Source organism: Molossus molossus, unplaced genomic scaffold (assembly GCF_014108415.1).
Source record: "Molossus molossus isolate mMolMol1 unplaced genomic scaffold, mMolMol1.p scaffold_m16_p_7, whole genome shotgun sequence".
Lineage (NCBI taxonomy): Eukaryota > Metazoa > Chordata > Mammalia > Chiroptera > Molossidae > Molossus > Molossus molossus.
The window spans coordinates 38646489-38718577 of record NW_023425401.1 but is presented as its reverse complement, the minus strand read 5'-3'; the positions used below and the strand labels follow the sequence as shown (position 1 = coordinate 38718577).

General features: G+C 39.1%; 1 protein-coding gene across 1 annotated transcript; it reads right to left on the bottom strand.

Annotated features, from left to right (window-relative positions):
• Positions 1-43446: 43446 nt before the first annotated feature.
• On the bottom strand, positions 43447-66226 carry STEAP4 (STEAP4 metalloreductase). Its single transcript, XM_036247569.1, has 5 exons — positions 66124-66226; positions 51467-51924; positions 50291-50818; positions 48864-49028; positions 43447-47247 (listed from the first exon to the last, which is right to left on the bottom strand). Exons 2-5 carry the CDS (start codon positions 51920-51922, stop codon positions 47011-47013), a joined length of 1386 nt encoding a protein of 461 aa, XP_036103462.1. The 5' UTR covers positions 51923-51924; positions 66124-66226; the 3' UTR covers positions 43447-47010.
• Between the last annotated feature and the right edge of the window lie 5863 nt (positions 66227-72089).

The window sequence follows — 72089 nt, the reverse complement described above, 5'->3', positions numbered from 1 at the left end:
GGGTCGTGCAGGTGGCAACCACTCAATGTGTCCCTTTCACGTTGATGTTTCTCTCTCTCTCTCTCTCTTTCTCTCTCTCTCTCTCTCTCTCTCTGACTCTGTCTGAACAAAAAATGGAAAAAATGTCCTCGGGTGAGGATAAAAAAAAAAATGTCTCCAGACATTGCCAAATGTCCCTTGGGGAGAAAAGTCACCCAGAGTAAAACCACTGTCCTAGATATAAGTGCCCTTACAACTCACGAATTCGAAACCCTTGATCTCATTTTTTGGTGCTGTTATAAAGCAAAAAAACAAATTGACTCTGCTGTTTTTACACGGAACTTTAAGCTCTTAGGAACTGCTCCTAGACTCTCTCATTTTTTTTTTTTTTTTGGATATTTTCTCCCCACTCTCACTTATAAAATATTTCAAATGACCTGAGCAATGATTCTAGGTCCTTCTCTCCTGTAGGTTCTGGGGAGCTGCCGTGTGGGTGGTGTCCCTCTGACTCTCTGGACCTAAAGTTCTTTTTTCATTTGCTTCTTTATTATTTCTAATTCTTCCATGCTCACATAATCATATCACATAATCAACTTTGCACCAATTTATAGGATTTAATGTGTGTGATTTTAACAGGATGGTATTCTGTACACTTTTTTGTTGTTTTGCCTTTCTCGGTTACCAGTGCTACCTGGAAATATTTCCAAGAAAAATGAGTACAACTCTAATTTATATTTTTAAATAACTGCATACTATTCCATAGCAGTGTGTATGTACTATATTTTATAAATCGTTTTAACTATTGACTTTTTTGCCTGAACATGCAGTGTTGCAATAAACATCTGTATATGTAGTAACATATATCCTTACCTTCTGGTGCTCTTTCTTTATGGGAGAGATTCCCAGAAGTGGGGTTGGTGGATCAGAAGATATTCCAAGTTTTAATAGATTTTCCAGACAGCTTTCTAGACAAGCTGCAATGGCTCACATTTCTGCTGATACTGTTAAGAAAAGAAAACACCAAAAAAAAAAAAAAACAAACCTCTTTCCATATATCTCCGATAGAAATGTGTTATTGTTCTGTCAAACTTTTCCCAATCTGATGGGGTAAATCAATGTCTCATTGATAGTTTACTTTGAATTTTCCCATCTAGTAGTTTGAACACTGTGTTATGTTTGCAGGTTATTTACATTTGTTTTTTTGTGTGAGAATTTTAACTTCTGCCATTTGACATTTTTACTAATAGAAATATTATTCCTATAATTTATGAGTTAATATGTATGTACATCAACATCTATATCTCTGTTTATCTATATCTATATCATGTCCACATCCATATCTATATCCATCATATCTCTGTCTCCATACATACACATTATCTATCACTGTGTTACTTTGTTTTTTGGTTAATCCTCACCCGAGGATATTTTTCCATTGATATTTTAGATAGAGTGTGTGTGTGGGGGGGGGGGGGGAGAGATTGATTTGTTGTTCCACTTATTTATGCATTCATTGGTTGCTTCTTGTATGTGCCCTAACCGGAGATCAAAACCACAACCTTGGCATATGGAGATGGATGTTCTAGCCACCCACCTGAGCTACCTGGTCATATTTATTTATTTTTTGTAACCAGCCTATGAACGGGTTTTGTTTCAATCGAATCTGTGTCTTTTTATGAGAGTAATCATAGGAATATTATATCCTGATCAATATTTTTATATTCCTTCCATAGTATTTTATTATTGATTTTTACTTGGCTGTTTACTGTTTTCCCCCTTATTAATTTATAAGTTTCACCATACTTTTCCATTCTCAGCACTCATAATTAGACATTTCTCTTCTGTGTCAATGCTCCCTCTTTTTACTTCTTTTCCATATCTCCAGTTTATCACTATTAATTAAAATTTCAATACAGTTACATTGGAATGTTCACTGCCCATTACTGTTATCTCTTCTTTGTAGGTCCTTGTCATGAGTATTCTGTTCACGTTCATTTGTTGGGAATCTTTCCTTCAGTTTTTCCTTAAATCAGACATATTTTCTGAATCCTTGATTATCCACAAGTCTGTGGCCAGCATGGGATCGTTGGAATACAGGTCTTTTCTCTGCTATGTCTGTGGATGTGATTCTGTCTTCTAATGTTGCAGATGACACGCTTATTGCCAATCTTGTAAATAGGTAACTTGTTTCTTCTGTCTGAATGTGTGTAAGGTTTTCAATTTATCCTTGAAGTGTAGGAGTTTCTGGAATGTACCTCAGTTGTATATCTGTGTGCGCGCGCGCGCGCGCGCGTGTGTGTGTGTGTGTGTGTGTGTGTGTACTTCCTGAAACTTTTTGAGGTCTTTCTTCAGTTCTGGGAAAAATTCCTCTATTGTTTTTTAAATTATAACCTCTTTCTTCTGTTTCTTCTTATATTTCTGGAACATTTGTTTGCATATTAGATCTCTTGGATTTATTCTTTAATTATCTAGTATTTCTCCTCATGAATTGAATCTGTTAGATTTTTTTTCTATGTGGTTTGAAAGGTTTCTTCTACTTGTTTTCCAGGTCATGTTTGGCATCTCAACTCCTAGACTCCCTTACCCTACGTAGCTTTCAATAAGATGCTCAGGAGCACCGGGGTTTGCTCCTCTGAGTCAACGCCAGCTTGTGTATTCACTTCTCTTCTAAGATAAAATGCCTAAATAATGATATATTTAATAAAATAATCCAACAGATCACCAATAGTCATTAACCCTTATGCAGGATCAGCAGAGTCTCAGACTTTAGAAAATAAAACTGATAGAAATACAAGGCAACTATACTGGGCAACTTTAAACATCTCTCTCAGACTCTAAAAGCCCAATTAGGCATAAAATAAGAAGGGAGAAAACTAGAATGACATAATTAATAAGCAGAATCTAACACACATATACTACCATGCACCCAAAAAGTGGCATATACATTGTTTTCAATACATAAAAATATCTTTGAAAATTGCCCATGCAATAGACCACAAAGGAAGTTGTCCGCTAATGCCTCTAAAAGCCAAAGCATCCAGACCTATCTTGTTCACTGACCACCACAGAATTTAAAAAAATTAACAGCACAAAGATTTTTTTTAAATTTATTTTTGTTACAGATGTTTCTCCTTTCCCCCCATTGATGCCCTCCTCCCCGCCCTGTCCCCAGCTTTGTTTCCATATCCATTTGTTATGCGTACGTGCATATAAGTTCTGTGGTTTATCTCTCCCCAACCCCTCTTCTGGGGATTGTCAGTCTGTACCCCACTTCCACGTCTCTGGGACTACCCTGTTCTTCAGACTCTTAGGTTCATTATATTCCCCAAATAAGTGAGATTATATGATACTTGTCTTTCTCTGTTTGGCTTGTTTTGCTTAGGATAATACTTTCCAGGTCCCTCCATGTCATCTCAAAGGATAAAAGATCTTTCTTTCTTACAGCTGCATAGTACCCCCATTGTGTATATGTACCACTGCTTCTTTATCAATTCGTCTGCTGATGGACACTTGGGCTGTTTCCAGATCTTAGCTCTTATAAATAGTGCTGCTACAAACATGGATGTACATATATTCTTTCTGATTGGTGTTTCAGGCTTCTTAGGGTATATTCCTAGAAGCGGGATCAATGGGTCAAATGGCAATTCAATTTTTAATTTTTTGAGGTAACACCATAGTGTTTTCCGTAGTGGCTGCACCAGTCTGCATTCCCAACAGCAGTGTACAAGAGTCCCCTTTTCTCCACACCCTCGCCAACACTTGTTGTTTGATGATTTGTTGATGGTGGCCATTCTGACAGGTGTGAGGTGATACCTCATTGCTGTTTTAATTTGCCTCTCTCTGATGATTAGTGATGTTGAGAATTTTCTTCATATGTCTCTTGACCGTTTGTATATCCTGTTTGGAGAGGTGTCTATTTAGTTCCTCTGCCCATTTTTAAATTGGGTTCTTTGTCTTTCTCTTGTTGAGTTGTATGAGCCCTCTATATATTTTGGAAATTAACCCCTTATCTAATGTATCATTGGCAATTATGCTCTCCCATACAGGGGGTTGCCTTTCAATTTTGATGGTTGTTTCTTTTGCTGTGCAGAAGATTTTGAGTTTGATGTAGTCCCATGTGTTCATTTTTTCCTTTGTTTCTGTTGCCTTAGGTGATGTATCTGTGAAAATTCTGCTATGTATGATGTCTGAAATGTTGTTGCCTACATTTTCTTCTAGGATTTTTGTGGATTCATGAGTCACATTTAAGTCTTTTATCCATTTTGAGTTTATTTTTGTATATGGTGTAAGTTGATGGTCTAGTTTCATTTTTTTGCATGTAGCTGTCCAACTTTCCCAACACCATTTATTTTATTTAAAAAAATTTTTTTTATCCTCACCTGAGGACATTTTTTCCATATTTTGTTCAGATATAGTGGGAGGGGGAGGGAGGGAGGGAGAGAGGGGGGGGGGAGAGAGAGAGAGAGAGAGAGAGAGAGAGAGAGAGAGAGAGAGAGAAAGAAAGAAAGAAAGAAAGAAACATCGATGTGAAGAAGACACATCAAGTGGCTGCCACGCACATGACCCAACCAGGGCCAGGGACAAACCGCAACCGAGGTATATGCCCTTAGCGGGAACTGAACTGGGATCTCTCTGGACCACAGGCTGACACTAACTGCTGAGCCAAACCGGCCAGGGCCCAACACCGTTTATTAAAGAGACTATCTTTACTACATTGTATGCTCTTGCCACCTTTGTTGAATATTAATTGAGCATAATGTCTTGGGTCAATTTCTGGGTTCTCTGTTCTGTTCCACTGGTCTATATGCCTGTTCTTGTGCCAGTACCAGGCTGTTTTGATTACAGTAGCTTTGTAGTATAACCTGATATCCGGTATTGTGATCCTGCCTACTTTGTTCTTCTTTTTCAAGATTGCTGTGGCTATTCGGAGTATTTTTTTGTTCCATATGAATTTTGAAGTATTTGTTTTAGTTCTGTGAAGTATGTCATTGGTATTTTGATGGGGATTGCATTGAATCTATAGATTGCTTTGGGTAGTATAGACATTTTAATGATGCTAATTCTTCCAATCCATGAACAAAGTATGTGCTTCCACTTCTTTATATCTTCCTCTATTTCTTTTTTCAATGTCCTGTAGTTTTGTGCAAATAGGTTACTTACTTTTTTGGTTAAGTTTATTTTTAGGTATCTTAATTTTTTTGCTGCAATGGTAAATGGGATTGGTGTTTTTTTTTCTGTATGTGCACCTAGCAGGAAATGAACCTGGGACTCTCTGGTCCGCAGGCCGACTCTCCAATTACTGAGCCAAACCAGCCAGGACTGGGATTGCTTTTTTAGTTTCTCTCTCTATGACTTTATCATTGGTGTATAAGAATGTAGTCGATTTCTTGATGTTAATTATGTATCCTACGACTTTGCCAAATTCATTTATTAAGTCTAGTAGATTTTTGATGGAGTCTTTAGGGTTTTCTATGTATAATATCATGTTGTCTGCGAATAATGACAGTTTCACTTCCTCCTTTCTGATTTTGATCCCTTATATGTCTGTTTGCTGTGGCTAAGACTTCCAGTACTATGTTGAATAAGAGTAGCAAAAGTGGGCATCCTTGTCCTGTTCCTGTTCTTAAGGGAAATGCTTTTAGTTTTTGACCATTGAGTATGATGTTTGCTGTAGGTCTTTCATATATGGCCTTTATTATTTTGACATCTGATCCCTCTATTCCCAAATTGCTGAGCATTTTTATAAGAAATGGGTGCTGGATTTTGTCTAATGCTTTTCCAGCATCTATTGATATGATCATATGATTTTTATCTTTCATTTTGTTTATGTGGTGTATCACATTCATTGATCTGTGAATATTGTACCAGCCTTGCATCCCTGGTATGAATCCCACTTGATCATGGTGAATAATTTTTTTGATGAATTGCTGGATCCGATTTGCTAGTATTTTGTTCAGGATTTTGGCATCTATGTTCACCAGGGATATTGGTCTGTAGTTTTCTTTTCTGGTTTTGGAATTAGAATTATGCTGGCCTAATAAAACAAGTTTGGAAGTCTTCCTTCTTCTTGAATTTTTGGGAATAGTTTGAGGAAAATTGGTATTAGTTCTTCTTTGAATGCTCAGTAAAATGCCCCCATGACGCCGTCCTGGCCTGGGTGTTTGTTTGCTGGGAGATTCTTGATTACATGTTCATTTTCCTTAATTGTAATTAAGTTCAAGTTTTCAATCTCTTCCTGGTCCAGTTTTGGGAGACTATGTGTTTGTAGAAATTTGTCTATTTTGCTTAGATTGTCCAATTTGTTGCCGTATATTTGTTCATAATATTTGTTAACAGTCCTTTGTAGTTCTGTGGTGTCAGTTGTTACTTCTCTTTCATTTCTGATTTTGTGTATTTGGGCTCTCTCTCTCTCTGTTTCTTGGTGAGTCTAGCTAAGGATCCATCAATCTTGTTTATCTTTTCAAAAAACCAGCTCTTTGTTACATTGATCCTTTGAATTCATTTTTGGACTCTATGTCATTTATTTCTGCTCTGATATTTACTATTTCCTTCCTTCTACTTGCTCTGGGGTTTTGTTTTTGTTTGCTTTCTAGTTCTTTAAGTTGTGAGGTTAGATAGTCTATTAGAAATTTTTCTTGTTTCCTGAGGTAGGCCTGTAGTGCTATGAACTTCTCTCTCAGAACTGCTTTTGCTGCTTCCCATAGATTGTGTGTTGTTGGGTGTTCATTTTCATTGGTTTCTAGGAATTTTTTAATTTCTTCCTTGATCTCCTCGGTAACCCATTCATTGTTCAATAACATGCTATTTAGCCTCCATGTGTTGAAATGTCTTTGCATGTTCTTGTTGCAATTGATTTCTAGTTACATGCCATTGTGATCTGAGAGATGCGTGATATAATTTCAATCTTCTTGAACTTGTAGAGACTTAGTTTGTGTCCTATCATGTGGTCTATGTTTGAGAATGTCCCATGTGCACTTGAAAAGAATGTGTATTCTGTAGTTTTGGGGTGTAATTCTCTGTAGATATCTATTAAATTCATTTGATCTAGCACTTCATTTAGAGTCTCTGTTTCCTTCCTAATTTTTTGTCTAGATGATCTGTCCAGTGATGTCAGCAGGGTGTTGGAGTCCCCTGCTATGATTGTATTGCTGTCGATTTCTCCTTTGAATTCCTCCAGAAAATTTTTAATATATGTTGGTGCTCCTATATTGGGTACATATATGTTTATCAAGGTTATATCTTCCTGTTGGATAGATCCTTTCAATATTATGTAGTGGCCTTCTTTGTCTCTAGTTATGGCCTTCATTTTGAAATCTGATTCATCAGATATGAGTATTGCTACCCCAGCTTTTTTCCCTTTCTGTTTGCTTGGAAGATTTTTTCCCATCCCTTCACTTTCAACCTATGTGAGTCTTTTGTTGTGAGGTGGGTGTCTTGTAAACAACATATATGTGAGTCATGCTTTCTTATTCAGTCAGCTACTCTGTGTCTTTTTATTGGAGCATTCAAATTATTTATATTTAAGGTGATAACTGATATGTACTTATTTATTGCCATTTTTGTTTAGTGTGGTTCTATTTTTCTTTTTATTTCTTCTACTAATTACAACAGTCCTTTTAACATTTCTTGCAGTGTTGGTTTGGTGCTAATATATTCCCTTAGGCTTTTTTCATCTGGGAAGCTCTTTATTTGACCTTCTATTTTTAATGTCAGCCTTGCTGGGTAGAGTAGTCTTAGATTCAGATCCTTGTTTTTCATGACCTTGATTACTTCATGCCATTTCTTTCTGGCCTGTAGTGTTTCTGTTGAGAACTCACCTGATAACCTAATGGGGGTTCCTTTGTAGATAACCTGTTGCTTATCTCTTGATGCCTCTAGGGTTCTCTCTTTGTCTTTAATTTTTGGCATTTTAATTATTATGTTTTATGGTGTGGGCCTGTTCGGGTTCTTTTTACTTGGGGCTCTCTGTGCTTCTTGAACTTGAATGCCTTCTTCCTTCACCAAGTTAGGAAAGTTTTCGGTCACTATTTCTTCAAATATATTCTCTAACCTTTGCTCATGTTTTTCTTCTTTGGAGACTCCTATGATGCTAATGTTATTATTTTTCCAGTTGTCCAACAGTTCTCTTAAGCTGTCTTCCTTTTAATTGTTTTTTTCATTTTGTTTTCTGATTGTTTGATTTTTTCTACCCTGTCTTCTAATTTACTGATCCAGTCCTTAGCTTCGTCTACTCTGCTAGTTAATCCTTCCAATGTGTTCTTTATTTCTGCTATGTCATTCTTCATTTCTTCTTGGTGGTTTTTCATTTCCAGTTGGTTGATTTTCAGTGTTTCTACATCTTTACTCATGGTGTTCTTGTCCTTTCTCATGCTGTTGTGCTTCTCTAGATCATGGCTCTGAACTCTACCTCTCATAACTTGCTTAACTGCATTTCATTTATCTCATCTTCGATAGAGTTCTCTCATTCTTTCATTTGGAATTTGTTTCTTTGTTTCACCATTTTGGCTATCTCGGTGGGTTTTGGAACCTGCCAAATTTCCCTGTGGGTATTGGTGTTTTGCTGTTTGTGGCTCCTGCTACTGGGTTTCGATGAGTGTGGGAGGGCTCACATTAAACACTACTGTCAAGTCTTACTTTCCTGGGTAGATTTGCAAGCCCAGGAAAGGTTCAGCAATCACCTAGCTTTTGCCTGGAGACTATTAGTCTCAGTTACTCAGGGCCTTGGAATGTAGCCCTGTGGTATTCTGCGTGAGAGGATTTCCAGAGGATGGGACAAATGCTGGTTGTTAATGAGCCTCAATTTGCATACTTTGGCTCACCTGGAAGGTGCTGAATTTTTCAGGAAGGGGCTGCTGGTTTTCCCCATAGCTTTGGGAAGGAGCAAGCTGGCCTTTGTTTTTTGTGGCTGCAATTCAGCAAAAATTCTGAGCGCCCTCCAAGTCCCAGGTGTCCCCATAGAGTTCCAGTCCAGTCTGCCCTCCCTCTGCCAGAGCCCAAGGTGAGTGACTGTAGCCAATTCAGTGCTCCGTTCTAGCCCTCTATGCTGTGGAGCGGGATTGGGATTTTAACCTGGAGGGCACTGCTGACAGCTAAGACGGCTGCTGTCTGTGGGCTCCCAGCTCACCACCTTCTCATGTTTCCGCTATCCTACCAGTGTGTCTGGTTATATGATCCTTTCCTGCTGTTTTTCTGTTGCTTTTTTTCTGACAATTTGTCTGTATTTTAGTTGTAATTCCCATTTGGTTCCTGGGAGATTGTCTGTGTAGCTTCCTCTCATTCTGCCACCATTTTTTCCTCCACACAAAGATATTTTTAAAAGCTCTATACATAATTGTAAATCAAAACCATTAAATTTAAATCACTTTTGGTTAAACATAACATATGAAAATTAAACTCTACAAAGTTGGAACTAGGATAATGAAAGCAGCACATTGTTAGTACCCAATGTAGTGTTTAGTGAGAAATGTACACCCTTAAAGGTTTGTAGTTAGAAAAGGAAAACTGAACATAAGTGAGCAAAGAAACTGGGTAAAAGAACATCATAAACCCAAATAAAGTAGAATGAAGGAATATGAGAACTAAATATTGAAGAAAGATAAAAAACAAAAATTAATTTGAGTTTATTAACAAATCAAAGCTAATTCCTTAAGAAGTCTGATAATGTAGAAACATTTTTGATTTGCTATATCAAGGAAAAGAGAGTTACAGGAGGAAACAAAAGGGCACAGGAAACAAAAATACATTTTAACTCCACACAATCTATGGTAGATTGCATAATGTTCTCGGTTCTCAGTCTCTCCTTATAGAAATGCCCTTTGTCATGTAAATTTGCAGTTTCTCTTTAAAGTTAGAATGTATCCACCTCCATTCCTAATACAGGGCTGGGCAATGTATATTCCTTTGGCTGATGAGCAGAAGTGACAGTGTGACAGTTCTGAAAAAAGGCATCACACATGAAATGAGAAGAACATGTCTTAGGTAGCCAGTTGGCGCAAGAAAGATGTGAGACAATCCTGGAGTCCAGCCCAGCCAAACCCAGAGGTTACCCAACTGTCTTGCAGGTGTGTGGGCTGGATTAAATGTTGCTTGACACCACTAAATTTGGGGTAGTTTATTGCATAACATTATTGTAACTATGTCACTTAACATACTAGGTTACCAATAAATTTGAAAAACTAGAAAATACAATTAGTTTTACTAGAGATATATTTGGACAAAATAGACCCCAGAAGAAGTAGGAAATCTGAATGGAGAAATCACCACCAAAGAAAAAATGGATATTGTAAAGCACCTCCACTATCGAGTAGTATCTTCTACTACATCTTCAAGTAACAGATTTTTCCTGTCTTATTTCAACTATTACAGGACATAGAAAAAGATGAGACATCACCCAATTAATTTTTAAAAATAAAAAAAATAAAAAGGTAATGCACCATTGGTAACAAAGCATCACTAGAACAGAACAAGAAAAGGAAATCATTGACCAAGCTTAATTGAACACAAATGCAGAAATTAAATAAATTAAATAGTTAGGAGTCAAATGTTATAGTTAGGAGCCCAAACTATATGTTAAGAAAACATATAGTTAGGAGCCAAAAGTTAATAGTAGTATTTATTAACAGCAAATACAATAGTAGTGCTAAGACAGGGAAAATCAAAGTATTCCTTTGTTCATACAATTTTTTTCTATTTATTTATTTATTTATTTATTTATTTATTTATTTATTTATTTATTTATTTTAGTGTCATTATAAGAGGCTTATACTTACTGGGAAGCACAAAGGAGAGAAATGTTTTTAAAAAGGAACACATGTACATATGTAAAGAGACAATTACTCCCCTTGATAACTCAACCAATTAAAGTTAAAGACCACAGTCTTTAATGCATTAGAACAAACATTTTCACATTCTTTCTATCTCAGCCATTCCTCCTGAAGTAAGGAGGGTGCCTAATGTTGCCAAAATGTGTCCTCTACTGGGGACTATTAATGCTTCATAGGCCTCTATCCTTGAGTGTGTGTATGTGTGTGTGTGTGTGTGCGTGTGTGTGTTATTTTTATTTTTTAATTACAATTTACCTTCAATATTGTTTTGTATTGGTTTTAGGTATAGAGCATAGTGGTTGGACAATCATATACTTTACAAAATGTTCTCCCTGATATTTCCATTACCCACCTGGCACCGTAAGTATTTATTATATTATTGACTCTATTCCCTATGCTGTACTTCACATCACTGTGACTAATTTGTAATTGTCAATATGTACTTCTTTTTTTTAAAATTAATTAATTTACTTTTTTGTTACAGATTTTTCTCTTTTTTTACCCTATTGGCACCCCCCTCCCCACCCCACCCCCGCCCCATCCCTGGCTTAGTTGTCCATGTCCATTGGTCATGCATTCATGTCATATGAGTTCTGTGGTTTATCTCTTCCCACCCCCCAGCCCCTCTTCTGAGGGATGTCAGTCTGTGCCCTACTTCCATGTTTCTGGGTCCACCATATTCCTCAGACTGTTATGTTCATTATATTCCGTATATAAGTGAGATCATGTAATATTTGTCTTTTTCTGCTTGGCTTATTTCACTTAGGATAATACTTTCCAGGTCCCTCCATGTTGTCTCAAAGGATAAGAGATCTTTCTTTCTTACCGCTGCGTAGTACTCCATTGTGTATATGTACCACTGCTTTTTTTATTCATTCGTCTACTGATGGACACTTGGGCTGTTTCCAGATCTTAGCTATTGTAAATAGTGCTGTTATGAACATGGGGTCCATATATTCTTCCTGATTGGTGTTTCAGGCTTCTTAGGGTGTATTCCTAGAAGCGGGATCACTGGGTCAAATGGAAGTTCAATTTTTAATTTTTTGAGGTAACACCATATTGTTTTCCATAGTGGCTGCACCAGTCTGCATTCCCACCAGCAGTGTACTAGAGTCCCCTTTTCTCCACACCCTCGCCAACACTTCTTGTTTGGTGATTTGTTGATAGTGGCCATTCTGACAGGTGTGAGGTGCTACCTCATTGTTGTTTTAATTTCCATCTCTCTGATGATTAGTGATGTTGAGCATTTCTTCATATGTCTCTTGGCCATTTGTATGTCCTGTTTGGAGAGGTGTCCATTCAGCTCCTCTGCCCATTTTTTAATCGGGTTCTTTGTCTTCCTTTTGTGTAGTTGTATGAGCACTATATATATATATATATATAGGAAATTAACCCCTTATCTGATACATTATTGGCAATGATGTTCTCCCATACAGTGGGTTGCCTTTCCATTTTGATGATTGTTTCTTTTGCTGTGCAGAAGCTTTTTAGTTTGATGTAGTCTCATGTGTTCGTTTTCTCCTTTGTTTCTGTTGCCTTAGGTGATGTATCAGTGAAAATTAGGCTCCATATGATGTCTGAAATTTTGTTGCCTACATTTTCTTCTGGAACTTTTCTGGATTCACAGGTCACATTTAAGTCTTTTATCCATTTTGAGTTTATTTTTGTGTATGGTGAAAGTTGATGGTCTAGTTTCATATTTTTGCATTTAGCTGTCCAATTTTCCCAACACCATTTATTAAAGAGGCTGTCTTTACTCCACTGTATGCTCCTGACACCTTTGTCAAATATTAATTGAGCATATTGCCTTGGGTCCATTTCTGGGTTCTCTGTTCTGTTCCATTGATCTATATGCCTGTTCTTGTGCCAGTACCAGGCTGTTTTGATTACAGTCGCTTTGTGGTATAATCTGATATCTGGTATTGTGATCCCACCTACTTTGTCCTTCTTTTTCAAAATTGCTGTGGCTATTCGGGGACTTTTTTGGTTCCATATGAACTTTTGAAGTATTTGTTCTAGTTCTATAAAATATGTCGTTGGTATTTTGATGGGGATTGCATTGAATCTATAGATTGCTTTGGGTAGTATGGACATTTTAATGATGTTAATTCTTCCAATCCATGAACAGGGTATGTGCTTCCACTTTTTTATATCTTCCTCTATTTCTTTTTTCAATGTCCTGTAGTTTTCTGCAAATAGGTCCTTTACTTCTTTGGTTAAGTTTACTCCTAGGTATCTTAATTTTTTTGGCGCGACGGTAAAGGGATTGTTTTTTCAGTTTCTCTTTCTGAGTTCATCATTGGTGTACAAGAATGCCGTCGATTTCTTGACGTTAATTTTGTATCCAGCTACTTTGCCAAATTCATTTATTAAGACTAGTAGATTTTTGATGGAGTCTTTAGGGTTTTCTATGTATAATATCATGTCATCTGCAAACAATGACAGTTTCACTTCCTCCTTTCCAATTTGGATCCCTTTTATTTTTTCCTCATGTCTGATTGCTGTGGCTAAGACTTCCATTACTAAGTTAAATAAGAGTGGCGAATGTGGACATCCCTGTCTTGTTCCTGTTCTTAATGGAAATGTTTTTAGTTTCTGCCCATTGAGTATGATGTTGGCTGTAGGTCTTTCATATATGGCCTTTATTATGTCGAGATATGATCCCTCTATTCCCACATTGCTGAGCGTTTTTATCAGAAATGGATGCTGGATTTTGTCAAATGCTTTTTCAGCATCTATTGATACGATCATGTGGTTTTTATTCTTCATTTTGTTTATGTGGTGTATCACATTTATTGATTTGCGAATATTGTACCTGCCTTGCATCCCTGGAATGAATCCCACTTGGTCATGGTGAATAATTTTTTTGATGTAATCCTGGATTCAATTTGCTAGTATTTTGTTCAGGATTTTGGCGTCTATGTTCATCAGGGATATTGGCCTGTAGTTTTCTTTCTTCGTAGTGTCTTTTTCTGGTTTTGGAATTAGAATTATGCTGGCCTCATAGAACGTGTTTGGAAGTCTTCCTTCTTCTTGAATTTTTTGAAATAGTTTGAGGAGAATGGGTGTTAGTTCTTTTTTGAATGTTCGGTAAAACTCCCCCGTGAAACCATCTGGGCCTGGGCTTTTGTTTGCTGGGAGAGTCTTGATTACCTCTTCAATTTCCTTAGTTGTTATTGGTCTGTTCAAGTTTTCTATCTCTTCCTGGTCCAGTTTTGGGAGACTGTGTGTTTCTAGAAATTTGTCCATTTCGCTTAAATTGTCAAATTTGTTGACATATAGTTGTTCATAGTAGCTGTTAATGATCTTTTGTATTTCTGTGGTGTTCGTTGTTACTTCTCCTCTTTCATTTCTGATTTTGTGTATTTGGGTTCTCTCTCTTCGTTTCTTGGTGAGTCTAGCTAGGGGTCCATCGATCTTGTTTACCTTTTCGAAAAACCAGCTCTTTGTTACATTGATCCTTTGAATTCATTTTTTGGTCTCTATGTCATTTATTTCTGCTCTGATATTTACTATTTCCTTTCTTCTACTTGCTCTGGGGTTTTCTTTTTGTTTGCTTTCTAATTCTTTAAGTCGTGAGGTTAGACAGTCAATTAGAAAATTTTCTTGTTTCTTGAGGTAGGCTTGTAGTGCTATGAACTTTCCTCTCAGAACTGCTTTTGCTGCATCCCATAGATTTTGTGTTGTTGTGTGTTCATTTTCATTGGTTTCCAGGAAGTTTTTAATTTCTTCCTTGATTTCCTCCGTAACCCATTCATTAATAACATGCTATTTAGCCTCCATGTGTTGAAATGTCTTTGCATGTTCTTGTTGCAATTGATTTCTAGTTTCATGCCATTGTGATCTGAGAAGATGCTTGATATGGTTTCAATCTTCTTGAACTTGTAGAGATTTAGTTTGTATCCTATCATGTGGTCTATCTTTGAGAATGTCCCATGTGCACTTGAGAAGAATGTGTATTCTGTAGTTTTGGGGTGTAATTCTCTGTAGATATCTATTAAATCCATTTGGTCTAGTACTTCATTTAGAGTCTCTATTTCCTTGCTAATTTTTTGTCTAGAGGATCTATCCAGTGCTGTCAATGGGGTGTTGAAGTTCCCTGCTATGACTGTATTGCTGTCGATTTCTCCTTTGAAGTCCTCCAGAAAATTTTTAATATATGTTGGTGCTCCTATATTGGGTGCATATATGTTTATCAAGTTTATATCTTCCTGTTGGATAAATCCTTTCAATATTATGTAGTGGCCTTCTTTGTCTCTAGTTATGGCCTTCATTTTGAAATCTATTTTATCAGATATGAGTATTGCTACCCCAGCTTTTTTTTGCTTTCCATTTGCTTGGAAAATTTTTTTCCATCCCTTCACTTTCAACCTATGTGAGTCTTTTGTTGAGAGGTGGGTCTCTTGTAAACAACATATAGATGAGTCATGCTTTCTTATCTAATCAGCTACTCTGTGTCTTTTTATGGGAGCATTCAATCCATTTACATATAAGGTGATTATTGATATGTACTTATTTATTGCCATTTTTGTTTAGTGTGGTTCTATTTTTCTTCCCATTTCTACTGCTAATTACAGCAGTCCTTTTAACATTTCTTGCAGTGCTGGTTTGGTGGTAATGTATTTCCTTAGCCTTTTTTGTTGTTGTCTGGGAATCTCTTTATTTGACCTTCTAATTTGAATGATAGCCTTGCTAGGTAGAGTAGTCTTGGATTCAGATTCTTGTTTTTCATTACCTTGATTACTTCATGCCATTCTCTTCTGGCCTGTAGTGTTTCTTGTGAGAAGTCAGCTGAGAGCCTTATGGGGTTTCCTTTGTAGGCAACCTGTTGCTTATCTCTTGCTGCTTTTAGGATTCTCTCTTTGTCTTTAATTTTTGGCATTTTAATTACTATGTGTCTTGGTGTGGGCCTGTTTGGGTTCTTCTTACTTGGGACTCTGTGCTTCTTGAACTTGAAGGCCTTCTTCCTTCACCAAATTAGGAAAGTTTTTTTGTCACTATTTTTTTGAATATATTCTCTATCCCTTGCTCATTTTCTTCTTCTTCGGGGACTCCTATGATGCGAATATTATTACCTTTCCAGTTGTCCCACAGTTCTCTTAAGCTGTCTCCCTGTTTTTTAGTCGTTTTTTCCTTTTGTTTTTCTGATTGCTTGATTTTTTTCCACCCTGTCTTCTAATTCACTGATCCGTTCCTCAGCTTCCTGTACTCTGCTTTTTAAACCTTCCAATGTGTTTTTCATTTCTGATATGTCATTTTTTATCTCTTCTTGATGGTTTTTAATTTCCAATTGGCTTATTTTCAGTGTCTCTATGTCCTTACTCATGCTGTTCAGCTTCCTCAAGATCATGGCTCTGAATTCTAGCTCTGTTAACATGCCTAATTGCTCCACATTGATCTCATCTTCAGTGGAGGTCTCTTGCTCTTTCATTTGGCTTCTGTTTCTATGTTTCACCATTTTGGCTCTCACAGTTTGCTTTGGAGCCTGTCAAGTTTTTCTTGTGGGTGTTGGTGTTCTGCTTTTTGTGGCTCCCTCTCCTGGGTTTAGGTGAGTGAGGGAGGACCCACAGTAAACACCACTGTCAAGTCTTACTTTCCTGGTTAAAGTTGCTAGCCCAGGAAAGGTACTGTTATCCTCTAGCTTTTTGCCTGGAGGCTAGCAGTCTAGGTTACTTGATGAGTTTTGGGTTGTCAGTTGATTGAAAAACTTTCTCAGGTGCTCAGCATAACGCGATTTCACGAGGTTGGGGCAGATGCTGGTTGTTAGTGAGCCTCAATTAGCACTTCAATGGCCCACAGGGTGGGGTTGGATCTCCGAGGGAGGGGCTGCTGCCGCTCCCCAGAGCCCTGGGAAGGAGCAATGTGGCCACCATCCTGCGTGGCTGCACTCAGCAAAAGCACTGAGCGCCCTCCAAATCCCGAGTGTCCCCACACAGTTCCAGTCCAGTCCGCCCTCCCTCTGCCGGAGCCCAAGGTGAGTGGCTGTGGCTGTTTCAGCCTCTGTCCCGGCTGCGCTGTGGAGCCGCCTGGGAGTGTGACCCGAGGGCGCTGCTCCCAGCTGAGGCCGCTGCCGAGCTGCCGACCTTGGGCTCCCAGCCCCGTCTCGCGCCTTCACAAGCCTACCGGGATGGAGTCAGTGTCCCTGGTTATATGGTCCTCGCAAGCTGCTTTTCTGTTGGTTTTTCCCGTCGATTTGTCTGTGTTATAGTGGTAATTCCAGTTTGGTTCTGGGAGACGGTCTGTGTAGCTTTTGTTTACTCCCTGCCATTTTGGAAATCCCTTTTCTCCAATTATTAAATGTTCCTCCTCAATTATGTTCTGCCCAAACCCAGCTGAACATTTCCTTTGTAATGTCACCTAAGGATGAGTTAAATCTCTTTTTGAAATTTAGCTTATCAGGTGTAAGTAAATTCTCAAAAATATAATACAACTTTAAAGGTTGTTGTAAGGAATCGGGGGCGCCGCCGAATAAAACAGAGAAGAGACTGGAGAGCCAATCACCTGAATAAACAGGGATCAGGCTTTATTGGGTGCACTCCGGGCGGGTTCACAGACTCCGGGGGTCGAGTCCTAGAAGCCGCCCTCAAGGTAGGGGCTTGTGTCTTTTATATCTGCCCGTTGCAGCTGGAATTTGTCCCTTAGGGTTTGGCCCTGCGGGGGCTATGCATGGAGCCTCTGGAATGTGAATCGATAAGAGCAGGATGGGAGTTAATCTACAAGCTCGAGGCAGGCCGTTCAGGGTGGGAGACAAGGCTGAGCAAGCGAGACAATGGTCGAGCACTTTGCCTGGCGCCAGTCCCCAGGCCATCGGACAATTGTCACTGGAAATTTTTCGCCTTTACATCTCTCAGAGTATTTTGCAAAAAGCATACCCTTAGTACTTGTGATAATCATTTGCCATGTGCACAGAATGGGCTACTTTAAATTTCTTCCAAACAAAATTCTAAAATAAATAGACTATTATGGATAAAACTACTGAACATTATATATATATTATTTTAACTATTTGTGTCTTTATAATACTTTACAATATGTAAGTATTTTACATACCTTTTCCTCTTTAATATTTTAAAATGTGTGAGTCATGTTTGTGATTCCCATTTTATAGGTAATCACACTGAGGCTGCTTAAAATGGAATGCCTTGCCCTGGTCTCACTGATAAATGGGAAGGCGGGGCTAGAATCGAGGTCTTCTCAAACCAAGCCTCTTGTTTTCGAATGCTGTATGGTCTACTCAGTTTTTTTCCCATATCAATGTAATTTTAAAACAAGGAAGCCATTACGTCCTGTTGAACTGATAACTGGCGCACACAGCAGGAATAGCAACAGGTTATTAAAAGACCAGAAAGTTATTTAAAAAAATAAAAAATTCTTGAATGAATTATGTTTATATCATCTCACACAAAAACAGTTTAGTAGGATAGGTTGATAAAATTTCAGGTTTTCTTTTTGAAAAATTGAAAATTCTAATGAAAAAGGTAGAAAAGTATAGAACTCAATTAAAAAATATATGAAACAGGAAAAACATTATTTCTGATCAAAGAGTGAGGATCATTGATTTATTTGAAGTAATAAGTGACATCTTTAAACTTGGGAGATTTAAAATACCAGTAAACTGAACTAGAAAAGAAAAGTCTTTTTAAGAAGTGATCTAGTGCTGTGTAGCACGAGTAGAAAAGTAACTTCACTGATTTATATTTTCATTGTCCCATGTTTATTGTATTTTTTTTCTAGTTTAATTAAAATACCCGCCCCCCCAACCCCCCTTTTATTAAAGTTCCAATACAGTATACCTAATATCCTATCTTCTGGGTGTGGTCTAACATTTCACTGCAGCTTGAGTCAGTGCTATACTGCCTGAATCCACAAGGTGTCACTATAACATTATTAATTTTTGGAACCTTCCTCGCATTTTCCTTCTTACTAATCTTTACATTTTAAACTGCAACTTGGACTTCTCAGAAGGCATGCTCCTGAGGGCTGCTGGTTGCTCCAAGGGAGATTGCTGAGGCTGGTGTTGGGAGTTCTGAAAAAAGCTGAGGGCTAGATCAACAAAATTCCTGACGGGCAATGCTGGCCAGAACTGGAAAATTGGAAGGAATGTTTTCTCCTCTCCGCTTACTTTTCATCTCAGTTTTTCACCCTAGTAACAACACAACAGGAAGGCAGTGGGCAAGAAAGTCTGGGAGATATAGTCTGCAGAGTGTCAGCACAGAGAATAGAAAAGAGTGGGCTCTGAGCTGAGAGACAGTGAGTAAGTAAGTGGCATGAATAAATCAGACAACGCAACCATATAAGTAAGGGAATGGTGGCTGTAGATTAAACATTTTTGGTTCTGTGTTATTCATAACGAGAGTAAAGACATTGTCCTTAAACTTTAAAAAAGTTAAATAAGCATGCTGCAGTCTTTAGGGCATTTACTACAAGGACACAGACACACTGTAACTTTCAAAGCAGGAAAAGGAATAAAACGAAATGAGGGGAAATTGTCTGTCAATCCAGGAAAAGGCAAGAAAGGGGAGAAAAGATTATGATAAGGCAAAAATAAGTGAAAAGGACAAGTAGGACATATAAAATAAATCCAAATATATTGGTAATTGTAACAATTTAAATGGACTGAATGCTCTAGTTAAAATAGATTAGATTTTAAAGGTATCTATATTATGCTCTCATATATACCTCGAATATAGAGATCCAGAAAGGTTGAAAACTTTAAAAATGAAGTGGTGGAGGACGTAAAAGGCATATACTAACAAAAGAAGGCAATGTACCTATTTACTATAAGACAAAATAGGCTTTCAGCAAGAAACATTACTACAGATAGGGATGGTTTTGATAAAGGCATTAATTTACCAAGAATATATAATAATTGCAAGTGTGTATGCCCCATCAACATAATTTCAAGTTATATAAAATAAGAACAAATAGAAATACAAAAGAAAGGAGACACATCTATAATCATAGTTGAAAAATTTAACACGCTTCTCTCAGTATTTGATGGATCAAGTGGACAAAAATATGATTAAGGAAATAAAAGATTTAAAAGAATGAAATTAACAAGACCACCTTAGTGGACACATTGCTGCCAGGTACAGGAGAATGCACATTCCCTTAATTAACACACTGGGCTTTTATAAGTGGAAATTGTGTCAGTGTATAAACTATAAAGCAAGTTTCAACAAATTTCAAAGAGCTGGTATCATGGAGACCACATTTTCTGGTCAATGTAATTGAATTGTAAGTCAGTAAAAAAAAAAAAAGTAACTAATGTACGTTTAGAAGTTGAAAGCATTTAAAGCCAACTTTTTGGCCAAAGGAGAAATGAGAAATACTTAATACTGAAAAATAAAAATATTATATCTAAAAACTTGTAGGATGAAGCTAAGGCATTAAAAAATTAAATTGACAATCAAAAATGATTCCACATGTAAAATAAATATCCACTGAGTTTTATTAGCAAATTCTAGACATATCAGCAACAAAATTCCAATCCTACAATAACTTATAGAATATAAGAAGGAGACCTTGCCTACATTAATTGATGAGGATGGTATAACTTTGAAAATGAAACCAGATAAAGATAATATGTGAAAGGAACATTAGACTAATTTCATGCATGGTGACAATACAATAATACTAAATAAAGTATTAGCAAATCAAGTCCAGCAAAGTATAGCAGAGAAAATACAATTTGACCAAATTGGCGTATTCCAGGAATGCAATATTATTAATGTAATTAACTCAACAGTAGATTAAAGAGGGAAAATGATATAATCAATATAATTTAATTAACTTATAATACAAGCTCTAAAACTACACTTTTTTTTTTTTTATCCTCACCTGAGGACATTTTTTAGGACGTTTTTTGTTTGTTTTTTGATCAGATAGAGTGGGAGGGAGGGAGAGAGAGAGAGAGAGAGAAACGTCGATGTGAAAGGGACACATCCAGTGGTTGCCACTTGCATGACCCAACCAGGGCTAGGGACAAACTGCAACCGAGGTACATGCCCTTAGTGGGAACGGAACCTGGGTCTCTCTGGACCGCAGGCGGACGCTCTAACTGCTGAGTCAAACCAGCCAGGGCCACTTTTTTAACTTTTAAAGGGCATCTAAAAAAAAGTGACATACAAAAAAATTAAATTAAATATGTATTTATTTTATATACTTTAGAAGATGTTTCTATCTAAAACAAAGAACCATGAAACAATTCCTGCTACTACCATGTTATTTAGCATTGCATTAAAGGCTTTAGCTAGTGCAGTAAGACCAGAAAAATATGCACATAAGAATTAGATACATTCACAGATTTTATGATTGTTTATGTAAAAGTTCAAGAGTCTAAATATAAGAATAGAGCTTAGCATGGTTCCCGGATACAAAATCAACATTATACATTGGTTGCATGTACAGATCTACATACATGTATAGACTGATATTTATATATTGACTTCAAACAGAAAATTAAAAAGTAAATATTATTCCATGTACAATAAATGCAACAATAACAACAAAAACAACATGCCTAGAAATAAATTTAACAAATGAAGTGTAAGATTATTTTGGCAGAAAATTATAAAACACAAAATGATATTAAAGCAAGACCTAAATAAAGAGAAGAGTATACTTTGTTCAAGAATACAAAGCTTTAAAAAAAATAAAAATGTCAAAATTTCCAAAAATTAATATATAGATTCAATCTCACTCCAGGTGCATATTTTTAAGCTGTAAATAGGAGCTAAATACATTTTTAAATGTGTGATTTATTTTATCATAAAAACCAATATTGCAAATGAGAGAAAAATAGGATTGTGTGATATTATATCAGTGTTATTAGGATATAATCAATATATTAGGAGCCTGAAAACTTATTTAATTCCTAGAGGAACTATAACTCTAATCTGCCATTGTGGGTCTCAGAAGATGGGTACATGTTACATGGGGAGACAGAGACAAAGATTCTCCAGTTTTATGGATCACAGCAGACATTTGCAACAGGCAGATGAATCTGATACCCTTTCAGTTCACTTGTCTTTTTTTTTTTCTCTCTGAAGTGATTTAAATAAATAACATCATGATGTTTTGGCCATAATTATGTCATTATACATCTCTGAAAGGTAGGGATGTTTTACACTGTTAAACACTGTACTGTTGTCACATCTGCCAAAATGAATCATTTCCTAATAGTTGTGAATAGTTATAATACCCAGTCCATGTTTGAATTAGCCCAACTATCCCTGTGCATTGCATTTCCCTTCATTTTCTTTATACTCAGGTCATAAAACCTATGCTGCTCTCATGTGCTTGCTCCAGGGATATCCTAGAAGGCCTTTCCTAGCCCCAAAGTTCACTTGTTGCAGAGTTGCTTAACTTCCCTTCACCTTAATCAGCAATGTCAGCCAACCTAGGCTTTCCTGGGAGTAAGAGAGAAAATAGTCACTACTTTTTAAAATTTGTGAAGCAGGAAGGTCTTATGAATTTTTGTTTTCATTTTTTGCCTATATAAGATGCTCAGAAAATATTAGTTAAATTCAAATTATTGACACTAATGTGAGCTGTATAATTGTTGTAAATCAGGTGGTTGTAAGTTGATCATTTCTTCTATTTCTTTGTGTTCCCTATAGTACATTGACTATAGTACTTGTCAATTGATTAATATTGCCTAAATATAAATTGCTACTTCCAAAGTACCTAATATATGTATTCACTCAAGTGTGAAGATATTTCCTAGATCTCATCACAGATTTTCAGGTCTAGTATTTTGTACTCATTTCCCCACTTCTCCCATTTCCCCCATCATCTCTTACTACTGGTGTGAAACATCTTCACTGAATGAAATGACAGAGGTGAGCCACACATTGTAATGTCGTCTACCCTTGGTGCACATGTCATTTAGAAATCTGGGGAACAGTTGGAAATGTAACAGCTTATCTCAAGTATAAACAGTGATATGCTCTTTAGATTAATGAAAACCATAGGAACAGATCTAGAAAAAGAAGCCACTTTCTAAGCAGGTATTTGGAAATTCTATCCTGAGATCATTGGTTGATTAGACATCCTGGAGGCAGGACATGTCTTGCTGTAGTTGTTATTATTATTATTATTATTATTATTATTACCATTTTATCTCTCTGAAAGATGTAGGCTATCTAGTGAATTTTGCTTTTATTTATTTTCAATAAAAAAGTTATTCACCTAAGTAAACATAACAATTAGCATTAAAAATTGTTTTAAATCATGCATGAAAAAACTCACTTGTGTATCTCTAGCATTTGGGCCACCTGGTAGTATAGATTTTATTTCCTTTGTACTTTTGTCTTGCTAAATCAGAGAAATAATTTATTCTGTATTCTGTAAATTATAGAATTCAACAACTGATTCTATTGAAACTTTAGAATTGTGGTATATATTTACATGTGTCATCTATTTAACAAATATTTATTAAGCACACACTATGTATAAAATAATCTCTGAGGTTCCAAGTTATTCGGGTTATTAGGGTCACCAATGATTTCCATGTTGCCAAATTCTATGGTCATTTTTCAGCCTTTATCTTAGTGGGTCTGCCAGAAGCCCTTAACGTAGTGATCATTCCTTCCTGCCTGACACATTTTCTTTCTTTCTTTCTTTTTTTTTTTTTATCCTCACCCGAGGACATTTTTCCATTTTTTGTTCAGGTAGAGTGGGAGGGAGAGAGAGGAACAGAGAGAGAGAAACATCGACGTGAAAGGGACACATCGAGTGGCTGCCACCCGCACGACCAACCAGGGCCGGGGACAAACTGCAACCGAGGTACATGCCCCTATCGGGAACCGAACCCGGGTCTCTCCAGACCGCAGGCCGACGCTCTAACCGCTGAGCCAAACCGGCCAGGGCATGACACATTTTCTTCACGTGGACTCCGGGTCTCCAGTTTTTCCAGGTTCTGCTCCAGCCTCTGTCTCCTTGGCTGGATCTCCCATATCTTCCCCTCGTAGGTCAGGACGCACTGTGTCTCTGTCGTTAGACCTGACTTCTCTACACTCGCGTCTCACATGCTTCATTCAATCCCGGGGCTTTAAGGACAGGTTTGCATGCTGAAGGCTTCTAAGTTTACATCTCCAATACAGCCACCTGCATATCTGACATTTCCTCCTGCATGTCTAATAGGCGTTTCACATTTGACATGTTCAACGTGAAATTTCCTCCCTCCAAACCTGTTCCTCCCACACCCGCCCAGGCCGTGTTCACTGCCAGCACTCCGGTCTACACCACCACAATTGCATTCCCGGGTCACTGTCTTCTAGTTACCTCCTCCCCGGTCCGAGCACAGTCTATTCCACGCTCAGCACATTGAGCGAAACATGTCACATCTCCATTTATCGTCGCACAAAGACTTCCCTCTGAAGGGACTAAAATGCCCTGGCTCTCCGTGCTCACGGAATGACCCTGTCACCTGCCCGACTTATCCCTCCCTCTGTGGTCGTTCAGGTGCATTGGCTCCTGCCACACTTGCCTCCTTGTTCTTCCTTGAGCACCACGCACTGTCCTGCGGTAGAGGTGCTGGCTCCTCCGTCTTCCTGGGCCCTCCGTTGGATGTCCACGGTCGGTTCACTCCCTCAGCTGGCCTCTGCTCAGGCGTTACCTTCAGAGAGCTTTCCTGGAAATCCCATCTACAGCAGCAGCCTCCCCACCCTGGTCACCTGATCTGGTTTACTTTTCTTTATAGAATTTACCATATGACATTTAAAAAAATCGAGGTACAATTGACGTATAACATTATATTAGTTGCAGGTGTACAACAAATGACTATCTGACATTTAAAAAAAATTTATTAACTCACTCCTTTTGCTAGAATGGAAGCTCCATGAAAATGGGATTTACCAGTTTTTGGCATATAGTTGACTTTCAAAACTGTTGAATGAATGAATAAATTGTATCTTCCCTCTTAAAGTTCACATATGAGTTCTTAAGCATTCATTGATTTAACACATATTTATAACCATTTTTCTTATTTCACATATGAAATAGACACATTTGAATTTCCAATTATAAATATCATTAATTAGGAGTTGGAATTTTCTTAAATGAATAAGAAACAGTAATTACTAATAATGTACATTCATTCTCTCACTGTAATTCAGCAATGTGGGAGACTGTTTGCATGGCATCCATTTTGCTAAAATCTGCTCTGCCATCTCCTGCCCCAAGGCAGGATACCTCTGTATACAATGTTTCTGCATTCCTTTAAGTAACCATTTACTCAGCCAGTTATGCTCTGTTTGTCTTTTGTTCCACCTGGGATATTTACATGATATTTACCTGAAATTGCTTCAGGGTGGTTACCACAAACATCCCTTGGCAACAAATGTTCTTGTTTTTCTGCTTCTTGCCCTATATATAGTGTGGATCTCCCCAGAATAAACAGACACTTGATCAGAGCCCTGTCTTGGCTCCATTTCTTGTGTCTCTTGTCCCTCCTCATCCTCACTCCCCCTCTAGAGTCCTCTGCTCGACCTGCAGGACGGGTCACAGCAACATCGTAACATACATAGAAAAAATTGATGGGGTAGCTTCTTTGAACCCCACCTCCACTATTTTATAATTTACAAATTTTATGAACTACACCATGTCTGATGCTTGAAATTCCTTTGTAAAATGCACGCTAATCTCTGATGAAACAACTTCCAGTGACAACGAGCTCACTCTCTCCAGACCATTGTTCCCATGTTCAGCTAGCAGTAGCTCTCATTCTCAGGGTTCAGTGAAAAACATCTCCCTACAACTTGCACTCATTGGTCCTAGTTATGGCTAACAGCTTCCCCATACCCATTCTACCTACTATGACAACTCCTCAATTGTAATATTTTAAGATATGTATCATTTGTTAAGATTGTTTTACATTTTGATTTTCCCTTTCCCTCCCAGCTCAATATCAATGGTCTTAATCGTAACTTTTTTTTTCCCTCTGCAAGCCTGTGTTAACATCTGGCATCTGGCTTACAGCACTAGATTTCTCCAGAGATACTGCAATACCACACTACAAACACTTAACTTGCTCCTCTCCAGCATTAATCGGCCCTTTCTTCAATATGGGCCATGGACTATGATCCAGGAATAAGAAAGTTGGCAAACAACTGGTCTATCTGCGTTTTTCTATCCTATTGATTGATAGGTGTACTGTCTATCTGGAGTACAGATACAACAGCCTTACTGAAACCCTGAAACCGAGTGCTAACATTGGCCACTATATAAAACATTGTTTGATATAAAACAATCATTTGTCTGGACTATGACTACAGGTATTACATTTCATAGAGTTTTAGAACAAGGACACATCTTAAAGACAATCTGATCTAACCCAATTATTTCACATATGGGACCTCAGGGGAGTTATTCTGGCTAAGTTGCATTTCCATGTTGTTTGGTTTGCTTTGTTACTGTGTCCTCTGCTCATCTGAAAAGTTACCATCATATTACTTTCTAGGGATTGGAGGTAAGGATGCTTTAGGATTTGCCTACATGCTGCCTGTTGGTAACATTTAATCTAGCCCTTGTATTTCCTAATAACTAAAGTTAGCACTCAAGTCTTGATGAGATTCAGGTTCAATTCAGTTTGCAAACATTTGTGCTGCTGGATGCTTCATAGAGAGTATATAGTGTTAGTGTCCAGTCATTACACTTCTGTGACACTGAACTGATACAATTATCCATCAACTTCACCTAGCAATTTCTGCTGTTGAAAGCTGTCTGAATCATTTCAGTAGGCAAATGGCAATTTTATAATCTTTTCTTTCTTTTTAATTTTGTTAACTGGACTTTTTCTGTTTAGAAGAACTTTCCATCATCAGCTGAGGCTATTTAGTTACTCTGTTGTACAGAGAAAGCAGAATAAATGCTCAATTCTTTCCTTTCTACTGCCAATTTTCAAAGTAGGCAAATGTTCTAAATACAATGGTGACCAAATAGATTTTTATATGTTTGTGTGTTTTGGGTTTATTTCTTTTTCTTTTCTTAGTGATGGAGTGAACTCATGAATTTGAATTAAATAGTTACAATCACTATTTTTTCATTATTCTCATATTTTGCTAATGGGATTCTTCCCTTATATTTGCTCCTATTTGTTTATGTTTTACTTTGACATGTGCTATTAGTTTTTTATTTCCTCCTTGCTTTCTGGCGTAATTTGTCACAAACCCATTTAATGCATTTTCTTTTCCAAATCTGGCATCAGAATTCTGCCATAGAGTTCTGGTTCCTTTTAATGGTAAATGCTATTTAAAGACCCAAATGTGGGCACTAGGGATGCTCTTGTATTGTGGTGATCACTGTCCTCTAGATCTTTGCAGTTATAGAACTAAGGAATATATATATATATGTATAAAATCCTCACCAGAGGACATTTTTGCATATATCTTTAGATAGAGCAGGAGGGAGAGAGAGAGAGAGAGAAACATCGATGTGAGAGAGACATATTGAGTGGCTGCCACCTACACAACCCCAACCAGGGCCAGGGACAAACTGTAACCGATGAATGTGCTCTTAGTGGGAACCAAACCCGGGTCTCTCTGGTCCTCCGGCCGATGCTCTAACTGCTGAGCCAAACCAGCCAGGGAAGGAATATATATATATATTTTGAAAAGAAAAACAAAATCATAAAATAATATTAAATAACAATATTTAATTCAAATTTAACAAAATTTTCATTTAACTACTTTGACCTTTTTCTCTTACACCGGTAATATCAGTTAACAATATTGACACTATTTGATTTATCTTCATAAAAAATGTATAGTGGCCCTGGTTGGTGTGACTCGGTTGAGCATTATTTCGTGTATCAAAAGGTTGCTGGTTCAATTCCAGGTCAGGGCACATGCTCAGTTTGTGGTTTGATCTCCAGTAGGAGGTGTGCAGGAAGCAGCCAATAAATATTTCTCTCTCTTCCTCTCCTCTCCTCTCTCTCTAAAATTAATAAAACATATTTTTAAAAATGTATGGTGTGTTTCTATGTGTGCTGTGGACCCTGAGAAAGAAGGTACATACTAAGAAGGGCTCTTGGTGGCTAACTGAGCTCTAATTAAAACAGAACAAAACAGCAGAGCCTAGCAGCCATTTCTGCACAGTGGCCCCTTACATAAGCTGCACTTCAGAGAGACTCCTGCTTCTACACTGATGCCTGCCTGCACTGTGTTTCTGCCTTCTGAACTAGCCCTTATAAAGTAGTTCCTGGAATTCTAGTTTAACCAATAGAACTGAGGCTTTCCCCATCCACTTGGAGCTATACAGCTATATCCAACATTTTCATCAACCAATCCGAACAGCTTCATTCTGACCAATGAGGACAGTGCCTTTTGAACCAATCAAACTTCCAGGATTTGGAGTCCTCATTTGCATAAGGATGGACCAATCAGGGACCAGAGGCAGGTACTTCTGTCTATATAAGCCAGCTCCCCTCTGGCTTTGAGAGCACACTTTCTCTTTCCACAGAGACCAGCAGGTCCAGGGCAGACAGGCATAGAACAGAGCTGATCCAGCAGAGTGGAGCAGAGCAGTGCTGTCTAGCTACAATAGGCTGCCTGGCCCCAGCAGTGCTGTATCAGAATTAAGCTGTTTTGCACGGAATAGTTTCCTTCTTCACCATACCCCAAATTGGGGATTTCTGTTGCCCTCGAACCAGCACCAATGACCATCAGATGACAGTACAAACCAACTTCAAATTAATAATATAATATTACCAATAGGTAGTGAATTCAATTTAAAATTTGTGGCCTTTATATTTGAAGCTCTGTTTGTAATTAGAACTCATTCCATTTAAGATGTACACTCAAAATACTCAAAAGTCCCTTGAAATAAATCTATTCTCTGTGTTATGTCATTAATTTGATATTGATAGGTTCAATGGTTTCCATTTGTTTTAAGTTTTGGGGCAGAGGTGGTTTCCAGAATAGCTGCTTCAGCATCACTTGGGAACTTGTTATAAATACAAATTCTTGGGCCCTATCTCAGAACTTCTAATCAGAAATGTTGGGACTCAGGCTCTGAAGATGATTTTATGTACAGTAACTTTTGAGAACCAATGATGTAGTGATAGCCATTTTCATACATTTTTCTTTTTGCAAATGTAACAAATTTGTGTATATATTATCTCTTTTTTCATCCAGATGTTATCATACTATGTATACTATTCTATATCTTGCCATTGAAAAAATATACTTTGCATATGAGTCATTATTTTGTGTCAAAATATTTTGCAGGTACTCCTAGAAGTGAGATTGCTGGATAGATTACTAGCAATTTAAAAAAATAGATGTTATCAAATTCTTTTGTCTACAAGCTATACTTCTTTGTGTTCTCATCAGCTGCTTCCTATAACCTTGCCAGTAGAATAAGTTGTCAGACTTTTGGATGTTTGCCAATTTGGTATTTGAGAAACTGTAGCTCATTCATCTCCATTACCCTAAAAGTGAGTATGAGCATTTTTTCATACATTTAGGTGCCATTTTCATTTCTTTCTTTGATGAATGTCTGCTCATGTATTTTGCAACTTTTCTATCTGGTTGCTACTCAGTTTCTTCTCAATTTGTAGGAATTCAATGTATTAAAAATTAGCCATTTAAGTGCAAATCTGTTTTCTCAGTTTATCACTTATCTTTTAACTTTGCTTATGTTGTTTTTGTGTCATGCCAATATTTCAAGGAAAATGAACATAATTAGCTTTATCAATATTTTATGTTACAGCTCCTAGATTTTGAAATAGTAAGGTTTTCCTCAGCTCAGGTTAAAAGGCAATCTTCCCATGTTTTTTTTAAAAGTGCTTTTTAAGCCCTAGCCAGTTTGGCTCAGCGGTTATAGCGTCAGCCTGTGGTCCTGAGAGACCCGGGTTCGGTTCCCGCTAAGGGCGCGTACCTCGGTTGCAGTTTGTCCCCGGCCCTGGTCGGTTGTGCGGGTGGCAGCCACTCGATGTGTCCCTTTCACATTGATGTTTCTCTCTCTCTCTCTCTGTTCCTCTCTCTCCCTCCCACTCTACCTGAACAAAAAATGAAAAAATGTCCTCCGGTGAGGATTAAAAAAAATAAAAAAATAAAAGTGCTTTTTAATTTATTTATTCTATTTTTTATTTTTTTAAACTCATCTTCACTGTTGAATGTATTACAGATGTTCCCCCCCTTAATTCCCTCCTCCCCAATCCCGCCCCCCTCCTTCCTTTTCCACACTATTGTCGGTGTCCATTGGTTATGCATATATGCATAGGAGTTCTTTGGTTTATCTCATCCTGCCCTCCCTTCCCCCTTCCCTTTGAGGTTCATCAGTCTAACAACCAATTTGTACTTCTTAATTCCTTCATCTTTTTCACCCAACCCCCCAGCCCCCACCCATCTGGCAAGCAACAAAAAGTTCTCTCTATCTATGAGTCTGTTTCTGTTCTGCTTGCTCATTTTGTTTGTAGATTCAATTGTTGATAGATATGTATTAATTGATATTTTATTGTTCATATTTTTGTTCTTCTTTGCCTTCAAGAAGACCCTTTAATATTTCATATAATACTGGTTTGGTGGTGATGAACTCCTTTAGCTTTTTCTTGTTTGGGAAACTCTTGATATGTCCATCGATTCTAAATGATAGCTTTGCAGAATAGAGTAATCTTGGTTGTAGGTCATTACTTTCATCACTTTGAATATCTCTTGCCACTCCTTTCTGGCCTGCAAAGTTTCTTTTGAGAAATAGCTGACAGTCTTATGGGAGTTCCTCTGTAGGTAACGGACTGCTTTTCTCTTGCTGCTTTTAAGATTCTCTCTTTGTATTTAACCTTTGGCATTTTGACGATGATGTGTCTTGGCATGAACCTCTTTGGGTTCAACTTGTTCGGGACTCTCTGTGCTTCTTGGACTTTTGTGTCTGTTTCTGTCACCAAGTTAGGGAAGTTTTCTGTCACTATTTTTTCAAATAGGTTTTCAATTTTTTGCTCTTTCTCTTCTCCTTCTGGCACCCCTATGATGCAAACGTTGGCATGCTTGATGTTGTCCCAGAGGCTTCTTACACTATCTTCTTTTTTCTTTTTTGCTGTTCTGATTGGGTGTTTTCTGCTTCCTTATGTTCCAAATCAATAGTTTGCTTGTTGGCTTTACCTACTCTACTATTGATTCCCTGTAAATTATCCTTTATTTCAGTTAGTGCATCCTTCATTTCTGACTGGTCCTTTTTTATGTTGTTGATGTTCTCACTGAGTTCCTTGGAGGTCTCCTTAAGTTCATTGAAGGTCTCACTAAGTCTGTTGAATGTCTCACCAAGCTCCTCGAGCAACTTTATAACCTGTTTTGAACTCTGCATCTGATTGATTCTTTATCTCCATTTTGTTTAGTTTTTTTGCTGGAATTTTGTTCTTTTCTTTCGTTTGGAACATGTTTCTTTGTCTCCTCATTTTGGCTGCTTCTCTGTTTTGCTTGTTTTGCTTAGGATAATACTCTCCAGGTCCTTCCATGCCATCTCAAAGGATAAGAGATCTTTCTTACAGCTGCATAGTACTCCATTGTGTATATGTACCACAACTTTGTTATCCATGCGTCTACTGATGGACACTTGAGCTGTTTCCAGATCTTAACTATTGTAAAAAGTGCTGCTACAAACATGGAGGTACATATATTCTTTCTGATTGGCATGTCAGGCTTTTTAGGGTATATTCCTAGAAGTGGGATCACTGGGTCAAATGGAAGTTCAATTTTTAATTTTTTGAGGTAACACCGTATTGTTTTCCATAGTGGCTGCACCAGTCTGCATTCCCACCAGCAGTGTACTAGAGTCCCCTTTTCTCTACAACCTCATCAACACTTGTTGTTTGATGATTTGTAGATGGTGGCCATTCTGACAGGTGTGAGGTGATACCTCATTGTTGTTTTAATTTGCATCTCTCTGATGATTAGTGATGTTGAGCATTTCTTCATATGTCTCTTAGCCATTTGCATGTCCTGTTTGGAGAGGTGTCTATTTAGTTCCTCTGCCCATTTTTCAATTGAGTTCTTTGTCTTTCTTTTGTTGAGTTGTATGAACACTCTCTCTATATAGGAAATTAACCCCTTATCTGATGTATCATTGGCAATTATGCTCTCCCACACAGTGGGTTGCCTTTTCATTTTGTGGTTGTTTCTTTGGCAATGCAGAAACTTTTGAGTTTGATGTAGTCTCATGTGTTCATTTTCTCCTTTATTTCTGTTGCCTTAGGTGATGTATCCGTGAAAATTCTGCTGTGTATGATGTCTGAAATTTTGTTGCCTACATTTTCTTCTAGGATTTTTATGGAGTTATGAGTCACATTTAAGTCTTTTAACCATTTTGAGTTTATTATTGTGTATGGTGTAAGTTTATGGTCTAGTTTCATATTTTTGCATGTAGCTGTCCAATTTTCCCAATACTATTGATTAAAGAGGCTGTCTTTACTCCACTGTATGCTCTTGCCACCTTTGTCAAATATTAATTGACGATATTGTCTTGGGTCCATTTCTTGGTTCTCTATTCTGTTCCACTGGTCTATATGCCTGTTCTTGTGCCAGTACTAGGCTGTTTTGGTTACAGTGGCTTTGTAGTATAACCTAAAATCTGGTAATGTGATCCCTCCAACTTAGTTCTTTTTCAAGATTGCTATGGCTATTCAGGGTTTTTTTTGGTTCCATATGAACTTTTGACGTATTTGTTCTAGTTCTGTGAAGTGTGTCATTGGTATTTTAATGGAGATTGCATTGAATCTATAGATTGCTTTGGGTAGTATGGACATTTTAATGATGTGAATTCTTCCAATCCATGAACAAAGTGGTGCTTCCACTTTCTTATATCTTCCTCTATTTCTTTTTTCAATGTCTTGGTCTTAATTTTAATCTTGAGTGTTAAAAAAACAAAACTTTATATACTCTTTTAAGTACAATTAAACTACTGTTATTTGGTTTATTGATTTCAAGTGATATTCTTAGCTCACCTTTTCGTTCATTGGGTAGCTTAAAAAATATAGCTGCGAAGCTAATACCTAATATCTGGAATTTGCATGCTACAAATAGGTGTCATGACCCTTATCTGTCTTTTAGGCTTTGTTCTCCAGTTGAATATATTTAGTGCTTACCTCTCACCTGACGCTAAATCTTTGGCAATCCTCATGTGCTGAATTGTTCGCCAGTATCTTCTTCAGGAAGATCTTATAGGAACAACATATCCTGAACTCTATTATGTTTACAACTCTTTGTCTGTGGCTTTTATTTATTTTTATTATTATATTTTATTGATTGATTTTTTTTAGAGAGAGAGAAAGAGAAATATCAATTTGTTGTTCTACTTATTTATGCATTCACTGGTTGCTTCTTGTATGTGTCCTGATCTGGGATCAAACCTGAAAATTTGGCATATTGGGATGATGCTCTAACCAACGGAGCTACCCTGCCAGGGCTTGTCTGTGGCCTTTATATTTGAAGAGAATTTGAGTAGATATAGATCCGTAGCTCATATTTCCTTTCATTGAGTATCTTAAAAGTGTTGCTCCAGTGGTTTCTACCATAAAATGTTGCTTTTTAGAAAATAGATGCCAATCTGATTTACGTTTTCCTGAATACCTGAAGATTATTTTCCTTATCTTTAAAAGTCCATAATTTTGCTAAGATATGTCTAGTTTGTGTCATTTCTCCTTTGTATGTAGATCAAAGACTTTTTAAATTCAGAACATTTTTCTAAATTACAGTTTTAAATGTTTCATTTGTTCTATTTCCTAGATGCTATATTAAAGTTCTCCAATTATGTGTATATTGGCTTGCCTTTGTTAGCTATTTCTATGATTTCCTCTTAAATCTTTTAAAAATATAGCTTTATCTTTGTTTGAGTTTCTTCACTTTTCTCTTTCCATTTTCTATTTTCCTTACTATGCATTCATGGCATTTTTGTGTGTGTGTGTTCCTTTTAATTTATCCCTTACTTCTCTCTCTCTCTGTCTCTCTCTCTCTCTCTTTTTTTGCTCCCCCCCCCCCAGTCCATTCTTAACATTTGAAAATTCTCAATTTCTATCTTTTCATAACTTTTACTACACTACCCCTATGTATAAAAAATTCTACAATTCTTTAATTCTCTAAACGGAATAACTGTAGAGATCTTACCCAACCAGCCAATAGCAGATTTAGTTTAAGTAACTTTTTGTGGCTTATTCACCCATTTATCAAAGCAGAATCCAGGAATTGTTTGGGGCTAAGATGTGGGAGAGGGGTTGGTTCTGTGCCCACAATGGCTGAAGTCTTTATTTTGGCTCCTATGGCTACATAATGCTGCAGTTAAGAGTTAGCTTCATTTAGGCACTTTGCTTCAGGTGGCCTTAGAGATGTTTCTTAGAGCACTTCACTACATTGACCGAATATTCTTACCTCAACTTTTGTGTCTAAGTAAAACTCATCAAGGCATCTCTCAACATTTGAGATGCTTCATTCCACATTCCTCATGCCTTTGCTTCAGGCTCCAGGTGGAGGAGGGGTTAGGTCCAAGCCTCTCTCTAAGATTTAGCTATTTTCAACTTGTGTTGCCCAGTCCTCTTCCCTTCACTACCTCCTCACCACATCTAGCCGCTTTCTGAGACCATCAGCTTCATAATTTTTACTAAAATAGAAATACATTTTTCTCTTGTATATGGTTTTTAAGGGTATTGTGTATCTTTAGACCTTTAGAAACACACATTATCTTCTATTGTGGGTAGAGGGTAGGAGTTTGGGAAATTAGATGTTAACTCTAGTTAGCACTTTCTTAATGCACTCCATTACATGCATTTTCAGGTAGTTATACCTACCTTATCTTAATATACACAATTAGTGAAACTAACTGTTGAAGGGTAAATTTGGGTGAAAGGCACAATGAGTTCTATGATTATTTTTATATATTATTAATAAAAATGATGCATTTTACAACTTTTCTGCCAATAGTGTTTTGTCATTTAGGTCCTCCAAGAAGCAGACATCTCAGAACAGGGGGGTTGGGGCGGGGGGAGGTAAACCACAGAAGGTAAGGGGGATGGGAGGAGGGTGTCAATGGGGAAAAAAGGAGAAGCATCTGTAACAAAAATAAATTAATAATAAAAAAAGGAAACCTAAAAAAAAATTGCAACCAATTTCTGAATATTTATTTTGTATCCTGCTACTTTACTGAATTCATTTATTAGATCTAATAATGTTTTGGTGGAATCTCTAGGGTTTTCTATATACAGTGTCACATCATCTGCAAATAATGACAGTTTTATTTTTTCCTTTCCAACTTGGATGCCTTTTATTTCTTCTTGTTTGATTGCTTTGGTTAAGACTTCCAGTATCATGCTGAAACAGAGTGGTGAAGTGGACATTCCTATCTTGTTCCCAATCTTACGGGAAATACTTTCATTTTTCCCCATTGCGTGTGATGTTGCTGTGGGTTTGTCAGATATGGCCTTTATTATGTTGAGGTATGTTTCCTTCATTCCAACTTTGCTTAGAGTTGTAATCATAAATGGGTGCTGGATTTTATCAAAATGTTTCCTTCTGCATCTACTGATACGATCATATGGTTTGTATCCTTTATTTTGTTTATGTGGAGTATCACATTAATTGATTTGTGGTTATTGTACCAAACTTGCATCTCAGGAGTAAATTTCTTTTTTATTAAAACAGTCGGTTTAAGTCTTCTTTATATGGGGAAAAATTTCAACAAGAATTAAATAGTGGACAACTTTTTGTTGGTGGCTATTACTATAAATGTCTAAGAATTGAAATATTATTTTAATTACAGAATGAAAAAAGATGTAAAAATATGTATCATTATTTAGTATTCTAGTTATCATAGGCAATCTAAACACACCATTAGGAATGCTGCTCCTTTCATCTTATTTATCTTTTTTTTTGAAGAGGTAAAGTACTTCACCACTTCGTCACTGACAAAAAAGTCCAAAATTGCTGACTGGATGGATATGCTGTTCCTGATCAGTCTATCCTTTTGACCCTTTGATTTTGATCTACAATGTATTTGTTTTCAGCTGAATCACTTGCTTCCAAAGGACCGGAAAATCCAGGCCTGGGGATCAGGTCATCTGTGCTCTAATTCTGCTTTGTAACGATGTGGTTGAGTGAGCGTGTGGAAATTTATTTACCCCCTTGGGCTTCAGTTTTCATATCTGTGAAATGAGTTTATTAGATTAGATAATCTCCGGCTTCATCTATAAAATATAATATTATAGTTAAAGGTTATGGATAAAATGTTTCCATGTTCGTTATTAAAAACTAAAATAAAGACATTGAAGCTATATTTAGGAAAATAGTAGACAGCACATATATTAGAATATGCAATTAACATTTAAACCAATTTTCCAGGCTGAAAGGAGAGGTTACTTTCTACAAAATAAACTTTAATAACGGTTATGATGTTTTTTTTTTTTTTTTAAAAGTAACCCTTATTTAAGAACAGTTTTAGATTTACAGAATTGTTGTAAAGATAGTACAGTGATTATTTGTTTTTGCTTCATACTTGTTTAAAAATATATGTGGCAACCAGTGTTGGGTGGTACCAGAGGTGAAAAGGGGCAGGGTTGGGGTAGTGGGCAGATTGTGATGAGACTGGACTTAACATTTTAGGTGAAAACAACTCATGCATATTATGGAATATGATCCTGGTATTATGTGACTATAAAAAAAACAAACAAAACTAATAAAAGCTTAACTACATTAATAGAGATGCATTATCCAAACAGAATAAGGGAAGCAACAATCCATTGTACCCTAACTGGGCCACACCTCATCTGCAGTTGTGTTTGTGGTTCAGGGCACTATATTTTAAAAGGAGCATTGAGCCCTGGCCGGTTTGGCTCAGCGGTTAGAGTGTCGGCCTGCAGTCCAGAGAGACCGGGGTTTGGTTCCCGCTAGGGGTACGTATCTTGGTTGCAGTTTGTCCCCGGCCCTGTTTGGGGTTGTGCGGGAGGCAGCCACTCGATGTGTCTCTTTCATGTCCATGTTTCTCTCTCTCTCTCACTTCCTCTCTCTCCCTCTCCCACACTATCTGAATAAAAATGGAAAAATGTCCTCGGGTGAGGATAAAAATAAAATAAAATTAAATAAATAAATAAAAGGAGCATTGAAATGTTTGCAGGAACTCCAAGGAGAAGGGAGCAGGGTAATTAAAGAGTTGGTAATTATTATATAAGAGGAAAGAGTGAAGGAGCTGGAGAGGGTTAGCCTGAACAAGAGACGACAGCAAGGATACGCAACCAATTATTTTTTTAAATTAAATTGATTTAAAAAGTTAGTATTTTTATATAATTAATCAAAATGATATAAAAGATACACCATGCTTCCACGCCGTTTCTATTCCTCTTTCCCGTCCTGTTCAGGTATGATTTTTTCATTTTTATTTTTAGTCCTTTTGGTGTTTCTTTAGGCAATTATAAGCAAATATATATAAACACAAAGAATTGAACTGTACGTGTTATTTTGCACCTTGAGTTTTTTACTTTATAAAATGTTTTGAAGATTTTTCTATATATGAAAGAGAAGGTACCTCATTAGTTTTAAACAGCAGCACAGAATTTTATTCTGTGAAAGCATCATAAGTTACTTAAGCAGTCCCAAAGATGAATGCTTGAGTTCTTGCCCACATTCTTTCTTTCTTTTTTTTTTATGATGTTTTCTCTCACAAAACACAAGAAAAATGAAGAACAATGCCTATTTTTCATCTGAAATGCTTACAGGCATATCTTTAGGATGAATTCACAGGAGCAGGGCCCCTGGGTCAAAACTTAACTACTCATTTTTAATGTTGAAAGATGTTAATTGTTCTCCATGGGGGTGGTTCCGGTTGGCACATCCTGCAGCGATGTATGAGGCTGCAGGTTTCTATGCCTCGCCCGACTGTGTGCTCAAACTCTTGGATTTTTGCCCATCTGTTAGGTGAGAAATGGCATCTCAGTGCAGTTCTCATTTTCCTGCCTCTCTTCATGAATGAAGTAGAATGTAATTTACATGGGTGAGCCCCCCGCCCCCCAACCAGGAACTCTCTGCTCATTCTCTCCCCACAATTTTCTATTCTCTTGTGTTGTTAGTGCCGTACTCTCATCCTGTTGACATTCACCCTGCAGGTGGAAAGCTGCTGTGTGAACACCTGTAACCCTTGGCCTGCAGGCTTTTCTTCCTGGCCACAGTGGCATATACCACAGGAGTATGGGAAAAGTCAGGAGACCCGGAAAGCTGATGCCCTGGAAGCTTCTCTTACCCAATAACATGGACTTGGTGCATAAAACCCCTGTCTCCCCCCCCCCCCCATGGGGATAGCTCTGAGGCATACTGGACCCCGCCTTTCAGAGGTTCCCAGTGGAGTCGGGCTCAGTGGAGTGGTCACTGCCTTAAACACCCACATTTTGTTCCTTCCCTGCTCTGTTTACTTTCCTATTCCATTCCCACACTTAATAATTTCAATTCCATAGTAAACTTTGCATTAGAATCCTTGCCTCAGTCAGCTTCTGGAGGAAGCCAAGCCCAGCCCCGTTGGTAGGCCTATCTCTGAGTGCCGCTCCAAGTGTGGTGTGCTGCTGGGGCTGTGTGACCTGTTTGTCACCAGTCCGACCGATGCAGAAGTCGAGTGTAAGCAGTTAGAAACTCTTATAGCAGTTTGATGTTGCCATAATATTTAAATGAGTGGTTCTGTGTTACATACACACACACAGTGGTCTGTGATGAATTGGAAAAAAACCAAACCAAAGAACTGGCCTTTATCTTGGATAGTTGCAGAGGTACTCCTTTATTATTTTATTCATTTGTTTGTTTGTTTATTTATTTTTATCCTCACCCGAGGACATTTTTGCATTTATCTTCAGATAGAACAGGAGGGAGAGAGGGAGGAAGAGAGAGAGAGAGAAACAACGATGAGAGAGAGAGAGAGAGAGAGAGACATCGAGTGGCTGCCACTCACACGACCCCAACTAGGGCTGGGGACAAACTGCAACCTAGGTACGTGCCCTTAGCGGGAACCAAACCTGGGACTCTGTGGTCTGCGGGCCAATGCTCTAACCGCTGAGAAAACTGGCCAGGGCACCCCTTTATATTAAAAAAAATTTTTTTCTTTATTGACTTTTTTTAGAGAGGAAGGGAAAGGGTGAGAGAGATAGAAACATCGATGAGAGAGAACATCGACTGGTCACCTCCTGCATGCCCCCACTGGGGATCTGGCCCACAACCTGGGCATGTGTCCTGACCGGAAATTGAACCAGTGGCCTCTTGGTGCATGGGTTGATGCTCAACCACTAAGCCACACCAGCTGGGCAAGGAACCCTTTAAATGATGGCACTAGGAACAGTGGGTGAAAGAACAATTAGGAACATTTTGGTCAGATGTAAGAGAATTTTCCCATTGCCCAGAATGCCTAGGAATGGAAGTGATTTCCCATTGGTGGCAGGCAGTGATGCTCTCACCAGGAGAAGGCTTAGGCCTGCTTGGCTGCTGGCTGTTGAGACTACGAAGAATAATTTGGTGGCAGATCTCTTCCATTTTCACAGATTGTACCACTCTGCCTTAAGGAAACTTGAACACTGAGGTTACTTACCAATTTAGAACGTCCAGACCCTCGGTCCTTTCAAGGTTTGTTCCTTTGCTGGTGGTGACGGAACCAAAAAACGAAAGGGAAGCTGACCGTTCAGCAACACAAGCCTTTTCAATGGCCAGAGAACGGAGACACAGGAGTTAACCTCATAAACCAGCTTCTCCTCCTAGAGAAGTCTTGGGAGGTGATTCTGGGGGCAGCGTAACGGGAGGCGGCACATGCATGACTTTCAGGGAATGGGCTGGTCTCTTTCCAGAACTGGGGCCCGACCCTTTTACCAGTGGGTATGTCAGTTAGCATGCTAATGTGTTATAATCAGGGTGTTATGAGGTTCAGGCAGCTGTCGGTTTTGTTATTCTAGCCTTCTTCCCTCTTTTGTGTTTTGCCTGTCACTGGAATGGAAAGATAAGTACACAAGGCTCCACCAGCGGGGCCCATGGCCATGGTGACAGCAACTCTGTCGTTCTACTCTTTCTTTAAGAAAAAAAAAATAATAATAACCCTGGCAGGTTTGGCTCAGTGGTTAGAGCGTTGGCCCAGGAGCCCGCCAACACCCATGGACCGGGAGTCCCGGTTAGATTCCCGCTAAGGGAGCTACCTGGGTTGCAGTCTTTTCCCCCCAGGCCTGGTTGGGATTGTGTGGGTGTCTGTCTCATATCCACGTTTCTCTCTCTCTCTTTCTCCCTTTCTGCCTCTTGCTCTATCTGAAGATAAAGGCAAAAAGAGAAAAAATGTCCTCTGGTGAGGATAAAAAAACAAAACAATTTAAAGTAGTCTTTCCTCTTTCCCCAAGTCTTCTATTGTATTTGCTTTTAGCTGTTTTTTTTCCCCCATCTCTTCTATGAAAGAAAAAATTAGTAAAAATAATACCTCAGTTGACCCTTGAACAACATAGGGATTAAGGGTGCCATCCCCCATGTATTTGAAAATAGTGTTTCACTTTTGACTCCCCCGAAAACTTAACTACTGATAGTGTGCTGCTGACCAGAAGCCTTGCCAATAACAATCGCAGTCTAATAACACTAATTTTGTATGTTGTATCATATACTGTATTCTTACAGTCAAGTAAGCTGGAGAATAGAAAATGTTATGAAAATCATAAGAAACAACATATATTTACAGTATTTATTGGAAGTCCATGTGTAAGTGGACCAGCACAGCTCAAACCCGTGTTGTTCAGGGGTCAGGTGTAATTTACTGGTTGTGTTCCTTAAAGACCCATCGGCTCTCTAAAAATCATAGGGGAAAGTTTAATTCTAGTTGCTCCTGTTCTGATAGTGTTTGATGTACCGTGAGTTCCATTCCCACAGTCCTTTATATTTACAAACTGAGAAACTGGCAACTATAGGTAATGGGACTGAATCTTTTTTTTAACCCTAAGTTTTTTCAACTAGTGTTACAATACTAAATGAAAGTGTTCGATTTCCTGGGCGAGTCACTGAATCTCAAGAACAATATGTTTACTCAGTACAAGAAGCACTAAGGTGAAACCAGAGAAAGAAGATGCTTGGCTTTCAGCTCCTGGAGAAGATCTGTATTCCCCTTGGCTATTACTTTGAGTCCTCTGGTTAGAGGGTTTTGCCTCCCTCCCTCTGAACCAACAAAGCTCTGTTTGACGCTTAGGAAAGTTGCGGCCAGACTGGAGTCGGAAGCTTCGAATGGCAGTTACTGCAGAGTTGAACTCCCTGCCAGAGCTATGGATCTCCTGTCCCTGTAACATTATAGGGTCTATTAACATCAACAACAGGCAAATGTGGATCGTTAAGGATTGCACAATCAGGGATATTTAAAGTGCTAATGAACTCCCTTTAAAAAAAAGTTTCCAGTGGTTCAATCCATCCAGCCTGATCTATGGGATCAGAGGGACCTTTCGGAGGGCTGGATGCGTTGCCTTCCTTATGCTGCCTACTGAAAGGGACTGGCCTGGAGGCAGACTGCCTTCCTGCAAACCCAGCTCTGCCTCAAGCAAAGGCACTCGGTGCTTTCAAGGCTCAGTTGCTTCTGAAAAAAAAACCCCAAAAAACGAGGATAATAAGAATACATACTGACAAGAAAAAATTCTGAGATGTCCTAAAGTACAATTCAGCAGGCTGGAGGGAGGAAGGAGGAGACAATAGAGGGTTAATCAGTTAATAACTGCAGGGCAAAACCAACAAAAGACTGCTTACATTCCTGAATGTATGTTAAAACTTTGAATTAATCTACAGGCTATTTCCCAGACTATCTAAAGAGAATTGCCTAGGCATGAACTTTCTGTACTGCTGCCCACAACCAATTTAAAGGGGAAACAGTTCTTCCCCACCGGCTTTATCTGTAGCCTACCTAAATTCTTTCCACACAACTTCCATCTTTCTTCTCTAAACTCGACGTATAAAAGGTCCATCAGCTCCAGGACTGTGGACATGTTTGTCTTCTCCACCTATCCTGCTGCTGGTGGCTTAGACTGCACATCCCAGGCCTGGCCCTTCTGGCCAGCATGTGGCTCAATATACCCTTTCTTTTAGAAAGGCTTGCAGCCTTAAATGTTTTTCTTTATTTGAAGGTACATTAGAGAATTGTTAATGAGGATTAAATAAAATAATGTATATCAAGTTTTTAGCTCAGGCTTTGCTCATAGTATTATACAGTCATCATCACTGAACACTTTCCAAGTTTCCCCTGTAGCAGGAAACATGTAGAACTGGATGCCTGTGTCCTCGTTGGGCTAGGGTGGGGTGTACTGTCCCACTCATCCACACTTCCCCTTTCTCTGACCCCCCATTCCTTTCTGCTTCACCCTCGATCCTTCTTTCCTATTTGGAGTTTTTTTCTTACTTCCTCTTATCTGAGAGTTCAGGTCTTTGCCTTGAGCTTCAGGAAAGGTAATGCATAAAAGAGTAACTTATTCTCTTTCCTAAATTATACTGATCAAATTTTTAGAGGAGCAGAGGATTTTTCTATATTGTAATCCTAATTCAGTGCACAAAATCAGAGCAGATCATATTAGGATATTATTGGTGTGTGTGTGTTAGACGGGTGATGGTATGGGTGATGGTTGGGGTCTTGCGGAATGGAAATTGTGAGCCCCGTGTGTAGCGCCTTGATTTGGGTAGGAGGTCTAGAATCTTTTGAGCTCCTAAAAGTAAAATTCATTACATACATTCATCAGTATCATGGCTCTTCTGTGATCCTGAACAATAAACACTTGACATTTCCAATGGAAGTAGCTTTCCAGTAGGGGCTTTTCTATTTGCTTCTAGCTTACTCTAGGTTGTTAGTTCTCTCTTCATCGGTTTTTATTTTGTGTTTGAAAGGAAGATAATACCCATCAGGGCTGCAGCTGTCCAGCTGTGCAGGGAGTTTAACCTCTGGTCCCACAGACTGAAATCTAACCTGGAGTCAGTTCATCCATCAAGTCCTTAGCCCTGTCTGGGCCCTGGAAGAAGGAGAGCCTGGTGTGGGACAGTATATTTACACCTACTGTAAGGAATCAGGGGCGCCGCCGAATAAAACAGAGAAGAGACTGGAGAGCCAATCAGCCGAATAAACAGGGATCAGGCTTTATTGGGTGCACTCCGGGCGGGTTCACAGACTCCGGGGGTCGAGTCCTAGAAGCCGCGCTCAATGTAGGGGCTTGTGTCTTTTATATCTGCCCGTTGCAGCTGGAATTTGTCCCTTAGGGTTTGGCCCTGCGGGGGTTATGCATGGAGCCTCTGGAATGTGAATCGATAAGAGCAAGATGGGAGTTAATCTACAAGCTCGAGGCAGGCTGTTCAGGGTGGGAGACAAGGCTGAGCAAGGAGACAATGGTCGAGCACTTTGCCTGGCGCCAGTCCCCAGGCCATCGGACACCTACCACTTGGCCAGCTGATGCTCCCCTCTCTGAAGGAGGAACTGAAGCTTGCAGGGTGTGGGATGCACCTCCGCATTTAGCTCAAACATGCATTCATTGCATGAGACTGCAAATCCCTCAGTGTGCTTTCAAACCCATGCCCTGGCCTCTCTTTTACCTTATTTCTGAAGAGAGACACTTTCAGTTCCTGATGCTGAAAATACTGTGACTCAAAATCTTTTCATCACTTTCTCTGTAATAATGATGAGTTAAAACCAGAATTAAACAAAGCTGAAAAATATTTAAAAAGTAATGTTTAATGAGTACACATTTACAAAAGCAGTCATCTTTTAACATGAGGAAAACATACAAAAATAAAAGGTCTGTGAGCTTAATAAAAGTTTCCCTAGAATACAGGAAGCACACCAGTAGTGAAGAAATTTAGTCTAACTTTTATATAGAACAATTTGGATCTGTTAAAAGGAATATACAGTTCACTATTTCCATCTATTCCAAACTCATTCTTTCCACTGTAAGTAAACTGGAGAAGTTGGCTGTGTCAGGATGGTCAAGTTGGTTTGATGGTTTGGGGAAGAAGGAATTTGGGGAGGGAAGAGAAGGAAATTGGCTTTTGTGGTCTGCTGGTGGGTTTTGAGCCTTTGAGGTTGAGACCAAGTCAGACCTGGTAATGCAGTGTTATGTAAAAACCACCAGGGGGCACTCTTTAACTTCTAGCTTCATGGAAAGCTTTTATTAAGTACCTGGGTAGAGGATTTTTACTAGGTTATAAAAGTAGAGCCCATTTTATTCCAGAAAAGCTTTGCTACCCAGGTGTGGTATTTTCTATTTTTAGGGATGAACTGTGACCCAGTAAAAACATATTCTGTTACTAAAAAGGAGCATGGTTAACCCAAAAGGCTTTTTAATAACAACCTAGATAGTCCTCAACCAATAGGCTCTAACCCTCCAACATTTGGCTCTTTGGCCTAAAATAGAGTGGATGAGCAGTGACATATTCCCTGTCTTTCCCACTGATGCTCTAGGGTTGGCACTCCACACACTGCTGAGAGTTGTCCAGCTTTTTGTATCCTTGCTGGGTGGATCAGGGATACATTAATGGATCATACGCTCTGTGTATCTTCTCAGTGAACACAAATCGAGATAAAAAAGAAAACCTATAAGGGTGTAATGAAACTGTTGAAGGTGGCAAGAACTACCCCAAGTGTTAGACCCGTGGGGTCAGACCGTACCTAGGTTCAGCAACCTCGGTACTTGAGTTCTGGCCAGGAAAGAATTCAGAGCCAAGACTCAAACTGTAAGAGGACATTTATTTATAAAATCACAGAGGTAGAAGAAATAATTCATAGAAGAAATGGGCTTAGGAAACAAGTTATAGAAGCAAAAGAAAGTCCTTGGAGCTTAAAATCAAGGAAGGTCAAGGAGACTCACCTGGGGGGAGAGGGAGGGGAGGGGCATGAAGGAGCAGGAGGGGAAAGGTGCAGGCTGATGGGTTCCCAGGAGGGAGAGCTCACTGGGTCCTCCATTCTAAGGGTTTTAAGGGTGGAGATTTTAGGGGAGGTCTCAGGGACATATCTCAATAGAATATCCATCAGCTTTCCAGGGGTGTCCTTTCAGGGCCGGGGGCTCCACTGATTAACTGGTCGTCATCAGGGTAGGGTCATTACCCAATGCAGCTGGCTCTGAGGCCAGCCTTGGACTTGGTGTTGCTTGTTTGGTTTTGCTGTTTTTTGGGGCTTGGAGCTGAAATACAGCTGAGACCTAGATGTTATCTCTAAGGAGGAAAGGTCAGGGGGTCCAAACAGCATGACCAGGGATATGCTGGTGGGGGGGAGGTCACCCTGGAAATGAGGTCTCATTCTACAATTGTCCTTTGGTAGGCACCCAGGACTTTCAGCCCTGGCGACCTTCTGTGTCTGGCCCATCGTTCTTGCTCTGCTCATGTCTGTCTAACTGCCCACCACAAAACCAACACCCTTATCCAACACCAATGATATTGACAAGGTCACTTTAGACATAATTTGGCAATATATATCAAATGCTATTAAAAATTCTTGAATTTTGTAATCCCAATTCTTGGCAAGTATTCTGAGGAAATAATTTGAAATGTGGATAAAAGTTGTAAGTGCTAACACATTCTCTGAAAAGTTACTTGTTTTAGTAAAAAAATGAATATAGCCTACCTGTTAAATTAGAGCAGTGATTAATAAATGTCCCCTTCGATATAATATCATGCAACTATAAATTAAATACATATGCCATGTAACTGAGAGAGCAGAGCTGCTAATATATTGTTAAAAAGGATGTGAAGTTGAGTATACCGTATAAATAGAACTATTTTTAAAATGTTTTATAGGAAAATATCCTGGGTTATGGGTGATGCTTTAAATCATTTTAATTATTTTATATAATATCATGTCGAATATATGATGATCAAAGTAAAAATAAGAGAAAAATAAATGGTCTTGACAGAGCAGGTGAAAAATGTCAAACCCGAAGCCTTTTGGTTATTTCAGCATGTGGGGAGAAGTTCTTTTTGGCTCCATGTGTGAGCCAGGAAGGCTAATCTGGTGAAGGCCACCTTGTAGGTGGAACTATCAGCAGAGAGTCATCCTGCATTCCAGTGAGCACCTGAGAAAGAACCAAGTCTCGGTAACAACTACTGCGCACAGCGCTCTGCCCTAAGACTTCCCATAATTCTCTCTTCTGTGCTTCCATCACACTTACACTTTCATTCTTCACTTAACTTCACTGCTTAAAATTACAGTGAACTATGACAAATTCCAGAAGCTACTATTTATACCAGAAATTCATTTCCTAGCTGATTACTAATGAATAACATTTGGAATATGTTATTTACAAAGCATACTGCAATACCTAAATAAAACCAAACCTAATCTAGTGCAACTTTACATTTATTGAGCTTGCTGTCTAAAATTCTGGCTTAACCCTGGCTGGATGGGCTCAGCGGTTGGGGCATCGGCCTGCGGACCAGAGAGTCCCAGGTTTGGTCCCCGCTAGGGGCACATAAAAAAAAAAAAAAAATTCTGGTTTATTTGAACTTTTTGTGGAAGGGCTTTTATCAGGCTTTCCTTGCTCATTGCACATTGAGAAAATACAAGTGGGTATCCTTCCATTTTAACTCAACCTTTCTTACACTTATTCCTTGTAAAGGAGGGATCTTTGGACAACTGTACACATTTACATATATCTGACCCAATTCTTCCCATCGGCTGTAGTATTTTTGTTGTATTATAAAATTGTTTCCCGCTATACACATTCATATTGGTAAAAGCAAAATCAAAGAGCACATTTAACTACAGAATTGACTATGGCGATATATAATCACCTTCATGTTCAAAAAACAATTTAAAAAAAATCTCATTCATTTTACTTCATTGCGCCTTCTTCTTCAGACACACCTAATAAAGCCTTGATCAGTGGCCACCGTTTTACTGTTTTCTCTTTTCCTCCACTCAGCCCTTGAGCCAGAGAAGGAAGTTGCATGTACTTGAAAATTTGTAAGACATTAGGTCATGCATGGTGCCCACAGCAAGAAGGTTCTGAGTGTGAAGCCACAGGCTAATCTGGATCTCATGTCTGGCTGCTTCTGGGGGAGGCGGACCCACACGAATCCATCACTAACCCGAGGTAAAATGCTGTTCTCTTCCCATCACTCCGATTTTCAAAGTCAGGCAATATTTCCTTTGCTGTTCCCAAACTTCAGGCCACAGTGGGAGAAAAATGCTTCTTGACTGAGCCCATTAGTAGTCCCTAAACATACAATTCAGAACTCTGGGTGGGTTAAATGTCACTTCAAATGTCAGTTTTTCCATTCAAGGCCTATTTCGACAATTTCGAGCTCCTTTCCCAGCCCTGGCGGATCCGAGTGAGGGGCTTATCTATACACGGCAGGATGAGGAGAAACTTGATCACCAGCACAGTGCAAGGAATGATGAGTGCTAGCACATGAGCCAAAGGTAGATACCATTTGAGATTCGAGGGCTTGAGGAATCTGTCTCCGCCGTATATCAGGGTGTGAGCTGTGCACAGGATCAGGGTCACATAACCAAGTTTGGACTATAAAAGCAAGAAACAAAAATATGTACATTAACACTATTTACATTGTAAAGCAAAAACGCTCTAAGCCAATGAAGAATATTGTCAACAACCACAAACCTTCACTCTAAGTACTGAAGAAAGCATTAACCCTCCTTCAGGATGATAAATATTTCATTTAAAAAAAAAAAAAAAAAAAAAAAGAAAGATCGCCCTGGCTGGTTTGGCTCAGCGGTTAGAGCGTCGGCCTGCGGTCCCGAGAGACCCGGGTTCAGTTCCCGCTAAGGGCACGTACCTCGGTTGCAGTTTGTCCCTGGCCCTGGTTGGTCGTGCGGGTGGCAGCCACTCGATGTGTCCCTTCACGTCGATGTTTCTCTCTCTCTCTTCCTCTCTCTCCCTTCCACTCTATCTGAACAAAAAATGTCCTCGGGTGAGGATAAAAAAATAAAAAAAAAAAGATTGAGCTTGAAAATGACATGGTGGTTCCATCTTAACCTGGCTGGATGGGAAAGTTTCCCAGGTAAACTCTTCTAAGTTAGAACAAATAAGATATCTTGCCTTCGTCCTCAATGGTAAAACTCTGTCCTTGATCACCATTTCTGGAGGTCAGAGATAAGTAAGACAGAACATGTCCTCAAGAAGTACCACATTAGTACATGTTACAGACTAAAAGCAGATGCTAGCTAATTTCTATTGCAATAAAGAGCAATTAGCAAACTTTACCTTTGTCTGCTTTGGCCGAAATACTAAAGCTCAATGTTTATTTCTATCTTAATGCCTTGAATAAAGATTGCTGCATGAGAAAATGTTGACTGCATTTGGTCTCTGGAAGAAACTGTAAGACTTCTGCAATTTGAATCGTTATATAAAATTCAAACCTAATATCAATTACGAATGGCCATTCTATTCCATTGGTTCACAACGAACATGCATCAGAATAATATGGAGGGCTTGTTAAAATAAATGGCTGGGTCATATGTCCAGGGTTTCTGACCTATTAGGCCTGGGAGGGCCTGGGGATTTCTGTATCTAATGAGATTCCAGGTGATGCTGACAATGCTGGTGGTCCAGGTATCACACTTTGAGGATCATTGGTTTATATGAATAATTAAAATTCTTCTTTAATGAGGTGTCTGGTAGTTGATATGTGGAATAAACAGGTTTTTTTCTGTTACAGATCAGCACTGAGTCTGGTATGATGACAGTCTAGCATGTCTTGTTTCTAAGGTTTTAAACTTTATTTCAATATATTGCTTTATATATCGATGTAAAGTTGATTTTCAGAAGGAGACATTCTGTCTTTGGATTCTCTTCGCCTTGCACTGAGTACATCTCCACAAACAAAGTATAATAGTTGTTGGTGCTTTTCACTCCATACTTGGAGCTGTGGCTCTGGGAGTAATCAGGAATCTTGGCAAGGAATGCCCTGCTAGGAATCAAACCACTACGGCGTCTGCCTTTGGTTCCAGAGTTTAGCATATTCTAATTTGAACTTGTTTCATTGCTATTTTTATGAGATTGTTAGGGAAGTGATTGAGCATAATGAAAATCTATGCATGGTGTGAGAGAAAAATGAGAGTATTTGTAAAGCCAGACTCATTTTGCAATTAAAGTAGATTAAACCTTGAGGTTCTTACCTGGACAAATCGGAACTCTCTCCAGTTGACCATATTGCTAACTGATGGCAAGGAAGTGATGCCCAAAAGGACAAAGAAGAAAAATCCAAGGATTCCCAAAGACAGATATGAATCACTAAGCCAGGCCTGAGAGGTAATAAATGGATTTTCTTTCTTGGCTATTGCCTACAAAAAATTAAAACCAATTTTTAAAAATTACATTTTTTTATAAACTGCAAGGGGACTGAACAAACCTTTAAGGGGACAAAAACACCTCTGCATGGTTTATTTGCTCAAGGTAAATTATATGACATTTCTTAATAATCATTTGAAAATAATTGTGGAGAAAAACACACATAGAAATTATTATATTTTTGGTTGAAAAAGTCATTGGTTCCGCTAGGACTTCATTATAAAAGTTGACTCCAGGAGTTGTATAGGGAGTTTTAATTGAATTGACCCTATAAATCCTAAAACATTTACTTAAACCTTCTTAATCAAATGGTTTCTTGTTCCCCAAGCAAAACCTGGTGTTCTAAAATGACTACATCAATGCTCTGTTTTTCTGCTTTATATGCTGATTATTCACACACAAAAAGTTGGGGTTCTTTCATGTCTATTATGTTGTAATACAGCATCAAGTCTGTCATACCACAGATTGAAAGAAATCAGGCCCCTTTAATGTGATTCTTACCCAAGAACTTCCCATGTACTTGCCAGGGAAAGAATGCAGAGAAACCCGCAGAAGCACCATCAATGAGTTATTGACTAATAAGGTCTGAGACTGAAGTAACATTGGTCAAAACCAATTATTTCCTAACAAGAGCTGATGTATAGCACTGTGTCTGGGACTGCTTTTAGGCTCCCTGAGTTGATTCTCTCTGAATTTCTTGGCTGTGCGGAAAATAGTATTTGCCATTTGCTTTGAAAACTGAACAGTTGAGGACGAGCCCACAAGTCAAGACATTAATGGAGTTATAAGCTCTCTTTTGTAAATTTGTTACATTCTTGTGACACATGTTGAAACAGCCTCCTTGCTTACAAAATCGTTGGTTTTGACTTCGAAAAGGAAGCAGCATGCATAAAAACAGAAGCTTGAAAATGCATTGGTTTACATTGATTGAATGTGCCCCCAAATAATTTAAGGTTTCCTGAGCCCTCAAATCTTTTGGTTTTTCAGGATCCCAGTCAGTCCTGGGAATACAGATCTGGACCCAAGGGAACCTGGGAATCTAACTTTCCTTCTCAATGGTTGTATGAGATATTAACTGGATTCAATCAAGAACAAAACAAAAACGAGAAACAGACATGAGGTGTCTAACTCCAGTCACTTTAAAAAATAAAGATGCTTAGAAGACTTATTTTCTATAATTGTGAAATAGAATATCATGTAGCAAGATTCCTCTTTGATTTAAAGAATAGGAGAGTACAAATAAGTAGAGACTTACCTGGGTGACGGTTACGTTTCTCAGCCTCCATCGTACATAATACCGAATAGGAATCACAAGTGTGTAGATGACGTGAAGGAAGGCAAACCCCAGTGCTATCAAGCCAAGCTGCTTTCTGCAAAGCATCCAGTGGTCAAGCCAGTCTGGGAATCGGCGATATTTCGTACCTCGGTACAGCTGCAGAATGGCAGCAATAATACCAGGGAGGTAAACCAACGCAAGCAGCATAAGGGCTACTATTGGAAAGACCCGATTTGGAATGGAAACAGCCAAGCGGAATGTATTATCTTTCTTGTCATAAACATAAGGGTAGATGATGTCTCTGATAACAGAGTAGACAAAGAAGAAGACACACAGAACAGCAGACAAGCAGAAGGGGAACCTCCACATTGGAAACAGTTGCAGGGGGTAGTTTTCAATGTCGCTGGCTGCGATGAGAGATCCTTGGTCCAGTGGCGTTAGTCCAAGAGAACGAACTATATCCATCACTCTTTGCTTGGCTTTGCTGTCATTTCCACAGACAAGCACCTGGGTTAAAAATAATTATTTTGTATTTATTATTTCTTTAATAATTATTTTGAAAGTCTATATTTGTACTGCTTAGAACAGTACATGTAGTAGTGAATTGCTTTTCAAACGTGGATGTTGAATCAATATATTTAATGAGATGATGTATTAAACTGCATGTGTGTTGGGTAGTTAAGTACCAGGGTCTCAAGTGGAGGGTGGTTTCAGGCACATCACACGGATATTACAAGACTGTTTTCCACAGAGTGAATAATTTGTCGTTTCTCCTGTATTTGCAGGTGCCACATCACTTACCGGTTGCTGCTAATCTCAGTGAATAAATGGAAGTAGTTTCATACAAGGTAATGGGAGTGGAAAGGATATCTATCAACAATTTAGGCGTGCTATTTTCTAGTACTAACAGCAGGCCTCCAGAGACTGGCACCACTGAGTTCCATCAAAGCAAAAGCTTTGCAGACGGTGAGAAATAAATCACAATGGGCTACCCTACTTGGTTAAACCTGAGAAACCTATTCATCGCGCATAGCGGCAGAATGAAATATTCAGTGGCTGTGTTATTTTGGAATTATATTTTGAAATCTTCGAGATGAGTGCACATTAAAAATTCCCTTTTTAAAGATTGAATGTAAATGCATCATTTCGTCTTACCTGCCGATTTGCATCCAGTGCTCCTGACTGGAGAGCCCAGGCTGAGATGGTGTTAAATGCTTTTACCACGCGGGTTCCCGGCACCAGCTGAGCAAGGTACTCTGCGTTCGATTCTGGGTACTGATTGATTTTGAGGTTGTTGCTGACATCGACCAATATTTTCCCACGGAGAACCTCAGTTAGTGCTGTGAGAAAATCATAATGATCCCTGTGGACCGCAATGATTATGATGTCAGATTTCTGGGCCGCTTCTGAATAGCTCAAGACCTCTGCACCGCTGGGCAGCAGACTGGACGTCCTGGGGTTTCGACTTCCAAAAACAATAGAATAACCACACTGGAGCATTTTAAATGCCAGAGATCTTCCAAAGTCTCCAGTTCCAAATATACATACAGTCTCTTGCTCTTCTGAAGAAATCATGTTAAGAGGAAGTGTATCTGTACCAGTGTTCTCCATGACTGAAAGATAATAGAACAAATACCCATCACAATATGAATGCTCTGGGCATGGAAAATCAATGAGAATCATCTCTCCAGGAAACAATGGTTGATGTTTTCAGCTTCTAATGAACTTCCCACAAAATTTGGAAGGAGTAAAAAATTGTCATAGATATTTTCATGTGTCTTATTTAACACAATCATTGATGAAAACTTATGTTGGATAAAGAGATGCAATGAAAAACCAAGACACTTACTGGTGGATGTTTTAAACGGTGCACATGTTTTACAATGATATTAATTTATCAAACACTTACAGTTCCAAAAGTACCCTGTCTGCCTGGCTGTCACCACACTTCTCCATTTGTTTATGCCAATATATTATTTTTCTCTCTTATACTGGGATGAACATTTTCAAGCAAAAGACAGATTTGATCAAGTTGCTGGTGTTCTATAATGAGATGGGTGATATCTTTATTGATACATTTTCACTTGGGTCATCTTAATCATTGCAAAGAGAAAGTGATTCAGGACTGTATTGTGAGTATTTGGCCACCACATTAATTCATTATAATCTTCCATAATTTTTTTAAATAATGTTTTTATTGATTTTTTTTAGAGAGAGAGCTAGAAATATTGATGTGAGAGAGAAACATAGATCAGCTGCCTCCTGCAAGCCCCCTACTGGAGACCGAGCCCACAACCGAGGCACGTGCCCTGACTGGAAATGGAACTGAGACCTCTCAGTCCATGGGGTGATGCTCAATCCACTGAGCCACACTGGCTGAGCTGTACATTTTTTTAAAACAAATGAAGATATTGACTACACAGTACTACATTTCCCCCCACCTGTTACTAGCAGTGTGACCTTGGGTAAATTACTCAAACTCTTTGTGTCTCACTGTCATCATCTTTAAAATGAAAAATTGACAGTATGTACCTACTTTGGAGACAATGGAAGGATCAGATGAATTAGTGTATCTTAAAACAGTTTTTTCTTTTTTAATTTTTTTCTTTATTGATTTAGAGAAAGAGGAAGGGAAAGGAAGAGAGAGATAGAAACATCGATGAGAGAGAACATCGATTGGCCGCCTCCTGCATTCCTCCCACTGGGGATTTGGCCCACAGCCTGGGCATGTGTCCTGACTGGGAATCGAATCGGCGACCTCTTGGTGTATGGGTCAATGCTCAACCACTGAGCCTCACCAGCTGGGCTTAAAACTGTTTTTGAGACATAGTAAATTGGTTATTAATAGATTACTTAATAATCTATTCATTATATAGTGAATTAATCTATTAGTTATCTAATTAAAATGGCCTTTGTATTCTATAAATTAAGGGTTAATTATGTTTCTCTAATTGTGTTTATTGGAAATACATATTATTTATTCAAAACAGCATTCCATAATTCTTAAGGAGCTTCTGCTGTCCTCACTTATTTCTTATAAATAAAATTCTACATGAAATGGTTTTAGAGCATATGAATTTATCAAAACATAGATGTAAAAACAGCTCAAGTGTGAACGTCTCTCATTTGTAATTCTTTCACATTTTATTTTAATATTTCTCTCTTAAAATGTAGGCTGGCAATCCAATGAAACATACATGGGCTGTTACCCCAACCATTAAAATTTATTCTCACTCTTCAACCTTCAGAGACATCATGGGGCAAATTGAAGATACAAAACCAGTAAGGAGATATTAAATATCACTGGCTGACTTAATAGAACGAAATATAGTTATTCCACTGGGCAGTGAATTACTCATCAGGTTACAGAAATTCTTAGGTTGATAATTGTGTTGGCCACATCTTGAGCTCCACATCAAATCCTCTTGGTTCTATTTCCTGTCCTTGGGCAGTCACTTAGCTTCCAGTGCCTAACAGAGGCTCACTTGGGGGTACCACATCTTATATCCCTCGATTCTTGTCCTGGGGCTCCTCTGACACCTGTACCTGTGTAGCATTCAGACATGAACAACCTGTGCTCCCTGAAATCACTTCCCTAATAAACTGTCTACACACACACAAGCCTTTGTCACAGCTCTGCTTGCTAATCACCCAGAAAAATGCACTATTTTGATTAGTTTTCTATGAGAAAAATGATCACACCTAAGGTTAACATAACTGGGATGATGAAATAACATGGAAAAAAAGTTAGTAATCATTTGGGGAAATATCCTAATAATAGGAACATGTAAAAATGAGATGTATGCATGCTCTAAACCACAAGAGAGATCCTATTAGAGCAAAGACTACATAAAGAAGGGAGTTACACCCATTTCAAATTATTTGTAACTCAAAATAGCTCCCATGTATAAACATGGGTTTATGGAGGTAGTAAGGTTTCTTGTTTAAAAACTTAGAAAAAGTTTCCTAGTCTTAGATGCAGGAGGGAAGGAATAAAGAAAATAAGAAAGGTGGAAACAGGAAGCAGAGTTGTTAAGGGAAAGGTGAGTTAAAGTAGTTGAAACATAACAGTGGTCTCCTCTCTTTCCTTCAGCTCTTTATAAACCTCAGTTACATAACAGGAAACACAACAAGAATATCTCCTGGTTTGGAAAATCTCCAGGACTGGCTTTACCTCCTAGGGAAGCATTTCACAGAGCGGCTCCTTGAGAGGAAGGCCAGACAGATAATGTGGTCCAACAGGGTATGTGTAGAGATTAGAGCTTGACAGCCAGTGACGCAAATGCAGAGATGGCCAAGATGACTGCGAAAGCCATGGCAGCGGCCACCGCTGAAATGCCTGCGTGTGTGTGCGTGTGCGTGTGTGTGTGTGAGGAGGGATCAGGTGTGGATCATGTAGAGTCTTGCCCATCATCTCCCTCTGTTTGCAGACCCCAACTCAGGTTTGGACCCGAGGCAGAATTATTCTTGGGTGTTCTTAACTTGGCATCCCATAAGGATGCTTGAGCCCGTCTGTGTGTGTGTGTTTACTTGTCTCACCTCCCAGAGGTCAGACATCAGAGAGGCCCAGGCAACTTCCAGCTGCAGGGGATTTTAGCATATTAAAACCATGGGATGTCCCAACAGGATTTTAAAAATTGCATATACTAAATGCTTATAGTTACAAGTCGATGATATTAACAAAAATATCTTCATATGAACTAATTATGGGCTCATAGAAAGTTGTAAAGATAGTACAAGAGGTTCCTGTGCATCCTTCACAATTTCCTCTGATAATGGAAAAAAATTAGATGAGTCAGCATTGCTACGAGGGTGACTTTTTTTTTTTTTTTATCCTCACCCGAGGACATTTTTTTTCCATTTTTTGTTCAGGTAGAGTGGGAGGGAGAGAGAGGAACAGAGAGAGAGAAACATCGATGTGAAGGGACACATCGAGTGGCTGCCACCCACATGACCAACCAGGGCCGGGGACAAACTGCAACCGAGGTACGTGCCCTTAGCGGGAACCGAACCCAGGTCTCTCTGGACCACAGGCCGACGCTCTAACCGCTGAACCAAACCGGCCAGGGCAACGAGGGTGACTTTATATAAAATAGAATCAGCTGCTAAGGTAGCAGGGCCTGTGTACATCCTGTGCCTCAGTTCTCAGAGCTGCTAAGTTGATTAAACTGTTGCTAAACTGGGCTCAACAACTGCTCTGTGGACACATATGGGCTTGACCTCCTCCTTCTAGTTTTTGTCCCCTCGTCTGCATACTGAAACTAACCAATCTCTGTTAAGCTAGCCAGCAATCCTTCATTTGCATGAAAGTATTACACTTGTTGGTTTTGGCTTTTACAACCTCTGTCCTTGTTCTCTTTGGAAGGCAACTTAGGTTGCTACCAGAATCTGTGTCTCAGGGATGTGACTCTTGAGACTCCAAATGAACTTATAAATTGTTTTACATCCTCAGATCTTTATTGGTTAGTGCCTCCAATGAGTATATTTTACGTAGCTATAGTACAGTATCAAAACTGGGAAACCGACATTGGTACAAGACATGTGTATAGTTCTATGTCACTGTGTAGGTTCATGCCATCTACTCTTGCAGTCAGGGTACAGAATTATTCAGGCTCTTCTCCTTTATAGTCATACTTACCCCTCTCTGCCTCCCCTGGCCCCTGGAAACCATCCATCGGTTCTCTAACTCTATAATTTTGTCACTCTGAGAATGTTATATAAATAAAACCCCACAAAATGTAACCTTTTCTTATTGGCTCCCCCCCCCCCCCCACCTCCTTAGCATAATGCCCTGGAGACTCATCCACATTGGTGCTTGTATCAGTAGTCCGACTGTGTTAATTATGGAGTAGTAATCTATGGTGTGGCTTCTTCATTTGCTCATTTGCTACCTGTATGTCTGTTTGGTAAAAAGTATCTTTATATCTTCTCAGATTTTCTAATTGGATTGCTTGTTTTTAACTGTTGAGTGTTTATAATTCTTTATGTACACTAGATATGAGTCATTTGTCAGATATAGGGTTTTCAAATATGTTTTCCAGTCTGTAGCTTGTTTTTTCAAAATCTTAACAGGGTCAGTCAGAGAACAAAAGTTTTTTGATGAAATTTAAAGGTGTGTGTGTGTGTGTGTTGTGCTTTTGATATTATGTCTAAGATTTCTTCACTAAACCCTAGGTCCTCAACATTTTCTCCTGAAAGTTTTATATTTTACATTTAAATCCATTATCCATTTGAAATTAATATTTGTATAAAGTGTGAGGTTTAAGCCAAGGTTCACTTTTTTTGCATATGAATATCTAATTACTTCCTATCATTTGTTACAAAGATCATCTTTTTGCCCGGCTGTTGTGGCTCAGTGGTTGAGTGTCGACTCGTGCACCAAGAGGTCACCAGTTCAATTCCCAATGAGGGCACATGCCCAGGTAGTGAGCCCGATCCCCGGTAGGGGGCATGCAGGAGGCAGCCAATCGATGTCTTCTCTCATTGATGTTTCGGTCTCTCCCGCTCCCTTCCTCTCTTGTTCTAACATCAATAGAGAAGAAGAAAAAAAGATCACCTTTCTTTCACTGAATTGCTTTTTACCCTTTAAAAATTAGTTGTCTGCACATGTGTGGGTCTGTTTCTGGGCTCTCTATTCTGTTCCATTGATCTGTGTATCTACCCTTTGCCTTTGACTATATTTATTTAGTGAGTCTTAATATTGGATATGCTATTCTTCCCACTTTGTTTTTACTTTATGTGTGTGTGTATATATACACACATATATATATGTCTTATAGTTAACAAACCAATGCTTTTTAACATATTCCAAAAATACAATGTAACCTATTTGTTTTGTTTAGGAGATAATCCCAGGCTGTAAAATATTAATCGACACTAAAGCTTAATATCCATGTACAGATATCTGATAAATGGATACAAAGTTACGGTTGTATGGTGGACTTTTTGTTTTCTTTGTTGATTTTAGAGAGAGAGAAAGGGAGAGGGAGAGAGAAACATTGATGAGAGAGAACATCTATTGGCTGCCTCAGGCCTACCCCCACTGGGGATGTGGCCCACAACCTGGGCATGTGCCCTGAGAGGGAATCCAACCGGCAGCCTCTTGGTGCATGGGTCGATGCTCAACCACTGAGCCACACCAGCCAGGCTGATGGACTTATTTTTATCCTAGTAATATATTCTGTACATGCATAGACCTCATTTGGAGAATATATCAAAATAAAATTTTAAAGTTCTTGTGTATCAGCAGCCAGGGACAAAATTGGCCCCCTCCCCTCCCCTGGAATAGACCTCCGCTCCATTCCTCTCAAAGTGAACAGGGCTCAATAACCCAACTGTGTCCCTTCTAAAAGGTGGCACTTTCTTGCCTTGCTCTTAGAAGGTGGGCCATTTGTTTCTCCTAGCATTTTCATAGAATGAAAAAGAATATATATATTTAGAAGAGAAAAAGGAGAAAAATCTTTCTCTTTCTCTCTCTGGCGCATTTAGGCCTGAAAGAATTAGCCTTCATAAATTCCTTATATCTTTTATTCTGAGAAATCCACAGAAAATACAAATTAATGTAAATTCTTTTATGTAAAGATTCAACTTTAGTTATATACATAATTAGAAGTCTTATTTGTGTTTAAGCTCACTCAATATTACATATATATATATACAAACTAAAAATGTTTTACATAAAAAAGGTTTGGAGGTAATCATAAAAACAACTATAAAGACAAAACTATCGAAGTCACAACACAAACACGGTCGAGTAATAAAAACAGTGTGCCGAGGGACGCAATGCAATCATAAGTGAACAAAGAAAGACCCTTCTCCAGAGTTTGGCTTGGAGAAGACTGTTGGAAGAAGGGAAATGGTGGTACAGACAGCAGTCTTCCTGGCACTCCTAATCTTTCGCTCAATCATCAAAGCAACTTGTTAGAATTCTGAAGGCTTTAAAAATGCAAATACTTCATGCAAACCAGTGGTTCTCAACCCTGGTGCACATTAGAATCTCAGGAGAGCTTTTGCAAAATACTGATGAACAGACTTGGAGTCTGAATCAACTGGTCTAGGATAGAGCCTGGGCATTGTTTTTTTTTTTAAATAAATTTTTTTTTTAAGCATCCCAGATGATTCTACTGTAGAGCCAAGACTGCGAATCATTGCCTGTTAGCTTTCAGTGGTTCTCTTCCCTGGTCACATGTGAAAATCAGCTGGGTAGCTATTAAATGCGAGGGCATCACCTGCTGAGGTTCTGAATCAGCTGGTCTAAGGGAGAGCTCCGACATTTCAAAAACAACCAAATGAAACAGACAATCAATTCTAAAGAGCACCCAGGGCCTAGATCCAATGGGAATGGAAAAAGATAAAGATAATGTTTTTGAAGACGAATGGCAGGAGGAGAAAGACAGAAGAACAAGGTGTTGATACGCTTGTAAGAGGATGTAGAAACATTTTACCTGCCATCCAGTTTCCCCACTAAGTAATTGCTGACCGGGTCTGAGCGTCTAAAATCTTATTTTTATGAAAACCAGAGGCAAGAGTGGTGTGCAGACCCCACAAAGAGAGTCAGGGAGCCAGACTCAAGACTTGGTGGCAGACTGCAGGTAAGCTCTGTAACTCTCAAGGAAACCTTGAAGAGCTGTCTTCCATTAGCTGATAGTTCGATTAAATCTATCCACAAATCTACAGCAGTTCTCTTACTAGCCATTCTCACATAGTGCCATACAATGTCTCGTGTATCTTTCAGATGAAACCTTATTAAAGACATCCTGCCCCTTTTTCCACTTGAGAGTGCAGCTTTGACTTCTAAGTGGTTGTCCATACAAGGTGTTGAATTCCTCAGGCAGTCTGCACACCTGCCCGCCCCGCCCTTGGCGCTGCAGCAGACACATGCAGGGATCTGGCTTGGAGCGTCCAGGGGGCCAGAATAGAAATACCTCTTCTAAACTCTATATGATGTGACAGAATTTTTCATTTTAATTTGATGCCTGTAAACATATTTTTGTTTGTTTGTTTTTTAGTCCTTCCTTCTGTTTTATTCCTTTTGAATTTCAACCTGAATTTCAAGCCCTACATAACTTGACAATATATTAATAATGAGCAGAAGCTCATCAATCAAAACTGTTTTATCACAAGGTATGGGACAGGAGGGAGTTCTGTCACTATGCCAACCTTCTTGTGATTCAGAGCCTTTGTTTGGATGTCTTTCAGGGACAACTGGAAAGCAAAAATATTAAAAACAAAAAACTCTTACACTAACACATGAACCCATCCAATTTACTCACTCAGCTATTTGTGTATTTAGTGAGATCAAGGCTCTTTAGGGAAGTGAACATGTTTACATTTAAGCACATGTTATTTACTGACAGATACACCTTACTGTAGCAAAATCTAAGAACTTTGGTTTAGAAAGACCACTGATTACAGTTTATGAAAACATTTTCTGTGCCCCCACACAATCAATGGATGTTTCTACTAATTGTTTTTCTTTCTTTTTTTGGATGGTTCAATCTTCAGTTTATATGTGTTATTTGAAAATATAATAGTATATTTCTTACTTTCACCTTGTCGTTAGAAGTGGCTCTGTATGTAATAGCCATAGACTAACAGAAATCTATCATTTAAAGCTCCTACTCTAAATAAAGAAACCATTGCAGGTTCATTGCTAAAAAACTGATCAATTATTTCCGTTGTTTTGTGAGAAAATATTATGTGCCTCATAGCAACTTAATTAACTGATGATTCGTTTTTATGCTACCCATTAGAATGATGCAAAAGGAAGTTATGTCTTGTACAGTTTGATCAAGTCACAAGAGCATAACTAAACACAACCTTTACGTGAACGTTCTGTGGGGATGTACCCTTCCACATGAATTGCTCAGAAGCAGAACTAGCTAGGGCTTGTGTGGCAACGAAACTGATTCTGTTAGTAACAGGTCACTACCACCAAATGAATTACCAGGAGAGCAAGGTAACACAGATCTATGTTATCTCTTTCCATTGTACTTTAGGAAAAAATATTTTTAATTTAAGTTCTTTGGTGAATTCTAGTTCAATTAAACATCTGATTAATCTATGTTTTCACTTGTAGATCTCAGCTGCATGTCAAGCTAGGGGAAGATTGTTTTCTGATTCCCTGGTCAAGCATGTCATCAGGTAAGTTCATTGTCTACTCTCTAGGCTAGTTAGTTCAGTTGATTAAAGCCCAGGGCTCATGACAAGAAGGTCAGGGATTCTGTCATGTCTGAGTTTACTTACCACGACCTCCACTTACATTCTAATTCTTGAACAATTTATAAATCTTCGGCTCACCAGAGATTCAGCTTTATGACCAGGACCTGTATTGTCACCATCAGAGAAACAACTCCCAATGATTGAGTGGCATTTGGCTTGTACATACTACATGAGCATTGCTTATTGGCTAATTTGGCAATTACAACAACCTACTTAATATTTAGTGTAAATTAGTAGGTTTTGCTTTTTCAGGACTACTGTAGTGAGAGATATTTAGGAAGTGACTGAATCATTTCCATTTTCAATGAACTTTGTTTAAATTAATTTCCTATGAATAATCGTTTATCTTTACATCGAGGCCACTAGGAATTCTCTAAATCTTTGATAACCGCCCAATCAGTTTGGGGGTAGAGCAGTTTTGCTGTGGATCTGATCCTACCCTTTGAATCCTGCTGATGGGAGAACTCCATTCTGCTTCGAAGTGTCTTCTTACCATCTGTAGAAATCTCCTGAGGGTGGGTCACACGTTCGTATGAATATACTTTCCTATATCTTCTTTTGGATGCCATTTTCTTCCATTTTAAATCTGGCTCTCACTTAGTTTGTGTCCTAACATATGGTCTATCTTTGAGAATGTCCCATGTGCACTTGAGAAGAATGTGAATAAGCTGTGGTACATATACACAATGGAGTACTATGCAGCTGTAAGAAAGAAACTCTCTTATCCTTTGAGATGACATGGAGGGACCTGGAAACTATTATCCTAAGCGAAACAAGCCAAGCCCAGAAAGACAAATATCACATGATCTCACTTATTTGTGGAAAATAATGAACATAACAGTCTGAGGAACGGGATAGTCCCAGAGATGTGGAAGTAGGGTACAGACTGACAATCCCCTGAAGAGGGGGTGGGGGGGAGAGATAAACCACAGAACTTATATGCATGTATGCATGAACAATGGACATGGACAAAAAAGGTGGGGACAGGGTGGGGAGGGAGGAGGGGGAAATCAGTGGGGGAAAAAGGAGAAACATCTGTAACAAAAATAAATTAATTAAAAAAAAGAATAAAAAAATAAAATAAATAAAATTAAAAAAAAAAAAATCTGGCTCTCAGAGGCCAGGGCTGGCAATGGCCACAGCGCCTCTAGGGTGTGATAGGGTCAGCTTGCAGCTGCTCCATTTCTTACCTTGGGAGAGAAAGTGCTCTTGAAACTCCTTTCCCTTCCTGTGATTACCCTGATGAACACACCTGAGTGCAGTGCTGGTTGAGAAATATTTGTTAAGAAAACAACTTCTAATTTCTAGGCTTCAAGTCTCAGTGATTTTCGGTGCTGTGGCTAGAGCCAGCTTGCCAGTCAAGGGCCTGAAATCAGCCATGAGGGGAGTTTTTACACCACGGAAATCAGCAAATGCTACAAATCAAAACATTTCCCCTCCCCCCTTAGAGAGCTGTTTTCCAGCATCCCACAGGGTCTCTCTCTCTCATCCCTTTCTTCCCAAGACTCAGGCATGTGACTGTGGAAATGGGAAAATAATCAGGCTGACAGGATGATTCATTTTTCCAATCCTGACTGCACAGTAGGCCTAAATCTCTTTCCTTAGGGGCCTCCCTTCTCAGAAGACTCCTAGATTCTTAATCAAAACAGAATCCATGTGGCTCTTCCTGGCCCAGTGAAGGTCCCAGGTCCTCTCTGCCGCACACATGGGCTGTAAATCTAATACCCCTGCCAGACTCGGTTTCCTTAGGGAACTTTTTGTGTATATCACATCCCCAAAGACATAGCTTCCACACATGCTTTAAAAGACAGAGGGAAGGAGAGGGAGAGGGAGAGGGGGAGAGGGAGAGAAAAAGGGACAGAGGGAGAGAGGGGGAGGGGGAGGAGGAGAGCGTGAGGGGGGGAGGGGGAGAGAGAGAAAGCAAAAAAAAAAAAAAAAAATCCTTACTTTTTGGGATCTCAGTCTAGGATCACCAACTAGTGGCACACTTTCATTATTAACTGTAGTGAACCATTTACCAACCTCTTACTTGCTTTCTCCTTGACTTCCTTGCATTTCCCATACCACCTATGTCAGGGCAATTGAATAGGATGAAAAAATCATTGAAGTACTTGGGTACTAAAATACTTTAGTACTGGAGAAGAAATAACTAGAGGCATAATAATTTTTTAAAAGAATGATTTGATAGAACTTAGTTCTTCTGAACTGTTCAGTAGGCTTTATATCTTATGACATACCTTGAGGTATTATAGAAGAGCTAAAATGTTTTACTTAAGTTAAACTAATTAAAACCTTTAGAGATTCAATATTCCACTTTTTATGACCTCAGTTAAATGCCTTAATTGCATTATGTCACTCTTGAAAAATGAATTACTCTTGAAAATGAATTAGACTACAAAGTATTACAGTTACAAATTTATTATGAAACTTCCCCTTTATAGCAGCATAATAGGGTTAGTAAAATTAAGGTTAATGAGAGGAAACACCAAGGTTCCTACAATTTCTTTCTCCTTTTAAAAAATAGTTATAGCCCAGCTGGTGTGGCTTAGTGGATTGAGCATCATCCCATGGACTGAGAGGTCCCGGTTCTGGTCCTGGATTGATTCCTGGTCAGGGCACATACCCAGGTTGTGGGCTTGATCCCCAGTAGGGGGCATGCAGAAGGCAGCCGATTAATGTTTCTTTCTCACATTGATGTTTCTCTCTCTCTTAACAAAATCAATAAAAATTTTTTAAAAATAGTTACAATAATTCCCACTATTCACTTTATATGTACTGTACAGTACAAAGTAATTGCATGCTTCTCCTCAAAAGGCTGGTAGTTGGAAATCTGGGCACTTGACTGTATTAACCAGTACAGTACATGGGACATCCATGCTCATAACCTACTATGCCCCTAATAATCAGCATATTCTAAAAATAAAGCTCAGTGTTACCAACAATATCTTGGTAGGCTTTCATGTTCTCAACAGATGTATTGAACAGCCTCTCTGTGTCAGGCACTATGCTATGCAACAGAGACAAAGTGATGAATGGGACCCTACTGGTCCTTGAGGGGCTCCAGTCTTGGGGAGCACGTAGAGACATAATCAAGTGGTTATAATACCATGTGTGAAGACCTGAGTGGGGAATGTGCGGCCTGGATCCCATACCAGACAAGGGGCACTAATCTGCTTAGGAAACAGAAAAAGAAAGGTTACCATCTGTGCAAAAGTACTTCAGCCATTGTTTAACTTGGCTCAAAGCTGTTTCCACGCCCTATAAAAAGAGCAGGTGTAGATGAAAGATAATTACTGTGATGGCTAATCGCCCTTCCTATTCCCATGCTCCTCAGGGTTGGTGCCATCACCACTGAGGACCTGGTTGGAGCACCTTCAGTGTTTGGAGCTGAGGCAAAGGAAACTATCTCATTCGTGTTCTAATAGCCCTCAAAGAGGTGTGCTATATAGTTCTGTTCAATCAGAATGATAGTTCCTAACTTTTCAAAATCATGAACTTGGTTCTATCCTGACATTAGGATTGAGTATGTAATCGACATTGAAAACAAACACATTTTTCTTCAAACTTTTCAGAAAAAATCCCACCCAGAAACCCTCATTATTGTAGATTTTTACAGCAGAAATTAAAGATAGATGTGGGTGGCAGATGCTGGCACTTGACAAACAACCTCCTCCTCCGAGGACCATCCAGAGGAGACTGGCTACAAGGTGCCCCAGCAAGTGTTCAAGTTTGAAGGGTGATTGCACTTTTTTTTCTTACTAACTTATTAGTCTTCTTGAGATTTTAAAAGGAAATGATTTTTAAATGGCACTGACAAATGATTCAAATGACTTATAAAGAGAACTCCCTGGTAAGGGTCATGAAATACTGAACTGTGTGTGTCTGAGGTTGATGCGGTATTAGCTACTGGGGAGACTTAAAAAGGAGAATCTACGTCCTTTTAATAATGGCGTTAATCATGGGAGAGGGATACAGGGGTGGTTCTTCAGGAGACAGGGAAATGTAGCGACTGCTCAGAGTTTCTTCAATTTTGAAATTCTATATGACAAAAGAATCTCTTTTTCTTAAAACTGTACACAGGCAGGCTCAAGGCCCAGGGTTTCCCACTGATTAACAGGCTTATAGAATTTATCTGGTTACTTTAACAACAGCAAGCTCAAGCAAGGAAGAAGCCTGGAAATTATTTTCAAGTTAGAGGTCAGGCCTTGTACACACTGAGCTCCGAACCTCAAGTTGCTGTGTGATTTCATTCAGCAGAACCATAAACGTTGCCAAATGAAGAAAGTGCTGTTACCCAGTTTCTCTATACACATGTGCTATTTACTTTAAAACCTCAAAGCCTGACAAATAGGCAGCGCTTCGTTCTGTTTTATGGGTTGGCAGTGTTTGTCATGCAGGTAGAGTACGTGCAGGTAGAATTCCATACCATGCTAAATCACAGCATTCTGAAGAACTCGGGGCTTTGCAAAAGGCCATGTCTCAAATAAGATACTTCAAATAACTGTGCCATTTTATAAAATTACACCTACTATATCAGGAAAAAAATGTTCTTTCATGTGAGACTGCTGTTTATAGGGACTAGGACATTCTCACATAGCAAGGCTAAAGAACAGTTTTGAAAGCTGAGGGTATTCTCTGAATGATAAATATGGTAAAAGTCTAAGATACTCATATGGGAAGAGACTCTCTCCACAATGGGGTAGTTTCCCTATAAAAATGCAACCTGCATTATTATGAGGAGAGTCATTACTTGGTCATACCTAGAGCATTAATAAGGTTGTCAAAATATTCAAGACCTGCAAGCATCTTTAGTCATGCATTTTCACCTTGTTAGAGTTGGACTTTGTGGCCCAATAGTCTTGTATTTTACACATGTGGAAACTGAGGCTGAGGTGTTGAGCTTCTAGTGAGAACTAGGAATAGAATTCTCCAACCCCCTTCTCAATTCTCCATCCAGTGCACTTTCCATTAGACCTGTCATCTTTCAAAGAAAGTTCCCGAACTACCATCCAGATAAAAAAACTACTTTCTTGCTGCCTCTGGACAAGCGGAACCAAAGTTTTATTTATTCTTCACAATAAATTACATTTCAAATAATATTGCTCTGGAAAAAGCAATTGCCCAACCATAGAAGGAAATTTAAATCAAGATCAAGTGTGGAAGTGGTTACAACATCTCAGGACAAATTTCAGCTCTTGGTAGAGAAGTGACCTCAGACCTGAGCCTGCCCAGTTGCCAAAACCACAGTCTTCCAGGCTGCCTTCTGAGGGTACCACAGATCGCTCTTATCTAGAAGTAAGATACAGAGAGGAATTCATATCGGACTTCTCTGCACTTGGGTGTAGAGATAAGCTATAAAAAGCCAGGAAGCTATAAGCTTGCTTAATTGCTTAACAGACTGTAGGGCACCCCTGGCTGGCCCTTCTGGGAGAGGGTTTGGGGGAGGGCGGCGCTGGGGAGTGTGCCTGCCAGCTTGGGGAATGGGGCGCTGAAAAGAGGGGCCCAGGGCTTGCTGAAGCAGGTTAAGTGAGGCGGGCCCTGTGGTGAAAGGTATAGGGCAGAAAGCCAGCGGAGCCAGCAACGTGACCCACCTGCAGGACCGATGCTTCCAAGCTGCCGAGGGCTGGGGCCGCTGCGCAGCTGGCGGGCTGGGAGGGGGATGTTCCGCGAAGCTTCCCAGCGCTCAGCTCCGGGCTGCTCGGCTCTCGCTGCTATAAGAAGGCCGAGGAGGGAGGGAGGGCCCGCTAGATTTCGCAAGAGAACCGGTGAAGAAAGCACTTCCTGGAAGAGTCAGGTTGGGAATCCCGGGCTGCTGGAAGGTCCTGAACTTCCCGTTCAGCCGTGGCCGCTTTTGCTACAGATGTTGCTGCTGATCTCCTGCCAGGGAGGTTTCTAAGGGTTTTCCCCGGAGCCCTGGGGATATGTGCATCCCAGGCAGATTGAGGCTTGGGGAGGCGGAGGAGCACCCCTTTATGAAGGGCTTCTTTGAGTAGCTGAGAACACTCCACCTGGTCCAGGCTTTTAGGTATTTCTCTTCTTGCCATCTGGGCTTATGTTCCATGGCACACTTGTCAAGGTCCAGATATTGAGCTTCATGAGAGACCAGTTCCCAGCACGTTTGAGTCAAGTCAACTTTTTCTTTGCCTGGATTGCAGCCTATCTTGTGGAGTGGGCTCAGAGTCCCTGTCTTGCAAGAAGTCTTCTCCGAGCCACTATTGCAATTAATCTTTCCTTTTTCCATATAGTGTAATTTATGCTTCTAATACAGTTGGGCAATTTGCTTCTTAAAAGAGTCCTTGTGTATGTTTTTCCTCTCCTGGACTGAAAGCTGAGGGTGGACACCCTGTTCTTTTCAGCCTGGCGTTCTCCACGCCTAGAAAATGCTCAATATTGCATTCATTGACAAGTCTGCTGCCAATTGGCATAGTAGAGATTGCAAAAAAAAATCATCTGATAGTATTCTTCGGGCAAGGAAGAAGTATAAAAGGTATTCATTGATTTTATAGCATTAATTTTCCCATTGTGAAGACTGACAAGGTGAGATGAGCACTTGTAACTAGGAAATAAGGTGTGTCCCCAAGAGGCCTTGCGGCTGGTGGGTCAGCACAGTTTTGTGACTACCGCTGGTCTAGCAGCTGGCTCTAAGACTTGTGGGCACAGAAACTTGATTCTCAGCACATTGAACCTGATACTTAAAACCAGAATGGTGATTTGTTAGCTGGCAAACTATGAAAATACAGCCCCAGACAGTCCAGTCATCATATTCTTTCCTGGCAGGCACCTCCGTGGAAGCCATTTTGTGCAGGAGGCTGCTCCCTAAACAGGGGGTGAGTTAGAAGGTTCCAGGGTTGCTGACATCACGTCATGGTGATATACGTGCCACCAGAAGAGGACTGCTGGAGTCTATGGACCAAGGCCACTCTGGTTTCTGGGTTCTGTTTGTATCCATTGTAAGTGGACTTAATGAATACTCATATTTCCAGATGTAGCCTCCAACTAATAATAGAATCATTGCTCCTTATTAGGTAGGCAAATAATTTAAAACCTGATTATTATAAGAGGCAGGTATATTTCAGTTATGTAAGCTCTTTTCTTTGCCAACGGCAACTACAGTTCCAGAAAGGGAAAATTAAGTTACTGGAATATGAAGGGTTGAAAAAATTTTCTTTATTAATATCAAACTTAAGAGCTATTTGACTTACTGTGTGACTTAAAGATTGATTTCCACCCCCTGGTTGTACGCAGGACACACAATAATTCGCCTAATCTTTCTCTTAAACCCTTGCTGTAGGGGAAAATTAAGCTTTCAAAAATGCCAGCAACCCAAATATGCAAGGACTTGCCTTGGCTGGATTTCTGCTTCTCCCTGAAGCCTTATCAGAACTCTGGAAAAGCCTTCCAGATGTTGCACACCAACAAAGTATTCCTGTGTAGAGACTTCCGCATTCTCTGTGCCCTGAGTCTTTCCTGCTACATCTTCACTTGCCAGCCTGCTACCTCAACTTCTCCATGTGGCAGATCTTAGGAAAATTGATAAAGTAGGTTTAGAGCCAGTGTACATCAAATGTTATTAAATGACTGAATGAAAGTGTGCCTTTAATACCATGTGTCTCCTTTTCTATGCCATTTTTCTCCTTCAGAGACCTTCTTGTGTACAGTCTCAGGTCTTGGCTACTCCTCCCTCGTCTCCAAGGCCTCTTCTTACAGCGCATCACACATTATTATGGGGCGGGGCTTTCACACAGGTGCTGGGCCTGGTGGTGGTAACTGACTTGGTAGTCTAGTTAACATGTACATGAGAAACTCTTACTATTTACAGATTTGCCCTCTAGCTATTCATGGAAAAATTAAAAAAAATTGAAGGACTCCTGGAGATGTGTTTGTCTAATCCAAAGAAATGAATCTTTAGTGGTACTGATTTTAGGAACTCTGGGAGATATGTTTGAAAATAGGTGTAATCATGATCTCACTTATATACGGAATATAATGAACATAACAGTCTGAGGAATACAGTAGACCCAGAAACATGGAAGTAGGGCACAGACTGACATCCCTCAGAAGAGGGGATGGGGGGTGGGAAGAGATAAACCACAGAACTTATATGCATGTATGCATGACCAATGGACATGGACAACTAAGCCGGGGACAGGGCGGGGGTGGGGTGGGGAGGGGGGTGCCAATGGGGTAAAAAGGGTAAAATATCTGTAACAAAAAAATAAAATAAAAATATAAATAAAAAGAATGATTTTGAAAAAAAAGAAAAGAAAAGAAAAGAAAATAGGTGTAATGAATATTTTGTCTTATGCTTGCCCAACATCCAGGGTCAGGACTAGGAGTGAGTGAAGAGTCTAGGGTACACTCTCAAAATTGAATCTACATGAACCAGAAAATGAGTGTCTCGTTAAATATTGCCCCTTGGGGCTTACCTGCCCTCCTCTTGTCCTAGCGTTGTAGAATTCACTTCCCTTCCTGTTAATCATATCTTCGTTTTACCTTGAGAAACACCCTTGCACAATCTCAGTGCTTGTGGTCCAGGTGGAAGTGACCGCACTGCTGGGGTTTCAGGAACAGACCCATGACTTAGGCCCGACCAGTCAACAGCCTTGTTCACAGTGATTGCTTCAGTGACATGAGACCTAAGCTGGGCCAGTAGGAATCTTTCCTGGGACAATGCAGAAAGAAACACACACTTTAAAAAAAAGTTTATTTATTGTTGAGAGTATTACAGGTGTCTCCCATCTTCCCCACCTTGCCCCCCATCTCTGGCCCTAACCCAGGCCTTCACCTGTCTGTGGTCCATGTCCATGAGTTATGCATATATACATATAAATTCTTTGATGACTCTCTTCCTGCCCTCCTTCCCACCTACCTTCTGAGATCTGTCAGTCTGTTCCACAATTCCATGTCTATGGTCCTATTGTGTTCATCAGTTTATTTTGTTCATTGGATTCCCCATATAAGTGAGATCATGTAATTTTTGTCTTTCCCTGTCTGGCTTATTTTGCTTAGATAATACTCTCTAGGTTCATTCATGCTGTCTCAAAGGGCAAGAGAACCTTCTTTTTTTTTTATAGCTGCATAATATTCCATTGTGTAAATGTACCATAGCTTTTTTTTTTATCTACTTATTGACTGATGGACACTTGGGTTGTTTCCAGATCTTAGCTATTGTAAATAATGCTACTATGAACATAGGGGTGCATATATTCTTGCTTATTGGTGTTTTGGGATTCTTAGGATATATTCCCAGCAGTGGGATTGCTGTGTCAAACGACAGAGAGATGCAAATTAAAACTATAATGAGATATCACCTCACACCTACCAGCATGACTACCGTCAATAAATCAACAAACAACAAGTGCTGGCGAGGGTGTGGAGAAAAGGGGACTCTAGTACACTGCTGGTGGGAATGCAGACTGGTGCAGCCACTATGGAAAACAGGATGGAGTTTCCTCAAAAAATTAAAAATGGAACTGCTAAGAAGTACACTCTCTAGGAAGGGTGGTTGAGCTGCTAGAATATAAACCTGGTAACTGTGAGGAGAGAGCCAACCCGAGAAAGAAACCACTTCACGAGAAAGGAGAGCACAGGGTTGGGAAGAGACAGATTTCTGAAGTTGCTGGAACTCTTTGCTGGTAGACTTGAAATTTAATTTCTTGTCCCAGAAAACTTTTTTCTACTTCTTTTCTACTTTTTGGGAAATAAGCTAAGAGAATCCTCCCACCCCTGAAGAATTGTGAAACTGCAAAAGGTATAGTAAAGAAACCTAGGCCATTAACCCGGTTTTATCCAACTTCTGGGATTCCAGCCAACACAGAACAGGAAGCAAAACCAAACAACATTTTGTCACCCACCTGTACCCAGAAAAAGTCTTGATGGGAAAAGAGGTCAGACACTGGCAGTACTGGTGACTGGGTTAGGTGTTGATGTCAGGAATGACAATAAAGAATTTAAAAATAAGACACGCCTTAAAGAACCTAACTCTGTCACTAGAAATTCAAGAGAAAGTTAAAGTGGGAGAGTTGAGGGTGTGTGTGAGATGAGTGAATAATATTTTCAAAAGCACTGACTAGAGTTGAAAGGTAGCTACTTTTAGGAATTGGAAATGAGCGAGCAAACCCTGCCCTCTTTATCTTGTCTCGGACTCTCTGGGTCTCAAAGTCTTTGTTAATTTTGGAAACTCCTATTTTTTTTTTTTTTTTTTACTCCCGGGACACTGGCTGGGCAATGGACTGACTAATCACCACTAGAAATCTGGATGTGACCCAAGACATATCTGCCGACCTCAAAGGAGGTCACTCAGCTGTAATGTTATAAGAACATGATGTTCAAAATGGTTTGAAGAGATGGAGAAACATTTTAGTTAAGTCCATTCAACCATGGGTGATGATTACTGGAAGTATTAATGGAAACCATAATTCCAGCATCCTGCCAATCTGTGCCTAGTGCCAGGAGAAGAGAGTTAGTTGGATTTTCACATAGAAAGAGGAGACCAAAAAAATTAGAGTGAACATTGCTTCATCTATTGGCCCGTTCACCTTCTGGCAATTAAAAATGAGATGAGTATAAGGCACATTATAGAAGGGAAAGAAAAGAATAAGAATCATGAAAGTATTCGGCCATTATTTTCTGCATATTTTTGACTATTTGTAAAGATCAATTACTTGTTATTTTTCTGCCTTAAAGATAACTATTAAAATTTTTCTGTTGTATTGGTAGGGAAAAACCAAATATAGATGATTTGTTTTATATTCACAGATTATATGCCAAATGATTGATTTCACTACTACAGATTGTTTTAGGTTATGTAAAACTTCACTTTAGAGAATTAATTAAAATATTTGAAAAATTGATGTACAGATGCAAAATTCAAGATATGAAGAGGGTACATTAAAAAGCATTTCCCCCAGACACTGAGTTCTCATGCCTGGAGGTAACTATGTTGATGATTTACTGGGCTCCTTACATAGATGGGCTATGCATATAAAAGCAGATATACCTATTCTTAAAAAAACACAAGAAGCAAGTAGTAAAAGGTAAAGGGTGTCAAATGTATGATGATGGAAATAGATTTGACTTTGGGTGGTGAACACATAATGCAATATACAGATGATGTATTATAAAATTGTACACTTGAAACCTATATAATTTTATTAACCAGTATCACCCCACTAAACTTAATATAACAAAAGAATTTAAGTGCCCCCTCAATACAAGTGGTAGCCTACTAGTCACATTTTTCTGCATCTTTTCTTTTAAAATATATTTTTATTGATTTTTTTTTTTTTTTTTTTTTTTGGTGGTATGTGCCCCTAGCGGGAACCAAACCCAGGACTCTCTGGCCCATAGGCCGACACTCAACCGCTGAGCTAAACTGGCCAGGGCTTTATTGATTCTTTAGAGAGAGAGAGAGAGGAAGGAAGAGAGAGAGAGAAACATTGATGTGAGAGAGAAATATTGATGGGCTGCCTCCTGCACACCCCCTACTGGGGATCAAGCCTGCAACCCAGGCATGTGCCCTGACCAGGAATCGAACTGGGACCTCTCAGTCTATGGG

Excerpts from the sequence above, each read along its gene's own strand:
- STEAP4 (XM_036247569.1), bottom strand. The coding sequence starts at position 51,922 with ATGGAGAACACTGGTACAGATACACTTCCTCTTAACATGATTTCTTCA. Across the intron at positions 50,819-51,466 it reads CACTGGATGCAAATCGGCAG|GTGCTTGTCTGTGGAAATGA; the intron begins GTAAGACGAAAT and ends TTTTTAACCCAG. Across the intron at positions 47,248-48,863 it reads GAGAGTTCCGATTTGTCCAG|TCCAAACTTGGTTATGTGAC; the intron begins GTAAGAACCTCA and ends TTGCTTTTATAG.